Below are 72089 nucleotides of genomic sequence, written 5' to 3'. Positions count from 1 at the left end.
TACCTTGTATGAAAGAAAGGAGATGTTACTTTTCATCAACAATGGATAATTCTCTTGAAGCTAAAGCATCTTCATCTTCAAGCGATGAAATCAACACTAACTATTGATTCAACTTTCATTAAATAAGTTCAATCAAGTATGTCTTTTTATCCTTTTATTTGTGATATTAAGGGAAATCCTTCAAATTCTCATGATACTTTCAAGTTTGAAGTCAAGAATAATCTACTATATTTCAAGGGACGCCTATATGTTCAAGAAGGTGAAGCTTGATTACATATTCTTCAAGCTCGTCATGACTTTCTAACAGCCAGATATTTTAGATACAATAAAACTTTGGATCTAATATCATGGATTTTTTGGTGGCTCTAAATGTGAAAGGCAGTCAAAGATTTTGTACAATCTTGTGATGTTTGCTTAAGATCAAAAACTCCTTGTTATTGATCTTATGGACTTTTTCAGCCATTATCCATTCCAAAACAACTATGGTCTTCTGTTTCTATGGATTTCATCATGGATCTTTCAATCTGAGGTTCTTATGACTCTATATTTATGATAGTAGATCGTTTTATCAAGATGGCATATTTTGTACCATGTACAAAATCTATCACAAGTAATGAAATAGCTAAGCTCTTTCTTGACAATATCTATTGCTATCATGGATTATCCAAAGATATTATATCAAATAGGAGAACTCAATTTGTATCAAGATTTTGGCAGACTCTTTTCAAGATTCTAAAAGTGGATATAAAACTATCTTCGACATTCCATCCTCAAACTAATGGATAAACAGAGCGTGTTAATCAAGTTTTGGAATAGTATTTAAGATGTACCATCAACTACCTACAAGATGATTGGACAACTCTTTTGCCATTGACAAAGTTTGATTACAATAATATGATACATTCTTCTACAAAACAAACACCTTTCTTTATCAATTATGGTTATCATCCACGACTTGATACTTTTGACTTTTCAAAAGTTGATAATCCTGTGGCAAAAGATTTGGTAATTCATTTGTCAGAGCTATATACAACGATGAAGGCGCAGTTAAAAAAAGTTCAAGAACAATAAAAGGCCAATGCGAATGTCTATCGAAAGGAACAACCACCATTTCATATGAGTGACAAGGTATGGTTATTTGTTGCAATATCAAGACCACTCGTCCTTGTGATAAGTTGGACTATCAATGGCTTGGATCATTTTCTATTTCTGTACAAATCAATCTAGTTGTATATTATTTACACCGATTGGAGTTAATAAAAATCCATCCAATTTTCCACGTGTTTCTTCTTGAAACATAGAAGACAGTGGACTTACCAAGAAGAAGACAAGCTCTACCTCTTCCTACAGAAGTGGACAATAATGAAGAGTTCAAAGTGGAAGAAGTCTTAGATTCAAGGTGGCACCAAAATAAATTGGATTATCTTGTCCACTGGTGTGGATATGATATTAGTGAACTCACATCGAAGCTAGTAAAGAATCTTGCAAATGCAATAAAGGTAGTGGAGGCTTTTCATCAATGGCATCTATCAAAATCAAGATAAAAACCTTCTTTATAAAAGAAACAAGGTCTAGGTAAGATAACATTCTACTTTCTATCCATGTTTGTAGCTTCTTTGTAGTTGTGATGTTGAGAAGATGTAGAACCAATAAGTAGTAGATTCGACTCAAGAATCTTTGTTTGCTGACCTATCGGACAACACATTACAATTGTCACAACCTTCAAGATGACGCAATTAAGATGAAGATCTTCAAGACCGACATATTCTTCCTTGAATAAATGGCAAGATATAACGCATTTTGTATCACGATCTTGGAAGGGACTCCCAATGTTTGGTGATTTTATTAGAGGTATAACCTACTCTTGACGGTGTTCCAAATGTTTTATTCGAAGGAAGTTATGAAAGCCCTTACAACGATCAAATAACTACATGGTCTTCCTATTTTTACATACTGTAAGCATTCATGGAAATATATTTATTGTAATTGTTACGTAGATGATATAAATAGGTAGAAATAGATAAAAATAGATTAATTTTATAATATCTTCTAGAAAAACTTTCTAGAAGCTTTATAGACATTGCTTTGACTTTACATGTATTTATACTTGATTGATAGGTTAGAAACTTGGTCAATAAGTTAACCACGTGCCACACATGTTGATTTCTTGGAGAAAAAGCTAACTATGTGGCGCCTACATAGAAAACTTGCCTTGCTAGTTAAGATATGTATTGTGCAAAGTCAATAAATTTTTGGAGGTCTTATAGAACGTTGTCGTGTTGTAACACGAGTATACCGTGAAAATATAAAGAAAGGGGACTTTTATTAATGTTCAATTACCTCGAATATTGGGAGCAACGACCGATTCCAGTGCCAATATTCAGAAGCCAGTTTAGACACCCTATTACACCCTATTACAGTCAACCAGGGCATACTCACCAGTAACGAAATGCTCCGTTTGATTCCAATAACAAGAGTCAGCAGAAAGGGAAAGGACTTATTCCACGACATGTGAGCCTGATTCGAAGAGCTAATTGGATCCAATTTCAGAAGACCTCTAATCCAGGTCCTATTACGGGCCTCTTATCCAATATGAAACCTGACTTGGTCGAGCAATCCAATGCGGTCCAATTACAAGGCTCCAATTCTGTTTCAGGCTGTTCCGTTCTTTGTGCCGTTCCGGTGTCGTATTATATGCTTTTCTGCTCGAGAACGTGTCGAGCGTCTGGCTGTAGAAGGTAGTATGGAGATTCACTAATATTCAAGCAGTCTATCAATTTTTGACTGTTGAAATATAAACTACTGCAAGAATATACCATAAATCTATACGAATGTCCTTCGACTGCTCGCTGAAATCCTTTTTGCCCCAGTTGGTAGCTCTCTAGACGTTACAGAGAATCCCGAACAACCCAATTTACTAATCTTCGATATCGCTTTATACTCATGACCTTGTATCCACTGACTGTCTTGTTAGATTAATCCAAAAATTTTCATTCAGTCTGCATACTCAATCCTATAGACATCCTTTTAATTCTTCAATCATAGAGGTAACTTCGATTTCACAAAGTAGTCAAGAGTAATCACACCTACTTCATTAAAAATCCCGATTCACTAGTACATTACATCGATTATTCAGCAACGATTGTCTCAGTCTTCCCAAAATCCTATGAAGAAAAAAAAACCCCAATTCTCTGTCTTTTTTCCTCGCCCCGAAGCATGAAGCTAGCTCTCCGACCCTTCTTAAAAAACCTTCTCCCCCTCCATTTCTGAACCTATCCTCCCCTTTAACTCTAATTCTCCCCTCTTTCAAATCCTAGCCTCTGAATTTCTTCAATCTTCTGTCTCGGATCCGGAATTGGCTCCACCATCAGAGCTTTCTCCTCCGTTTTTACCTTTAAGAGATCCTTTTACCGAAAGGATGTTCTCGGAATGGCACTAAAGACGGTGTTGTACTGTAATTACTTACAATATGTAAAAATTAGTGAAAATATGTAATATGTTTATAAGTCTTAATATGAGTTAGAATAGTTAGTATGTTAATTTAAAATGAATTGAAATAAGAAAAATTATTTGGAAGTTAATCTAGTTTGATTATAGAGTTAATATTATATAGGATTTAGATAGTTAGTATAAAGATTAAGGGAAGGGAGGAGTTAAAAGATGAAAATATAACTAGAAGGAGGCATATTGGGAAGGATGAAAGTAAGGCATGGTTGGATGAAGGCAAGGGGTGAAGAACTTCATCCCTATTGGTCGAATACCATACCCAATGGGCTTTGAGGAGGCTGCCCGAGGCCATATTAGGGATTAGGGTTCTTCTTTCGAGGCCATTCGAGCTTTTGAGGCTAGAGTCAGAAGGTTTAGGGTTTTGGGTATAATTTGGGTGAAGATTTTGTGTGATTTCGAGTTTTAATGGAAAAGATATGAATATTCAAAGATAAGGTGTCAATTTCATACCTACTGTCACTTCTTTTGGGCATCACATACGAATACGGAGAGCAACGGAAGATCGGCGACTGGATTTGGAGGGAGCATTTTCTCGGCTACACATTCTACTTACTGTATAGTGAATTCAAAGATTGGGTGAAGGAGTTATGAGGCGTTGAAGACAGCACTTGTAATTTGAAGGCAGTAAGTATATCGTTTTGTTGCTAGTTATGGGTGAAGCCATATCTTGAGTTTCTAGACGAATTTTTGGCTCAAAATTTCCACAAGTGTGTGTAATTGGATAAAAAAGCTTGAAATCAAAGTTTCATAGTATTTGAATAATTACTTTGTGAGATATGAAGGAAGTTGTACACGGGTGTAAAAAAGCTAGGGTTTGAAGCTACAGTTAGGGTTTTCAAGATATCACAAGATCCAAGACGAATTTACGGTTGCATTTTGGTGTGGTAGTTGCGAAAGATATATCAGTTCTCTATGTAAAATTTGGAGTTATTTGGACGGTTAGATCGTAAGTTATGAGCTGTTGAACTTCGGGAAAAATTCCTCATAAGGATATATAAGTTTTTTATAACACCTTATCAAGTATTTTGGTGTTCTTTGGATTTTAAGGCTTGTATATTGATGTAATTGCTCCAAAGGAGAGGAGTTTATATATATATCAAATTTTTACCCTTATATTTCAAACTTGATTGAGTATTTAGTGACAGCCAAAAGCCCAGCGCTTTCTTGAGGCAAACTCTCTCTACCCCGACAACGGAACAGCCTGAAACGGAATCGAAACCCCCGTAATCGGGACCACATTGAGTTGCCCGACTAATTTAGGTCTCATATTGGCTAAGAGGCCCGTAATACGACCTGGATTGGATGTCTTGAAATTGAATCCAATTGGCTCTTCGAACCACGCTCACCCGTCATTGAATTGGTCCTTTCCCTTTTTCTTGACTCCCATTATTAAAATCGAATGGAGCATTTCAATATGTCTCGGCTGACGACTCCCGTTATTGGAATCGAACGGAGCATTTCAGTATGCCCCGGCTGACTGTAACAGGGTGACTGAACCTAGCCTCTCAGTATTTGCACTGGAGTTGGTCGTTGCTCCCAATATTTGAGGTAACTGAACATTAATAAAAGTCCTCTTTCTTTATATTTTCACAGTATACTCATGTTACAACACGACATCTACCCCCTCTGAATCTTTGCATCTTCCGGTATGCACCAATTTATCCAATTGCTGTTTGATTTAGAATATATTCTCTACGTCTTTGTCCAATTCGTCTTCATCACCTTCATTATCCAAATCACTTTCATCTACTTGCTGCGGACCTAACTTGCATAATTCTCCTTCAATATTATATAATCTTTTTCTTTCTTTTCTTTTAAAATCATCAACTTTCTTATACATAATATTTCCATTATCCAATATACCAATAAAACTCGCATCAAAGGCACCTTCATCTCGCGAGAGTACCTCCTCTTTTGTACCTCCATAATCTCGCTTTAAAGTGGTACCTCTCCAAAATCCTTAAATCTTTCAACAATCTTTGGCAATGGTTTCTCCCTCAACCTATCTCGATTCCGTTCATGGTTAGGAGGTACTGTTAGAAATTGTACAACTTTCCTCCCATCTTCGCTACGTATCCTTGTATGAGTAGTATCATCGTCAAGTACTTTTGTTTCCATCCGTGTTGCCGTACTATAAGGTTGTCCTAAAATCAATGGATAAGACGTTGTATCTTGAACAAAGAAATGTTGCTCCATCACAACATCCCCAATCCGAATTTTGACATCTGGACAAGCTCTATATAATTCGCCCCATGTGTTATTAGCTGCTCGTATTGCCCATCCATATTCCATATCAATTGGCCATTTTTGTTTCTTATAAAGATCTTTAGACATGAGATTTATTTCAGAACCATGGTCGACTAAAGCAACTATTGGTTCTTCTATATCTCCTACTTTCACCAATACCTCAGTAGTTGCCCTTGTCCAATGCTTTTGAGTATAATGGCTCAACGTTTCTATTTCCTTATCACTATAAACTTTGAAACCTACTCGTTGATTATACCCATTCTTTTCATTTGTTGGTTGCTTGTAACCAATATCAACCTCTTCTTCATCTTTATATATTCTTGCATCAATAGCATGGCTCATTCCAGTTTCGCCCATTAATTGCCTCTTTCGCTTAATGCTTTCAATGATAATATCATAAAACTCATTCTTTATAATTTCTAAAACTTCTTTCAATGTGAATTCCACCTTAGCGTTTAATATACGTTCTTCCAACACTCCTTTCAAATTTGTTGCCGCTTCAATGTCAGAAAGTAGCTTATAAGCAATTAATTTGTCCTTATCTTTTGTCTCTCTTGTTTTTTCTTCCAATGATGCTGAGGTATCCTCTATAGGCAATTCTTGTGAAGGTGCCTCCCGAGCCTTGTCTCCTCGAGTTTGCCTCTTAGAAGAATTTCCTTCTCTCGTATCATCAAAATTCCCTCGTCTCTTTTCTTCCATCAAAACTTCATGTTGGCTCTTAGCAATATATGCATGAACTGAAAGAGACTCAACAAGATCCTCCCAACCTGTTGCACCTCGTATTATAGCTACAATCCTCAATAACGCTTCTCGAGGTAATTTCCCTTCTTGTATTGTAGAAATGGCAGAAGCCCAAAACTCACTAGTTTCCATACTTCCACCAAGGTCATCATCTACTCTAGTACCATAACTTGCACTTTCTCGTGCTGCTGTTTCATGCTCTTTTAAGTAATCTTAAATTAATGCTCTCATTATTCCCTTGCCAAAATTGGTTTGAAGAAGATCCTCCCTATCTTTTAATGCTATCTTCTCATCTTTCTGATAAATAATTCCTTGTCGTATCATATTATTAAATTCATTGCAATCTTTCCTAGTGTGAAAAGCCTCATCACACCAAATGCATCTTTGTACATATCCTTGTTTCGAAACATTCTTCAAATTATTTGTAGAAGTATTCTCTTCAAGTCTTGCTAATTTGATTTGAAGATCTCGCATTCCTCGTATAATTTCTTCCATCCCCATATCTGCTTTCTTTGATAAGGATGTCGAAGATTGAACTGTAGGCATTGTTGGTAGTATTGTACGTACTGGAGCTTTTGTCACGGACATACATATAATTACCTATATGAATAGATAAAAGTATGTAAAAGTAGATAAAAGTAGGTTAATTATGTAATATCTTCTAGAGAAGCTTCTTAGAAGCTTCATAGATGCTGCTTTGACTTTATAGGAGTCTATAGTTGACTTTTAGGTTAGAAACTTGGTCAACAAGTTAGCCATGTGCCACATATGTTGGAAGCTTAAAGAACAAGCTAACTACGTGGTCCATCCATAGAAAACTTGCCTTGCAAGCAAAGGCATGTGGCCTAGAAAGTCAACATATATTGGAGGTCTTATAGAACATCGCCACGTGGCTTCTAGTTAGATAGTATATATAGAGGGAAGAGTGAAGCCCTCTTCACTCTTGTCAACTCCTTTCTTGCTTTTAGTCCAGGTTCAAGAGTCTTTAGTTTCTTGTCTTGCGGCAATAGCCATTCCAGTTTCCTTTTAATATACCTACTTGTTTATATTTTGACTTATTATATCGAGATAGCCTTTTGGTGTATATTTTTCCTCATCGAGTCTTTGTCCTTGACAGCTTTGGGTGCTTGTACTGTTTTTGGAAGATTGCTCCTATCCTTCCTCTTTTCTCTTTTTGCAAGCAATCCCACCGCATCTTCAACGTTCTTCCTCTTTGTTGTCAATCCTTCATCTTCTTCTTTGTCTTCAAGAAAGAGTTCTAATTTTCCTTGTAATTTTCCATCAGCAGCTTGAAGAAATAGATCAACTTTGTTTGGCTCCAATGTCAATTTTTCTACCTTCGATAATTGAGAGTACTGCCTTTCAAATTCCCTTAATAGCTCTGTTGCTTGCAAATTCTTATTAGGCCATTCAATCCATTCCAGAAACAACTTCTTAGTAACGCGATCAGCATCTTTTAAGAAATATTTGTCTTTCAATGCATGTGAAAAAACCTCCCATGAATTCCTATAACGATCCGTAATCAACGTAATATGGTCTCTTATCTTCGGTATCGTGGCAAGTCCAAATAATTCAACCATTTTCTTCTCAGAAATCCGATTTAATTCCATTTCACGAACATAACATCTTAAATACCTTGAAATATTCCTCCCATCAAATTGATCAATTTTATTGACCACTGCTTGTAATGCTTTGGTTGCTAAAGCTTCCTTTCGATCATTGCTTTGCTGTTGCTGCATTGATAATGAGAAGGCTTGAAACATACTAGCAATGGATGGATCCATGTGCATACCTTGTCTTTTAGAAGAGCCCTCACTAGAAACTCCTCCCAATGATCCTTCAAAATTTTTATTTTCGTTCTCCATAAAAATAAAAATTAAATCAAATAAAATTCAATACCTTCCACCTCAAGCTTTGACGTTGGATTCACCACTTATGTTGTATTACGTACTTTCCTACTCAAGAACGTGCCAGGTATTTGGCTGTAGAAGGTAGTATAGAGATTCACTAATATTCAAGCAGTCTATCAATTTTTGACTGTTGAAATATAAACTACTGCAAGAATATACTGTAAATCTATACGGATGTCCTTCAACTGCTTGCCGAAATCCTTTTTGCCCCAGTCGGTAGGTCTCTAGATGCTAGAGAGAATCCGAACAATTCAATCTGCTAATCTCTAATACCGCTTTATACTCACGATCTTGTATCCACTGACTGTCTTGTTTGATTAACCCAAAAATTTTCATTCAGTCCGCATACTCAATCCTATAGACACCCTTTTAATTCTTCAATCACAGAGGTAACTTCGATTTCACAAAGCAGTTAAGAGTAATCACACCTACTTCATTAAAAATCCCGATTCACTAGTACAATACATCGATTATTCAGCAACGATTGCCTTAGTCTTTCCAAAATCCTATGAAGAAAAAAAAACCCCAATTCTCTGTCTTTTTTCCCCGTCCCGAAGCATGAAGCTAGCTCTCCGACCCTTCTTAAAAAATCTTCTCTCCCTCCATTTCTTAACCTATCCTCCCTTTTAACCCTAATTCTTCCCTCTTTCAAACCCTAGCCTCTGAATTTCTTCAATCTTCCGTCTTGGATCCAGAATTGGCTCCGCCGTCAGAGCTTTCTCCTCCATTTTTACCTATAAGTGATCCTTTCACCAAAAGGACGTTCCCGGAACCGCACAAAGGACGGATCAGCCTGAAACAGAATTGGAACCCCCATAATCATGACCACATTGAGTCGCTTGACCAATTCAGGACTCATATTGGCTAAGAGGCCCGTAGTAAGACCTGGATGTTCTCGTAATTGGATCGCATTAGATTGTCCGACCAAATCAGGTGTCATATTAGGTAAGAGGCCCGTAATTGGATTTCGATTGGATGTCTTGAAATTAGATCCAATTGACTCTTCGAACTAGGCTCATCCGTCGTTGAATTGGTCCTTTTCCTTTCTGTTGACTTCTGTTATTGGAATCTAATGGAGCATTTCAGTATGCCCCGACTGATGACTCCTATTATTGGAATCGAACGGAGCATTTCAATATGCCACGGCTGACTATAACGGGGTGACTGAACTTAGCCTCTCAGTATTTGCACTGGAATTGGTCGTTGCTCCCAATATTTGAGGTAACTGAATATTAATAAAAGTCCTCTTTCTTTATATTTTCACAGAATACTCGTATTACAACACGACACCGGGAATGTCCTTTCGATAAGAGGATCTCTTAAAAGCAAAAATGTGAGAGAAAGCTCCATCGGCTGTTCTAATTTGGAGAGTCCAAGGCAGGAGAATAGGAACTTCTCAGGGTTAAAAGGGAGGATAGGTTAAGAAATGAAAGAGGGAAGAATTAAGGTTTTAAGGATCGGAGAGCTAGCTTCATGCTTTGGAGAAGAAAAAGATAGAAAATTGGGATTTTTTTTCTTCATAGGGTTTTGAGAAGACTAAGGCAATCATTGCTAAAAGTCAATGTTATATTGGTGAACATTGAAAGAGAGAAAAAAAACATTCAAAAATGGTTAGGATGGAGGAGAGGATTTAGAGATTTGAGAATTAGGGAGGTTAAGAAAAAGGGAGGATACAAGGTTTTTGGGTAGGGGTCAGAAAAGAGATTTCTGGCGATCAATGCTGAAAGATCGATGTGTTGTACTGGTGAATCAGGGTTTTAATGAAGTGGGTGTGATGACTCTTGACTGTTTTGTGAAATCAAAGTTACATCTGTGATTGAAGAATTAAAAGGGTATCTATAGGATTGAGTATGCAGAGTGAATGAAAATTTTTGAGTTAATCTAACAAGACAGTCAGTGGATACAAGGTCGTAAGTATAAAGCGGTATCGGAGATTAACAGATTGGGTTGTTTGCCATTGTATTACGTGCTTTCCTGCTCAAGAACACGATGGGCGTTTGGCTATAGAAGGTAGTATGGAGATTTGCTAATATTCAAGCAGTCTATCGATTTTTGACTATTGGAATACAAATGATTGTAAGAATATATCGTAAATCTATACGGATGTCTTTCGACTGCTCACCGAAATCCATTTTGTCCCAGTCGGTAGGTCTCTAGATGTTATAGAGAACCCCGAACAACCCAATCTGCTAATCTTCGATATCGCTTTATACTCACAACTTTGTATCCACTGACTGTCTTATTAGATTAATCCAAAAAATTTCATTCACTCCGCATACTCAATCCTATAGACACCCTTATAATTCTTCAATCACAGACGTAACTTCGATTTCACAAAACAGTCAAGAGTAATCACACCTACTTCATTAAAATCCCGATTCACAAGTACAACACTGACTTCAGCAAAGATTGCCTCAGTCTTCTCAAAACCCTATGAAGAAAAAAAATCCCAATCCTCTCTCTTTTTTCTCCACCCAAAGCATGAAGCTAGCTCTCCGATTCTTCAAAAAAAAAAAACCCCTTATTCTCCCCCCTTCATTTCTTAACCTATCCTCTCCTTCAACCCTAATTCTTCCCTCTTTCAAACCCTAGCCTCTGAATTTCTTCAATCTTCCGTCTTGGATCCAGAATTGGCTCCGCCGTCAGAGCTTTCTCCTCCGTTTTTACCTTTAAGAGATCTTTTTACTGAAAGGACGTTCTCGGAACGGTTAAAAGGACGAAACAGCCTGAAACGGAATCAAAACCTCCATAATCGGCACCAAATTGAGTTGCCCGACCAATTCAGGTCTCATATTGGCTAAGAGGCCCGTAGTAAGACTTGGATGTTTCCATAATTGGACCCCATATGATTGCCTGACCAAGTCAGGTCTCATATTGGATAAGAGGCCCGTAATAGGACCTGGATTGGATGTCTTGAAATTGGATCCAATTGGCTCTTAAAACTAGGCTCACTCGTCATTGAATTGGTTTATTAAAATCTCCTTTTTTTATATTTTCACGGTATACTCGTATTATAATATGACATCACGGTTCTTTGTAACATCTAGAGACCTACCGGCTGGGACAAAAAGGATTTTGGCAAGCAGTCGAAGGACATCCATATAGATTTACGGTATATTCTTACAATCATTTATATTCTAACAGTCAAAAACCGATAGACTGCTTGAATATTAGCGAATTTCTATACTACCTTCTACAGCCAAACACCCGGTGCATTCTCGAGCAGGAAAGCACGTAATATGACATAAGTGGTGAATCCAACGTCAAAGCTTGAGGTGGAAGGTATTGGATTTCATTTCATTTTATTTTTATTTTTATGGAGAACAAAAATAAAAATTTTGAAGGATCTTTGGGAGGAGTTTCTGGTGGGGATTCTTCTAAAGAACAAGGTATGCACATGGATCCATCTATTGCTAGTATGTTTCAAGCCTTCTCATTATCAATACACCAATAGCAAAGCAATGATCGAAAGGAAGCTTTGCTAACCAAAGCATTGCAAGCAATGGTCAATAAAATTGATCAATTTGATGGAAGGAATATTTCAAGGTATTTAAGATGTTATGTTCGTGAAATGGAATTAAATCGGATTTCTGAGAAGAAAATGGTTGAATTATTTGGACTTGCCACGATACCGAAGATAAGAGACCATATTACGTTGATTACGGATCGTTATAGGAATTCATGGGAGGTTTTTTCACATGCATTGAAAGACAAATATTTCTTAAAAGATGCTGATCGCGTTACTAAGAAGTTGTTTCTGGAATGGATTGAATGGCCTAATAAGAATTTGCAAGCAACAGAGCTATTAAGGGAATTTGAAAGGCAGTACTCTCAATTATCGAAGGTAGAAAAATTGACATTGGAGTCAAACAAAGTTGATCTATTTCTTCAAGCTGCTAATGGAAAATTGCAAGGAAAATTAGAACTCTTTCTTGAAGACAAAGAAGAAGATGAAGGATTGACAACAAAGAGGAAGAACGTTGAAGATGCGGTGGGATTGCTTGCAAAAAGAGAAAAGAGGAAGGATAGGAGCAATATTCCAAAAACAGTACAAGCACCTAAAGCTCCAGTACGTACAATACCACCAACAATGCCTACAGTTCAATCTTTGACATCCTTATCAAAAAAAGCAGATATGGGGATGGAAGAAATTATACGAGGAATGCAAGATCTTCAAATCAAATTAGCAAGACTTGAAGAGAATACTTCTACAAATAATTTGAAGAATGTTTCGAAACAAGGATATGTATAAAGATGTATTTGGTGTGATGATGCTTTTTACACTAGGAAAGATTGCAATGAATTTAATAATATGATACGACAAGGAATTATTTATCAGAAAGATGAGAAGATAGCATTAAAAGATAGGGAGGATCTTCTTCAAACCAATTTTGGCAAGGAAATAATGAGAGCATTAATTCAAGATTACTTAAAAGAGCATGAAACAGCAGCACGAGAAAGTGCAAGTTATGGTGCTAGAGTAGATGATGACCTTGGTAGAAGTATGGAAACTAGTGAGTTTTGGGCTTCTGCCATTTCTACAATGCAAGAAGGGAAATTATCTCGAGAAGCGTTATTGTGGATTGCAGCTATAATACGAGGTGCAACAGGTTGGGAGGATCCTGTTGAGTCTCTTTCAGTTCATGTATATATTGCTAAGAGCCAACATGAAGCTTTGATGGAAGAAAAGAGACGAGGGAATTTTGATGATACGAGAGAAGGAAATTCTTCTAAGAGGCAAACTCGAGGAGACAAGGCTCGGGAGGCACCTTCACAAGAATTGCCTATAGAGGATACCTCAGCATCATTGGAAGAAAAAACAAGAGAGACAAAAGATAAGGACAAATTAATTGCTTATAAGCTACTTTCTGACATTGAAGCGGCAACAAATTTGAAAGGAGTGTTGGAAGAACGTATATTAAACGCTAAGGTGGAATTCACATTGAAAGAAGTTTTGGAAATTGTAAAGAAGGAGTTTTATGATATTATCATTGACAGCATTAAGCGAAAGAGGCAATTAATGGGCGAAACTGGAATGAGCCATGCTATTGATGCAAGAATATATAAAGATGAAGAAGAGGTTGATATTGGTTACAAGCAACCAACAAATGAAAAGAATGGGTATAATCAACGAGTAGGTTTCAAAGTTTATAGTGATAAGGAAATAGAAACGTTGAGCCATTATACTCAAAAGCATTGGACAAGGGCAACTACTGAGGTATTGGTGAAAGTAGGAGATATAGAAGAACCAATAGTTGCTTTAGTCGACCATGGTTCTGAAATAAATCTCATGTCTAAAGATCTTTATAAGAAACAAAAATGGCCAATTGATATGGAATATGGATGGGCAATACGAGCAGCTAATAACACATGGGGCGAATTATATAGAGCTTGTCCAGATGTCAAAATTCGGATTGGGGATGTTGCGATGGAGCAACATTTCTTTGTTCAAGATACAACGTCTTATCCATTGATTTTAGGACAACCTTATATTACGGCAACACGGATGGAAACAAAAGTACTTGACGATGATACTACTCATACAAGGATACATAGCGAAGATGGGAGGAAAGTTGTACAATTTCTAACAGTACCTCCTAATCATGAACGGAATCGAGATAGGTTGAGGGAGAAACCATTGCCAAAGATTGTTGAAAGATTTAAGGATTTTGGAGAGGTACCACTGTAAAGCGAGATTATGGAGGTACAAAAGAGGAGGTACTCTCGCGAGATGAAGGTGCCTTTGATGCGAGTTTTATTGGTATATTGGATAATGGAAATATTATGTATAAGAAAGTTGATGATTTTAAAAGAAAAGAAAGAAAAAGATTATATAAAATTGAAGGAGAATTATGCAAGTTAGGTCCACAACAAGAAGATGAAAGTGATTTGGATAATGAAGGTGACGAAGACGAACTGGACAAAGACGTAGAGAATATATTCTAAATCAAACAGCAATTGGGTAAATTGGTGCATACCGGACGATGCAAAGGTTCAGAGGAGGTAGATGTCGTGTTGTAACACGTGTATACTGTGAAAATATAAAGAAAGAGGACTTTTATTTATGTTCAATTACCTCAAATATTGGGAGCAACGACCGATTCCAGTGCCAATATTCAGAGGCTAGTTCAGAGAGTCCATTACAGTTAGCCGAGGCATAGTCACCAGTAACAAAATGCTCCTTTCAATTCCAATAACGGAAGTCAGTAGAAAGAGAAAGGACCAATTCAACGACGTGTGAGCCTAGTTTGAAGAGCCAATTGGATCCAATTTTAGAAGACCTCTAATCTAGGTCCTATTACAGGCCTCTTACCCAATACAAGACCTGACTTGGTCAAGCAATCCAATGCGATCTAATTACGGGGCTCCAATTCCGTTTCAGGCTGTTCCATTCTTTGTGCCGTTCTCGGAACGTCTTTTCGGTAAAAAGATCTCTTAAAGGAAAAAATGGAGAAAAAAGCTCCGTCGACTGTTTCAATTCGGGGAGTCCAAGGCGGGAGAATAGGATCTTCTCAGGGTTAAAGGGGAGGATAGGTTAAGAAATGAAAGAGGGGAGAATTAGGGTTTTAAGGATCAGAGAGCTAGCTTCATGCTTTGGAGAAGAAAAAGATAAAGAATTGGGGTTTTTTTTCTTCATAGGGTTTTGAGAAGACTGAGGCAATCATTGCTAAAAGTTGGTGTTATATTGGTGAACTGGATTTTTTTTCTGAAAGAGAGAAAAAAAACATTCAAAAATGGTTAGGGTGGAGGAGAGGATTCATAGATTTGGGAATTAGGGAGGTTAAGAAAAAGAGAGGATACAAGGTTTTTAGGTATGGGTCAGAAAAAAGACTTCTGGCGATCAATGCTGAAAGGTCGATGTGTTGTACTGGTGAATCGGGGTTTTAATGAAGTAGGTGTGATTACTCTTGACTGTTTTGTGAAATCGAAGTTACGTCTATGATTGAAGAATTATAAGGGTGTCTATAGGATTGAGTATGTAGAGTGAATGAAAATTTTTGGGTTAATCTAACAAGACAGTCAGTGGATAAAAGGTCGTGAGTATAAAGCAATATCGAAGATTAGTAGATTGGGTTGTTCCGGATTCTCTGTAACGTCTAGAGAGCTACCGACTGGGGCAAAAAGGATTTTGGTGAGCAGTGGAAGGACATCTGTATAGATTTACGATATATTCTTGTAATCGTTTATATTCCAACAATTAAAAACTGATAGACTGCTTGAATATTAGCGAATCTCCATACTACCTTCTACAGCCAGACGTCTGGTGCATTCTCGAGCAAGAAAGCACGTAATATGACAACGTTGCCATATAACTCCTAGGTAGATAATATATATAGAGACAAGAATGAAACCTTCTTCACTCTAGTCAATTCCTTTCTTGCCTCTAGTCTTGTTTCAAGGGTCTCTAATTTTCTTGTCTTTTACCAATAACTAATCTAGTTTCTTTCTTCATATACATATTTAATTATTTCTATTTTTTCATCTTTTTTTGAAAAAAATTTTACTTGATTATTTATATTTATCAAGTTCTTTTCCTTGACATATCATCATCTTTTATTACAATAGATACAATTAATCTCAAAGAATCTTTTAAACCATTATCTTCATAAATACCTCAAATTCTTTCATCATCTTTTAATATATCAAGAACAAGAATTCAATGAAAGAAAAAAAATAAGTGAGGCTCTTTCAAAGAAATATGACAAAATAGAAATAGAAAAGTATGTATATTAAAATTAAAACTGAAATGACTATTGCCAAAAGACAAAGAAACTAGAGGCTCTTAAAACTATATTAGAAGTAAGAAAGGAATTGATAAGAGTGAAGATGGCTTCACTCTTGCTTCTATATATAATATCTTCTTATGATCTATGTTGCAATGTTTTATAAGACTTCCAAAAATATGCTGACTTTACATGACACGTATCTTAACTTGCAAGGTAAGTTTTTTATATGGATGCCATATAATTAGCTTATTTTGCAAGCTACCAATACATGTGGCATGTAGTTAGCTTATTGACTAATTTTTTGACCTACCAATCAACTATAAGTACATGTAAAGTCAAAAAAATATCTAATAAGCTTATAAGAAGCTTGACTAGAAGATATTATGAGATTAATCTATTTTTAATTATCCATATCTATTCATATTATCTTCATTATAATTATAATAGATATATATCTGTGATATAACTCTCCTTCTAGAGGAGAGTTTTCGAGAACCTTTGTAACTTCTTTCAAACAAAATATTTCTAATACCATGAAGAGTTATGTCTACGTCCAATAAAATTATCAAATATTGAGAGTCTCTTTTTAGGTCGTGATATTAAATGCATTATATCTTGCTAACTATTCAAGAAAGAATATTTTGTTCTTGAAGGTCTTTATTCCTATTATATTGTCTTAAAGGTTGTAATAATTATAATATCTTATTTGATTAGTCAACAAATGATGGCTCTTGAATTGAATCCATTAGTTGTTAATTTTCCATCTCCTTAATGCCACAATTATACAAAAACTACAAACAAGGATAAAAAATAAAATGTAATCTTTTTGTTTCTTTTATAACAAAGGTTTGCTATTCTTTATTTTAATTTTGATAGATATCATTGATAAAAAGTTTTGACCTTTTCTACTACATTTGTAAGATTTTTTACTTGCTCCTATGTGTATTTGCTAATATTATATTTACACTAATAAATAAGTTATTCCAACCTATATTGATGTTGCCTTAGGTCTAAGAATTCTTCTACCTCAAATTTTAGATTATTACCTACTTCTATAGGAAGCGGTGGTATTTGTCTTCTTTTGATACCCGAGGCGGGCTGATTATGAACCTAGGTCGAAATCAGACCTTGAGGCACAAAATCGAGTACTTATGGCAACTTGAGGGCTTTTTTGCAGATCGGAGAGTGAGATTTGATAGCAAACTAGATAAGGTTTTTATGAGCGTTGGTTTTGGGCGATTTGGAGTTGTTATGACTTAGTAAGATTGTTTTTGGATGACTTGGGATTTGTGAAATAATATAGGGTTGATGTTTTTGGTGATTTTAAGAGCTTTGTAGCATTTTTATAAGTGAAATTTTGTGGGTTAATGGTCATAGTTGTGCTTAGTATGTGTTATAAATCTTAGCTTGATCTAATAGTTGAAATGAGGGTTATTGAGGTTCAAGTGGGTCAAGGTCTCAGAAAGTAGACTTTTAGGTCCAATGAGGGTTTTTAAGATTTCTTGCAATCTACTAGTTGGATTGGAGTGAAATTTATGTGAGAGGATATTAGACTTATTTTTATATGTGTATAAGAATTTTGAAATCAATCGAATGGTGAAAACAAGAGATATTGGCTTTGAGAGATTGGCATCAAGGTTAGAGAAGGAGGCCGGCCAATACCCTAGGTTGTTTTTGATATTATCGTCTATTTGATAATTTCGATCCTTTTCAAAATTTTTGTGCTTATTTTCAACTTAGTTTTTAAGAAGTATGCAAAATTTGAGTGAAGATCAATGATTCATATATTAGTTATTAAAGTTTAATTTTGTTATAAAAATTACTAGGATTTGGTATAGGGTTTGGTTAGGATTTGGTTTAGGATTTAGAATTTGATTTAGGATTTGGTTAGGATTTGGTTTAGGATTTAGAATTTGATTTAGGGTTTGGTTAGGATTTGGTTTAGGATTTGGTTGGAATTTGGTTTAAGGTTTATTTAGGATTTGATTTAGCATTTAAGATTTGGTTTAGAATTTAGGATTTAGTTAGGGTTTGGTTTAGAATTTAGGATTTAGTTAGGGTTTGGTTTAGAATTTAGAGTTTGGTTAGGATTTTATTTAGGATTTAGGGTTTGATTAGGTTTGATTTAGGATTTAGAGTTTGGTTTAGAGTTTGGTTGGAGTTTAGTTTAAGGTTTGTTTAGGATTTGGTTTATGGTTTAGGGTTTGATTTACGGTTTGGATAGAATTTGGTTTAGAGTTTGGTTAGGATTTGGTTTAGGATTTGGTTAGGATTTAGTTTAAAGTTTAGGATTTGATTTAAGATTTAGAATTCGATTTAGAGTTTAGGATTTTATAATGGTTTGTTTAGAATTTAAGATTTAATTAGTTTTGGCCTAAAGTTTGAATGTAGTCTAATAGGATTTTAACTAAAATTAAATTAAGATTGAATTGAGATGTATTTGAAAGATATTTGTGATCATTCTAATATTTTTTTAAGATTTCTTATTATTTCTTTGAAATTTCTTTGAGATTTCTTTGAATTTGATTAAAGCTTGCTTAGTATTATTATGGTCTAATTAGAGTTTAGTTAGTATTCTATTATAGTTAGGATTTTGTTGTTGTAATTTCTATTCTACGTTCCACAGTCAAGTGCCCAGAGTATTCGTAAGCAAGACTTTACGTATTACAACATTTTTGGAGATTATATTTGGAGACTATATTTGGAGACATATTTAGAGAGTATCTTAAAATAAAATGGCAATATTTGGATTAACATGGAATACTATAAGGCTTTATAGATATATTGGAGTATTTTGAAGTATCATAAGGTATTTATTGGAGCATTTCAAGAAACATTTTTGATCACTGTGGGACAAAATGGAAGATGTATCATGAAGGTCTTTGGATAGATTGAATATTTTGAATGGATCAAATATTAGTGAGCTTTTTAAGGCTTTTTGTATATTCATCGAGGAGTAACAAAGAATGCAAGCAATTGAAAAAGATATCACAAGAGCATTGTAAGGAGTCATCAAAAAATTTGGAAGATTTGAAGGATGCAACATCACTAAATTTTTACAAGTTTATACATGTGAGATGGAGACATGCCAAATCCCTAAAGCAAAGATGATCTCAAGCTTCTATTTGGCTATTGAACCTAGATTTCATAAAAAAAGTGAAGAGATTATTTGAAGGGGGTATAGAAATAGGATCAAAATTTTAAGAACTTTTAAAGGAAGAATTTATTGATGGAGATGAAGATAGGATTACCAAATGAAAGTTTTTGGATTGGATAGAGTTGCAACCAAGCAAGCATATGGATCTTTATGAATTCTTAGAAGAATTTGATAGGAGTTTTTATCAACTCTCATCCTTAGAGAGACGATGATTAGATGCTTTAAAGGTAGAGTTATTTTTAAATAGTCTAGATGATGCCTTGGAAGAAGAGCTTTTTATGCTTTTTATAGATGAGTCTATAGGAATAGATTGTACCAATAATTGAGAGAAGTTGAAATAAGTAGTGGTTGTTTTAGCAAGGCAACAAGAACTAGAAGCTAAAGAAGTTGGAATATGGCCTAAAAAATCTTCTACTTTGGCTTCTATATCATTTTTATCAATATAAAGGAGTAATCTTAAAAAAAAAAAATAGAAGAGCAAGTGATGGACTTTAATGGAAAAGCCAATTCTTTGCAGATGAAAAAAATTGGATCTTATATCAAAGATGGTGAAGGAGAGAACAAACACTTTTTTTAAACTATTACTATAGAATGTCAAGGTATCCAAAGTTTTGAAGACAATATGGAATTCAAGGATTTGGAAATTAATGACAATAAGGTTGAAAGCTATGGCTATTCTACATTAAGTCTGTGGAAGTTGGTGATGGCAATTTGAATGGAATATTTTTTGGTGATAAAAAGATATTTTCTACATTTGTAGGATGTGAGGATATTCTACCTAATACTTTGGATTATGTTGAAGAATTTAAGATTGAACCTTTACAAAAAATAGATTATGGATCTATTGAAGGTTATGATCATGAAGATTGTATGAATTCACAACATTATGATATAAGAAGTAGTGGGATTATGTATAGATATGATGATGAAAGTCAAATTATCTATGGCTATATGACCACATATGAGTTGGGAGAAAGAAGTTATGAATTTTCACATGATTATTATAAAGTGGGTTATGAGATTGCACAAGGTTATAATACTAAAGGTTTGGTTTGGGGTTTAGAATTTGGTTAGAGTTTGGATTAGGGTTTAGAGTTTGGTTAGAATTTTGTTTAGAATTTAGGGTTTAGTTTAAGATTTGGTTGTTATTTGGTTTAGGGTTTGTTTAGGATTTGGTTTAGAATTTAGGATTTGATTAGGATTTGGTTGAGAATTAAGAGTTTGGCTAGGATTTCATTTAGATTTTAGGATTTAGTTAGAGTTTGATTTATGATTTGGATAGAATTTGGTTTAGAGTTTGGTTAGGATTTGGTTTAGGATTTAGGATTTGATTTAGGGATTAGGATTTTATTAGGATTTGTTTAAAATTTAAGATTTAATTAGTTTTGACCTAAATTTTGAATGAAGTCCAATTAAATTTTAAGTAGAATTAAATTAATATTGAATTGACATGTATTTGAGAGATAATTGTGATCATTCTAATATTTAGTTAAGAATTCTTATTATTTCTTTGAAATTTCTTTGACATTTCTTTGAATTTGATTAGAGCTTACTTAGTATTATTATGGTCTAATTATATTTATTAAGTATTCTATTACAATTAGGATTTTATTGTTGCAATTTCCATTCTATCTTCCACAACCGAGTGTCTGGAGCATTCTCAAGCAAGACTTCATGAATTACGACACCATATTATTATTAGTAAATTTTTTCAATGGTATAAAAGTTGTATAATTATCTTGTTGGTAGTTAATGGTATACCTCAATTATTGCTTCAAAACTTAATTTACATGCTCTATTTGTCCATCAATTTGAAGTTAAAAAGCTAAAGATAATTTTATGTCTAATTTTAGAATCTTAAAAAATATTCTTCAAAATCTTGATACAAACTAAGCTCTCTTATCTAATATAGTATCTTTAAATAATCCATGATAGCAATAAATATTATCAAGAAAAAGCTTGGTTGTTTTATCACTTGTGATAGTTTTTGAACATGGTAGAAAATATGCCATCTTGGTGAAACAATCTACTATCAAAAATATAGATTCATATGAACTTGAGATTAGAAGGTCCATGATAAAATCAATAGAAACAAATGTTCAGCCATTAGAAAGTCATGACATACTTAAAAAATACATTGTTGTATTATGTGAAGTCTTGCTTAAGAATTCACCTAGCACATGGCTATGGAAGATAGAAGAAAAATTACAACAATAAGATCCTCCAAAATCTAATAGAATCCTAAATAAATTCTAATTAAATTTTAATAATGCCAATCAAACTTTAATCAAATCCAAAAGAATTTTTAAAGAAATTATAAAAGAAATATAAAGAAATCTTAAAGAAATATTAAAAAAATTTAAAATAAATCTTAAGTAAATCCTAATCAAATCCAATTTAATTCTAATTGAAATCTTAATGGATCTTAACTAAACTTTAGATCAAATCCTAACTAAATTTTAAATCTTAAATCCTAAATCAAACCTTAGATAAATCCTAAGCCTTAAAAAAATCCTAAATCTTAAATTCTAAATAAATCTTAAATCCTAAATGAAATCCTAGACAAATCCTAAATCCTAAATCAAATTGTAAACAAATCTCAAGTACTAAATAAATTCTAAATCTTAAATCAAATCCTAAACAAATCTAAAATCTTAAACTATAAAAAAACTCTAAATCCTAAGCTCTAAATAAATCTTAAATCCTAAATCCTAAATCAAACCTTGGATAAATCTTAAATCCTAAACCAAATCCTAAAAAAATCCTGAACAAATCCTAGGCCCTAAATAAACTCAACTTAATCCTAAGACAGATTAAAATTCCAATATCTATTAATTAAATCTTTGCTCTTACTTAAAAATTTACACACCTCTCAAATTCTTAATTGAAAATAAATAAATAAAATTTGAAGATAATCATACTTATTAAATTAAAAAAAAATCCTAAAATTTGCTCAAATATTAATTGGCATCCTACTCCAAGCTAAATGTTGAAATTCTAGTGCCAATATCTCTCATTTAAATTATTTTATTTCTCTCAAAATTCACTTAAATTCTTGAGAATCAAGTCTAGTCTCTATACAAAAATATTTCACTTCAATCCAATGAATAGATTGCTAAAGATCTTAAAAATACTCCTTGATTTTGAAACTCTAATTTTTGAGACCTCAACCAACAAAAACTTTCATACACTTTGATCTAATTGTTTTATTGATCTTAAATTCACAAAAAATATCAAACAAAACTATATCTACTAATCCATGAAAGTATATCTATAAATCTGCTATAAAGCTTTCAAAATTGCTTAAAATATCAATCTCATTTTATTTCACAAAAATCCAAGTTATCTCAAACAACTTTGATTTTGTAAAGCTCTTACAAAGTCATTACAAATTTAAATCATAAAAAAACAATGCTTATGAATATCTTATCAAGTTTACTTTCTAACCTTATTCCTTAATCTACCAAAGAAACCCAAAGTCACTATAGGTACATGGTTTTGTACCTCAAGATCTGATTTCAATCCAAATTGATAACTGGCCCTCTTTGGATATCAATTCTTGACTTCTTGAAGTAAATTTTACTAAAATCTACTCTTAACTCTCTCTTACACACGCCTATATAATTTTATTTTCCAATCTACTTTGGATTGTCTTATTTATGGTCATACAAAGTAAATAGAAGCTTATTTTGTTAAAAGATAATAATAGTATTGTTTAATTTTACTATCTTCCAACTATTATGTATATTTTAAGATAATTTTTTTGTAATATTTTAGGGAAAAATATTCTATGATATAATGATTTCTTCTCTCTTTTATTCATTATTCATGTAACATCACAACAACATAAATATGCTTCTCTTTTTGTAAAATATAGGCATCTTTTGAAATAGAGTATGTTGTTTTTGAATTCGAACTTCAAAACATCATGAGACTTCAAAGAAAGATTTTTGATATCATAAACAAGAGGATCAAAGGACATACTTGATTGAATTTTTTTGATAAAGATTGAATCAATAGTCAATGTTGATTTTTTTACTTGAAGATAAAAATACTCCAACTTTAAGAAAATTATTCTTTGTTGATCAAAAGATACATTTCATTCTTTTAATATAAGATATAAACATCTAAAAAAGACATCTAAAAAATCTTATTATTTTTTGGATTGATAAGTGATCTTAAAATCAAATCTTAATAAAGACATGCTCCAACGGGCTTAGCAACAATTCAAAACACATGCTGGCATAAAGTTTTTAAGATTCTTATGATTTATATAAATGATAACTAGATTAGAAGCACCTTCTAGATAATGGTGCCATTCTTAAAATAAATCCACAATTACAAGAAGTTCTTTGTCATGAATTTCGTAGTTAATCTTGACTATTAAAAAATTTCTTGAATGAAAAGCTATTGGGTGAAGTTTATCACTTGTTTCCATTTGTGATAATATAAAATTTAAAGAAAAGTCCAATGTATTTATTTTAATAAATAAATGGCTTAAAAAAATCAATGCAATACAAAATTAATACAAAAAAAATGATGTCTTTAAAACATCAAATACTACTTCTATTTCTTTATTCCATTGAAGTTTGTCTCTACAAGTCAAACATTTAAGTAGAGCTACAACTCAAGAGAAATTCTTAATAAAGATCTAGTAGTAATTGACAAATTCTAAAAAATATTAGATGTTTTTTATTATTTTTAAGATCTTTCAATCCATAATAGTTTGAACTTCCTTAGAATCTATCACAAGTGCATCATTTAAAATAATATATCCTAAAAAGTCGACTTGAGTAGTATAGAATATACACTTTTTTATCTTGGGATAGAGTTCCACATCTCTTAATTTTTGTAATATACAAAGATGAAGTTCATATTCTTCTATGTTCTTAAAATTAATCAAGATGTCATCTAGATAATAGACAACAAAGTCATCTAAAAACTCTTAAAAGACATCATTTATTAGATATTGGAAAGCTATTGGTGCATTTGTAAGTTTAAAAGGCATAATGTTGTATTCAAAATGTCCATACCTTGTTCAAAATCCAATCTTCCATTCATCTCTTTCTTTGATGCATACCAAATTATATGCTCTTTGTAGATCTATTTTTGTATAGATCTTAGCTTGATTCAACTGATCAAAAAGTTCAAATATCAAAAGTAGCAAGTACTTGTTCTTGATGGTGATTTTTTTTTTACAAGTCCTTTTTGCCCCAACCGGTAGGTCTCTAGACATTACACAGTACCCCGAACAACCCAAACTGCTAATCTTCGATACCGCTTTATACTCACGATCTTGTATCCATTGACTGTCATGTTAGATTAACCCAATAAATTTCATTCACTCCGCATACTCAATCCTATAGACACCCTTTTGACTCTTCATCACAGACATAACTTGATTTCACAAAACATTCAAGAGTAATCAAATCCACTTCATTAAAAATCCCGATTCACCATTACAACACTAACTTCAGCAACGATTGCCTCAGTCTTTCCAAAATCCTATGAAGAAAAAAAATCCAATTCTCTGTCTTCTTTCCCCTCTCGAAGCATGAAGCTAGCTCTCCCGATCCTTCTAAAACCCCCCATAAAAAAAAACCTCTCTCTCCCCCCTCCTTTCTTAACCTTAATTCTGAATTTCTTCAATCTTCCGTCTTGGATCCGGAATTGGCTCCCATGTCAGAGCTTAGATCCAAAATTGGCTCTTACCATCAAGGCTTAGATCCGAAATTAGCTCTCGCCGTCAGAGCTTTCTCTTCCGTTTTTATCTTTAAGAGATCCATTTATCGAAAATAACGTTCCCTGAAATGGCACAGAGAATAAAACAGCCTGAAATAGAATCGAAACCCCGTACTCGGGTCCACATTGAGTCGTCCGACCAATTCAGGTCTCATATTGGGTAAGATACCCGTAGTAACCTGGATGTTCACGTAATTGGGTCAAATTGGTCCTCGCGTCAGATTGGTAAGAGGCCGATAGTAAGACGTAGATGTTTCCGTAATTGGATCAAATTAGTCCTTCGCGTCAGACTAGCTGAGGCCCGTAGTAAGACCTGGATTTTCCCGTAATTAGACTGCATTGGGTTGTCCGATCAATTCAGGTCTCATATTGGGTAAGAAGACCCGGATTGGATTCTTGAAATTGGATCCAATTGGCTCTTCGAACCAGGCTCATCCGTCGTGTGAATTGGTCCTTTCTCTTCCTGCTGACTCCCGTTATTGGAATCAAACGGAGCATTTCAGTATGCCCTGGCTGACTGTAACGGGGTGACTGAACTTGGCCACTCAATATTTGCACTGGAGTTGGTCGTTGCTCCCAATATTCAAGGTAACTGAACATTAATAAAAGTCCCCTTTCTTTATATTTTTACGGTATACTCGTGTTACAACACGACATCCACCTCCTCTGAACCTGTGCATCCTCCGGTATGCACCAATTTACTTAATTGCTGTTTGATTCAGAATATATCCTCTACGTCTTTGTCTAGTTCATCTTCGCCACCTTCATTATCCAAATCACTTTCATCTTCTTACTGTGGAATCTCTATACCTTCATTAAGGTCTTCCATATTCATCTCTGGGTGTCTTCGTTTAAATATTTTTACTCACTTCCCTGCAATTGGTATTTTCAATTTTGTACCATCTAACTCCCGTAATGAGTAAGTCGTATTATCATGAACAGTTGTTACTACATATGGTCCAAACCAATGTTTTGAAAATTTCCGCAAAGTACTATGTTGATTATCCAGACTATTGTCATAAACAAGTACCCAGTCACCTTCTTCGATTGCTTTAGGTCTCAATCGATGTTGCTTATCGAATCGCACCTTGTTTTGTAACCTTGCTCTTTTTAACCTTCCCAATGCTATCTGGACATCTTCCGTTCTTTGCTCCAATTGTCGAATCCTAATAGCCAGAAGTTCTTCTCTTGACAATCCATCTTCCCATGGTAGCATACTCCAAATAAGTACCTTTTCTTTAATCGGCATAATTGGTTTTCGACCTGTCATAAGTTCTACTGGCATATATCCTGTCACCGAACTATGTATTGTTCGATCAACCCATAATACAAATGACAAAAGCCGTGGCCACTCTTTAACTTTCCCATTACGAGCTTTAATTAATGCTTTCACAATCGGTGGATGACCGCGTTTGCTTTTTGCATTCCCTTCTGGATTATAAGCAATAGTCAGTGATAGTTTAACTCCAAATCTTTCAAAGAACTTACAAGCTTCTTGTGCATTTAATTCTCCACGATCTGCAGTGATTTTTCCTACGCATCCGTAGCGGCAAATGACATCTTCAAGCAAAAACTTACAAATCTCCTCTGTAGATTTTGTCCTCAATGCTCTTCTTTCTACTTGATTTGATAAATCTTCACGAGCTAAAACCAAATATCTCATCTGCCATAACCCAATCGGCATAATGACCAAATCCACAACCCATTTAAAATGAATAGCCAGAGGATACATTGGATGAAGACCATCTCGATGTCGGATATTAGAATACGATTGACAGATTTCACATGACTCTACAAATGAGAGTACATCTCGATACATATTTTTCCACCAATATCGTTCCTTGAGTTTAGCAAAAGTAGCCCAGATTCCTCTATGCCCTGCCCATAAACTATCATGAAACTCCTTTAATAATTTTAGTTTTTCTTCCTTTTTGCCTATCACTCGTCGTGGCATCCCAATTCCTTTCTTCGGTCTCTTCCATAAGAATCCATCTCGAAGTAAAAATCCATATGCTTTTTTTCTTATTTGTTTGAATTTTTTTGTAGACCAATTCCCCTGCTTAGTCAAGGTATTCAAGTAATGACCAATATCCAATAATTTTCCTTCATAAGATTCTTCAAGAAATAGCTTGTCTTCCCTGTTGAGATTTGATATTGAATAGAATTTCAATCCGATGTCATCAATGTCTTCAACCATTTTGTCCTCCCTCTCGTATCTTGCTCGAGATAGCATGTCTGCTACTAAATTGTCCTTCCCAGTAACATGCTTAAATTTCGGATTTAGTGACTTAATATAAGCAATCCATCTCAACATTACAATATCTGGCATTGAACAGTTTATAATCATTCCAAGCAATGGCAAGTAATCAGTTTCAATTACTACTACTACTCCAATCAAATAGTCCTTTTCAGCTTTCATAGCCGAAACAACTCCCCAAAGTTCTCTTTTGACTTGCGAATATGCACGTTGACGAATACTTAGAACTTTAGCCCCAAATCGAACTGCAAATCTATTCCCATTTGAATCATCTTGATCCACAGTCCATCCAATGGCAATTGGACTAGCGTCCACAGTAAGAATCACTGGTCTATTGCACTTATAATCAACCTTCCTCAATATTGGAGATGATATCAATAATTTCTTTAATCTTTGCATTACTTGAATATGCCTTTCTTCCCATTTAAATCGATAGCCCTTGCGTAACAGTTCATATAATAGATCCGCTATGTGAGCAAAATGAGGGATCCAGATTCAATAAAATACACATGCATCCAAAAATCTGCGAATCTCTGTTAAAGAATCACAATCTTCTTTCATCCTTCCAATTCCATCAACTTTAGTCGGATCTGGTTTTCTTCCGTAAGATCCACATAAATGTCCAACAATCACAACCTCTCGTACTCCAAATACGGACTTCATACCCGATAATGTAAGATGAATTTCTCCAAGCCGAGTTAAAATCTTTTTACAATCTTGTATATGATCAACAACATATTTGCGACACCCCCTCGTACCTAATGTTTTATCCTTGTCTCCTTCTCTGCACTCTTTTATAGGAACATCATCCAGAAAAGGCATAGTCTTTTTCGGAATAAAATCTCTCAATACCTTATTCATCCCATTCATCATATGCGCAACTGAGTTGGTCACGCCTTGAGGAAGAGTGCACATTCTAACTAATCCAAGTGGTGTCCTCATTGTTGTCATACCTCTACTTCCTCCGGCAAGTTGAAATTGATCATAACCTGAATACAAGTCACCCATTGAATAGATCGCCCTTCCAGCAAACGCCTCAGCAAATTCATCCACAATAGGTCCAATTCCTGCATTACTGACAATTACTACATTCACCGGTTGCATATCTTGAATAAACCATAGTGACCCATTCTTCTTAGGTATCGTAAACCATCGACTAGAATACGGTGCAAACGAGGGTTCCAATATTTTCATCTTTATCTTTTCTTTTAATAGTTCCACTAATTTAGGTAAATGTGCCCTCGATACTGGAATCGGTCTTAGATTCCAAGGTACATGCGGTACAATGAAGATAACCATAGGTGTTATAATATTTGGATCCACACACCCAATTTCATGAGATTCGAAAGCAAATGATCTACCTTGTTTAGCCAACATCTTTTTGAAGCAAGTAATTTCCTTCAGCAATAAAGAACCATCAGAACCAATCTTCAATTCTTCAAAAGTCTCTTTAGTAAACTGATATCCAATACTCATTGAATCTCTTAAACTTGCTTCTTTTGATGCTTCTCCCATTTGTTCTTTAGAATCTTCTGGTAATGGTCCGGCAACAAGCTTTACCTTCTTATCTGCCGTTTAATATCTCGTCTCTACAGTGACTTTTGGTGCTTGAAAAGATTCAAGTATGGTATAAACCTCTCTTGAATAAATCTCAACAATCTTATCATTATCTCCTAACCCAATAGATATAATCAATTCCAATGAATCTTCCAGTCCATTTTCTTCATAAACACCTAAAATCCTCTCATCATCTTGTAATGTACCTAACTTGCGTAATTGTCCTTCAATATCATATAATCTTTTTCTTTCTTTTCTTTTAAAATCATCAACTTTCTTATACATAATATTTCCATTCTCCAATATATCAATAAAACTCGCATCAAAGGCACCTTCATCTCGCGAGAGTACCTCCTCTTGTGTACCTCCATAATCTCGCTTTATAGTGGTACCTCCCAAAAATCCTTAAATCCTTCAACAATCTTTGGCAATGGTTTCTCCCTCAACCTATCTCGATTCCGTTCATGGTTAGGAGGTACTGTTAGAAATTGTACAACTTTCCTTCCATCATCGCTACGTACCCTTGCATAAGCAGAACCATCGTCAAGTACTTTTGTTTCCATCCGTGTTGCCGTAATATAAGGTTGTCCTAAAATCAACGGATAAGACGTTGTATCTTGAACAAAGAAATGTCGCTCCATCGCAACATCCCCAATCCGAATTTTGACATCTGGACAAGCTCCATATAATTCGCCCCATGTGTTATTAGCTGCTCGTATTGTCCATCCATATTCCATATCAATTGGCCATTTTTGTTTCTTATAAAGATCTTTAGACATGAGATTTATTTTAGAACCATGGTCGACTAAAGCAACTATTGGTTCTTCTATATCTATTACTTTCACCAATACCTCAGTAGTTGCCTTGTCTAATGCTTTCGAGTATAATGGCTCAAAGTTTCCATTTGTCAAGGACAAAGACTCGATGAGGAAAAATATACACCAAAAGGCTATCTCGATATAATAAGTCAAAATATAAACAAGTAGGTATATTAAAAGGAAACTGGAATGGCTATTGCCGCAAGACAAGAAACTAAAGACTCTTGAACTTGGACTAGAAGCAAGAAAGGAGTTGACAAGAGTGAAGAAGCCTTCACTCTTGTCTCTATATATACTATCTAACTAGGGGCTACGTGGCGACGTTCTATAGGACCTCCAATATGTGTTGACTTTGTAGGACACATGCCTTGACTTACAAGGCAAGTTTTTCTACGTGTGGGCCACATAGTTAGCTTGATCTTCAAGCTAACAACATGTGTGGCATATGGCCAACTTGTTGACCACGTTTCTAATCCAAAAAGTCAATTAAAGACACCTATGAAGTCAAAGCAGTGTCTAGGAAGTTTCTAGGAAGCTTCTATATTAAATATTATACAATTAACTTACTTTTATCTACTTTTACTTACTTCTACCTATTTCTATATGTAATTATTAGCTTACATGATTATGGCCGTGACATTACCCCCCCTTCTAGAGACGAGTTCTACGAGGAGCGGTCATCATATGTTGAGAAAATCTATGATGCGACGAATTATATTCGCGACATACTCTGATTTCTATTCTCTTCGAAGATGATTGATAGGGCCTCTCAACCATCGGTAGTGTCCCATACCAGGGCGGGAAGACCACCCAGTTATTTGATCATTATCGAGGCCTTCATAACTTCCTTCGAATAGAATATTCGGAACACCATCAGGAGTTGTTCCTACCTCTAGCAAAATCACCAAACATTGGGAGTCCCTTCCCAAATCGTGCTACCAAACGCGTTGTATCTCACCATCTGTTCGAGGAAGAACATGTCGTTCTTGAAGATCTTCATCTCGATTGCATCGTCTTGAAGGTTGTGACAATCGTAATGTCTCGTCCGACAGGTCAGCAAACGAAGGTTCTTGAGTTGAATCCGCTGGTTGTTGGCTCTCCATCTAATTAGCGTCACAAAATGCAAAGAAGTTACAAACAAGGATAGGAAATTGAATGTTATCTTGCCTCAATCTTGTCTCTTTTATAAGAGAGATTTTCATCTTGGTTTTGATGGATGTCGTTGATGAAAAACTTTGACTTTAGCTAATGCATTTGCTAGATTCCTGGATGGCTCCAATGTGCGCTCACTAATATCATATCCTCGCCAATGAACAAGATATTCCAGCTTATTTCGGCGCCGCCTTGAGTCTAATATCTCTTCCACCTCAAATTCTTCATTATTATCTACTTCTATAGGAGGCGGTGGCATTTGTCTTCTTCCTTGTATATCCACTGTCTTATATGGTTCAAGAAGAGATACGTGGAATACAGGATGGATCTTCATTGACTCCGGTAGATGTAATCGATATGCAACTGGGTTGATCTGTTCAGAAACAAAAAAGGGGCCAAGCCTATGATAGTCCAACTTGTCACAAGGTCGAGTAGTCTTGATATTGCGACGAAGTAGCCATACCTTATCACCCACGTTGATTTGTGGTTGCTCCTTACGATATAGATCTGCGTTTATCTTTTGTCGTTCTTGAGCTTCCTTCAATTGTGTCTTCATTATTGCATGTAACTCTGACAACCGATTTGCCATATCTGCTGCTGCAGGATTATCAACTTTTGAAAAATCAAAAGTATCAAGTCGTGGATGATAGCCATAATTGGCAAAGAAAGGTGTTTGTTACGTGGAAGAATGTACCGTATTATTATAAGCAAACTCTACCAATGGCAGAAGGAGTGTCCAATCATCTTGTTGGTAGTTGATAGTACACCTTAAATATTGCTCCAAGACTTGGTTTACGCGCTCTGTTTGTCCATCAGTTTGAGGATGGAAAGCCGAAGATAGCTTTATGTCTACTTTTAAAATCTTGAAAAGGGTCCTCCAAAATCTTGACACAAATTGAGTTCCCCTATCCGATATGATATCTTTAGGTTATCCATGATAGCGATAGATATTATCAATGAAAAGCTTAGCTGTTTCTTCACCTGTGATAGATTTTGTACATGGCACAAAATGTGCCATCTTGGTGAAACGATCTACTATCACAAATATAGAATCATAAGATCTTGAGCTTGGAAGATCTGTGATGAAATCCATAGAAACAGAAGACCATGGTTGTTCTGGTATAGGTAATGGCTGAAGAAGTCCGTAAGGTCGATGACGAGGAATTTTTGATCTTGAACAAATATCACATGATTGTACAAAGTCTTTGACTGACTTCCACATTTGTGGCCACCAAAAATCTCTTGATATGAGTTCCAAAGTCTTATTATATCCAAAGTGCCCTGCTGTTGGAAAGTCATGACGTGCTTGAAGAACACGTAAACGTGCTTCTCCTTCTGGAACATATAAGCATCCTTCAAAATATAATAGATTATTCTTGAACTCAAACTTAGAAGAATCATGAGACTTGGAAGAATTATTCTCGATATCATAAACAAGAGGGTTTGAGGACATACTGGACTGGATTTGCTTGAGAAAAGTTGAATCAACAATCAATGTTGATTTCATTGCTCGGAGATGAAATTGCTCCGGTTTCAAGAGGACCGTTCTTTGTTGCTCAAAAGCTGCATCTCCTTCTTTTGGTACAAAATAAGAACGTCTAGATAGGGCATCGGACAAACCTTGTTGTTTCCCTGGCCGATAAGTGATAATGAACTCGAATCTTGACAAAGACATACTCCAACGAGCTTGACGACGATTCAACACGCGTGCTGACATGAAATACTCGAGGTTCTTGTGATCTATATACACAGTGACTGGACTAGAAGCGCCTTCTAGATAATGACGCCATTCTTGAAAGGAATCCACGATCGCAAGAAGTTCTTTATCGTGGATCTCATAATTGATCTCGGCTGCTGAGAATTTTCTTGAATGAAAAGCTATCGGATGGAGTTTGTCATCTGTTCCCATTTGTGATAAAACTGCACCCAAGGCAAAATCTGATGCATCCGTTTCCATAAAAAATACCTTGGAAAAGTCAACACGATATAAGACTGGTGCAGAGACAAACGATGTCTTCAAGGCTTCAAATGCTGCTTCCGCTTCTTGATTCCATTGAAGTTTATCTTTACTAGTCAAGCGTGTAAGTGGAGCTGCAACTCGTGAGAAATCTTTGATGAAGATCCGATAGTAATTGGCAAATCCCAAGAAACATTGGACATCTCTTACCGTCCTTGGAATCTTCCAATCCACGATTGTTTGGACTTTCTTAGAATCCATCATGAGACCATCATTTGAAATGATGTATCCTAAAAAGTCAACTTGAGTAGTGTGAAATACACACTTTTCCATCTTGGCATACAATCCTGCATCTCTAAGTTTTTGTAATACTTGACGGACATGTATTTCATGTTCTTCGACGTTCTTGGAATAGATCAGGATATCGTCTAGATAGCAGACGATAAAATTGTCTAAGAATTCATGAAATACATCATTCATGAGATGTTGAAAAGCAGCTGGTGCATTCGTGAGTCCAAAGGGCATGACATTATATTCGAAATGTCCATACCTGGTTCGAAACACAGTCTTCCATTCATCTCCTTTTTTGATCCGTACTAGATTATATGCTCCTCTTAGATCTATTTTTGTATAGATCTTAGCTTGATTCAACTGGTCAAGGAGTCCTGATATCAAAGGTAATGGATACCTGTTCTTGATTGTGATCTTGTTGAGTCCTCGATAATCAACACACATTCGTAAAGATCCATCTTTTCTCTTTACGAATAGAATTGGAGCTCCTGCTGGAGATTTTGAATGGCGTATGAAATTCTTTGCTAAATTCTCGTCAATATATGCCTTGAGTTAAGCCATCTCATCTTGCGATAAACTGTAAATTGGTCCAAATGGTGGCTGAGTTCCTTCCTTGAGGTCGATTGAACAATCATATGGACGATGCTCAGGAAGAATATCTGCATTCTTTTTCTCAAAAACGTCTTGATACTCCTGATATTGACTTGGAATGCCACTTGAAGTCTTTACGTTTTCAGAAATAGGTGCAGCATAAATAGCAAAAGTTGATCCTTCTTTTGCTGCATGTATAAATGCTTTTGCACCTATCAGTACGGGTTTTACTGTACTAGACTTATAATTTTTTACTTGGTTCGTAGAACTATTAATAATGCTTTTGGAAAAGTCAAGTTTACGCAAATTCCAATCTTTTCGAGGGTTATATTTTTCTAGCCAGGATAAACCTAAAATAACTAGATTGGACGGGGATTTAATTATGTTAAAAGCTATGTAGCTATCATGACCGTCTATTGTTACTTTTATAGGATGAGTTTCATGAGTGACATCTCCAGAAGACAAAGGACGACCATCTATGACTTCTACATGTACTGGTTTAGGTTTCTGTACAAAGGGTATTTTACAACTTTTAACAAATTGTTCATCTAAAAAACATGCTGAGGCTCCCGAATCTAATAAAGCAGAGGCTTTATAATTCTTAGGTCCTAAATATAAGTCTATTATAAAACAAGGAGAGGGTTCTGAGGAGAGGATAGGACCTTCATTAGGAATTGTACAAGGTTCCAGCTGCACGGTCCCTATTGTAGCTGGACAAATCCGTTTTCCGACATGTTGTCTTCTTTGACCGTCGTACCCCTCATTTTATAGTTGCGTCGTTTCTTTGGACAATGTTGAGTAGTGTGCTTAGGTTCTCCGCAATATAAACATAATCCTTCTTGACGACGACGAATCTTTTCTTACTCAGTTAGAGGTTTAAAACGTACCGCGTCAATTTGCATGTCTTCTACTTCCGAATGTACATTTGGCAAAGATGTTGATGTTGCCATTGAGTAATAACGTTGAGGTTCCCATGAATGATTCTTAGATCGAAATTCAAAAAGTCGATTATCACATTTTACCACAAAATCGATTGCTTGACTCAAAGTTTGAGGATCAAGTAAGTTGAGCATCAATTTCTTTACTTCGTATTGCAATCCATAAAGAAATTGACTGATGAGTGCAGCATCATCCCACTTGATGTCAATTACAAGTTGTCAAAATTGTGAAGCATATACTGTTACTGAGCGATTTCCTTGTCGCAGAATTCGGATCTTATGTGTTGCAACACGAGTTGCATCGTGTTCACCATACATAGATCGAAACTCCGCCAAAAAAGCTTCCAAATTGTCCAATATTGGATTTCGTTGTTCAAGAAAAGACGAAAACCACGATAATGCAGAACCAGAAAGTAGAGTGCCAATAAACCTGACTTGTGATCCTGGAGTTGGATAGCTTTGCGGTTGAAGTTCAATTGCCAATTGTACTTGATTGATGAACCCTCGAAACTTTGATCTCGTACCATCAAATTTCTCAGGTAAGGTAATTCTTGGTTCTCTAGTGCTTATAGGGTGTTGTACAATTAGAGAAGGAACGTGATTTGTTGTAGATGTTGAAGCAGCTCCGATCATCTCTATATCTCCACTTTCTGCTATTCTTGTTCTTTCCTGTGTTGGTGAATTGAGTTGATGCATCGCAAGCATTAACTCCCTCATTTGCTCTTGCATTTGTGCCATTGCACTCTTCATTTCAACAAGCTCTGCCATAATGACACTAAGAAGAAAAATTTGTTTGATATTGCTCAAGACAAAAGAAAAGAAAGACTTGATAACAAAGAAGATACTAAGAACAATATCAGTTTAGAAGTGGGTAATCCGCAAACTTCTAATACGCTTATGTCTTGTCAAGAGAAAGGGGTAATCCACTCTTACTAAAGAAAAAATAAAGCTCTGATATTGTAAGTGTACTCTTGTCAATCTGTCAAGGACAAAGACTCGATGAGGAAAAATATACACCAAAAGGCTATCTCGATATAATAAGTCAAAATATAAACAAGTAGGTATATTAAAAGGAAACTGGAATGGCTATTGCCGCAAGACAAGAAACTAAAGACTCTTGAACCTGGACTAGAAGCAAGAAAGGAGTTGACAAGAGTGAAGAAGCCTTCACTCTTGTCTCTATATATACTATCTAACTAGGGGCTACGTGGCGACGTTCTATAGGACCTCCAATATGTGTTGACTTTGTAGGACACATGCCTTGACTTACAAGGCAAGTTTTTCTACGTGTGGGCTACATAGTTAGCTTGATCTTCAAGCTAACAACATGTGTGGCACATGGCCAACTTGTTGACCACGTTTCTAATCCAAAAAGTCAATTAAAGACACCTATGAAGTCAAAGCAGTGTCTAGGAAGTTTCTAGGAAGCTTCTATATTAAATATTATACAATTAACTTACTTTTATCTACTTTTACTTACTTCTACCTATTTCTATATGTAATTATTAGCTTACATGATTATGGCCGTGACACCATTTCCTTATCACTATAATCTTTGAAACCTACTCGTTGATTATACCCATTCTTTTCATTTGTTGGTTGCTTGTAACCAATATCAACCTCTTCTTCATCTTTATATATTCTTGCATCAATAGCATGGCTCATTCCAGTTTTGCCCATTAATTGCCTCTTTCGCTTAATGCTATCAATGATAACATCATAAAACTCCTTCTTTACAATTCCCAAAACTTCTTTCAATGTGAATTCCACCTTAGCGTTTAATATACGTTCTTCCAACACCCCTTTCAAATTTGTTGTCGCTTCAATGTCAAAAAGTAGCTTATAAGCAATTGATTTGCCTTTATCTTTTGTCTCCTTTGTTTTTTCTTCCAATTCTACTGAGGTATCCTTTACAGGCAATTCTTGTGAAGCTGCCTCCCGAGCCTTGTCTCCTTGAGTTTGCCTCTTAGAAGAATTTCCTTCTCTAGTATCATCAAAATTTCCTCGTCTCTTTTCTTCCATCAAAGCTTCATGTTGGCTCTTAGCAATATATGCATGAACTGCAAGAGACTCAACAGGATCCTTCCAACCTGTTTTACCTCGTATTGTAGCTGCAGTCCTCAATAACGCTTCTCGAGGTAATTTCCCTTCTTGCATTGTAGAAACGGCAGAAGCCCAAAACTCCTTAGTTTCCGTACTTCTACCAATTTCATCATCTACTCTAGTACCATAACTTGCACTTTCTCGTGCTGTTGTTTCATGCTCTTTTAGGTAATCTTGAACTAATGCTCTCATTCTTCCGTTGCCAAAATTGGTTTGAAGAATATCATCCCTATCTTTCAATGCTATCTTTCGATCTTTCTAGCAAATAATTCCCTGCCGTATCATATTATTAAATTCATTGCAATCTTTTCTAGTGTGTGAAGCATCATCACACCAAATACATCTTTGTACATATCCTTATTTTGAAACATTCTTCGAATTATTTATAGAAGTATTTTCTTCAAGTCTTGCTAATTTGATTTGAAAATCTCGCATTCTTAGTATAATTTCTTCCATCTCCATATCTGCTTTCTTTGATAAGAATGTCGAAGGTTGAACTGTAGGCATTCTTGGTGGTGTTGTATGTACTGGAGCTTTGGGTGCTTGTACTGTTTTCGGAATATTGCTCCTATCCTTCCTCCTTTCTCTTTTTGTAAGCAACCTCACTGCATCTTCAATGTTCTTCCACTTTGTTGTCAATCCTTCATCTTCTTCTTTGTCTTCAAGAAGGAGTTCTAATTTCTCTTGCAATTCTCTATCAGCAGCTTGAAGAAATAGATCAACTTTGTTCGGCTCCAATGTCAATTTTTCTACCTTCGATAATTGAGAGTACTGCCTCTGTAGTCAGGAAATCCGAATTGCCACAATTTCTGAATTAAGTATAGTTTAAATCGGTTCAAACACAAGGGAAAGAACTGTTGCATGAGTTAATTGTTAAGGTCACAATTAATTGAATATAATCATTTGATATTCAATAAGTTAATTCCCAATCACTGAATTGTATAATATTAATTCTTCAGTACCATGTCTAATTTAATAACTTCAATAACAACATTCTCAATTTCTTATCAATTCTCTGTAATTCTAACTTCATTTATATTTTCCAACTTAATGGTCATTCAATCATTTTCAAACTATCATCTCTGAATCTATAACACTATTTCATGTGCAATGTATAGAATCAATTCTGGTCCAATACAACATTCACTGTAACACTGTGATCAACACACAATTCTCATAAACTTCTCTTTATAAACACAACGAAACATCAAAATACAAAAGGAAAGAAATAGAAAAAATAGAGGTAGCACCCAAGCATACCCCGGCTCTAAGACTCACAAGTCTGGCCCTAAGCTAATCAATCTTTCTCCTACTATACCCTTTTTGAAATTCCAACTGGCTTTTGTCAGTTAACTGTATCTTGAATCTTTTTACATGACTATTGGTTTCCTGATTTCATCAATACCGGTTCTAATCTACTAAAGTCAAAATTTTAGCACTAACTAATTTACCCGTTCTATATAGCCCCACTCCTAACTGTGCCGCGTCCTCGCAAACATCCAATTCTAGAACCAATTCTCCTAATATTATTGGTTGTCAGCATTGGTTGGCTCCGATAATTCATCCAATAAGATCGTTTCAACTGGTGCTTGCGCCTGAAAATTGGGTTCTTCGATTTCCTCTTCTTCTTTTTCTTCTTCTTCTTCTTCTTCTGCCTTTTCCAATTGCTCAGTTAAGTCTTCATTGGCAAATTCCAACACTCGCACTTGCTCTTCCAACCTTGCAATATACTTCTGATGGTCATCAAGCTTGGTCTTCAATTCTGCAACTTCTTCAAAATTGGAAGTACTCACCGGTTGTCTTGTTAAATCCAATTCTGCTTCCAAATTTCTAATGCGATCCCATATTGTAGCAACTTCTAACAACGTCTGTTGATGGTCTTTCTCTAATTTCGCACATTTCTCTAGGGATTCCTGTAATTGTGTCCTTGCTAGATCTCGTTCCTGCTTCGAAAGATCTTCTGCAGCTTGATGAAGCATTCTATCCATCCGCCAATCCTTGTCCATTTTGTTTAACCTAACCTCCAATTCTGTATACTTCGTCACTTTCTCAGCCAACTTCTCTTCCAATTCTGCAATTGTCTTCTGTTGAGTTGCAACCAATTTCTTCTGATTCTCCAAATCTTTACTCAGCTCATCACTATCTTGTAATTCGTGCACCATTCTATGCAACCTGTTGAATTGGGATAAGAGTGTCTCCACTTGATATAACAGCATCTCTTTAGCACTTCTCCATTTATCACCAGAACTGTGTTGATCCTCGAATTGGGTAGATGTCTCTCCAGTCAACCGGTTTGGTAAAACCAAAGCTAAAGATGGTTATGGTCTTTGATCCAATTTTTCCTTGCCCTTAGAACTGGTATCCACCGCGATTGATGGCTGATTGGTTTACTCCTGCTGATTTTGCACTATCTGCTTAGGTGACTTGGCTCGCTCAGTCTCTTTCTGTCTTTCTTCAAGGGTGACTACCTTCCCTGACTTCTTCAACCTCTCCTTCTCTTGTTCTTGTAGAGGGAGTTTCAACTGATACTTCACTACCTCAGAGATGTAATTGGAACAAAGTAATGTAGTAACCTTCCCTAACGTCCTCTTGTATGATAACTCGTTATGCATACGTTGAGCTACAAACTCTGCTCAATTAAACTTCATACCATCCATTGAAGCTACTGCTGCGAACAACAAGTTCTTGGCAATATATGTTGTATGTCTATTTAACGCCATTCTCTTCTGAACAAATCGTAACCACTCTCCCACTTCTGGTTTAAGAACGTCCAGTACCTTCCAACCCTGGCCCTTCACAAACGTGTCGGCCTTCGAACGAAAATATAGCTCCGGATTGAACTCCACCGTCACCTCCGATCCTATGGCCAGTTCTCCAATTGGCAAATACAAAACTTTGTGTAGAATGGGCGCCTCCAATCCCACAATACGATTATGCACCACACTCGAACCATCTGATGGGTCATAATGTCGCACAAATTCTTCTACAATAGACGGATCTAATGGCGGTAAAACTCTTGAATATCGCAAGAAACCATAAACGTCCGCCTCCTTGAAATCTTTCTCGAATTTTCTCTACCACAGCAAGTCAATCTGGCAATTCTCCATATTTGTGAACGTTACCAGCTCCAATTCTGGTAACTCATTCCTAAACCTCACATTCCTTGACATATCATCTTTCTCTTTTGTTTGCTTAAGACGTCTCGCCATTGTGAAACCCTAATAACAAAACCTCTCACCCTAACACAAAAACATCTCTTTCGGTATTTTCTCACGAAATACTTCTCAACTGAATAATCTTACTCTTGTCTTAAACACTCAATACTCTGGGTGTTCTCAATTGCTCGGCTACAATTGCAAGAATGGAGGTACTGATTCAGAAGTGCTCCTCTCCTATCAGTTGCAATGGGTTACATCAAAATTACGGCGTACTTAACAAGTCTCCCCTCCTCATCATTAAACATACCCGTCCTCGGGTTAAGAGGAAATAATAATGAATTTGGACTGATTAGACAATTACATTTGATATAACTTTAACCGATAACCATTAATACGTGTAGGCAATTTAATGCCAGAAAAATCTTCCAATTGTATTGATCCATTAGGATAACAGTCAATAACTTTGTAAGGTCCATGCCATCGTACTTGAAATTTTCCTGGAAAATTCTGAAACCAGCTATCATACAGCAAAACCAAATCATTGGGTTTAATAGTTTTCAATTGTAATTTGCTATCGTAATAACTTTTCCATCGTTTTTGAATGGCTTCCATAACCATCAAAGTGTGAGCTCGATTCTCATCCAATTTCTCCAATTCAGATAACCTAAATTGAAGCAACGCTGTATCACCTAAGCGTTCATCCACTGCAATCCGTAAACTGGGTACTTCCAATTCAATTGATAAAATAGCCTCTTGCCCATACACCAATAAGAAATGCGTAGAATTGGTCGTAACCTTATAAGCAGTACGATAAGCCCATAAAGCCACAAACAATTTTGTGTCCCAATCGGTGCCAGCACCCGAAATTGTCTTGGTTAATATTTTACATAAAATTCCATTAGTCTTTTCAGTTTGGCCATTGGCCCGAGGGTGATAAGGAGAAGTTTTACGATGCTTAATCTCGTACTTATTTGTTAACGCAGCGATAGTGTTATTAATAAAATGAGTTCCACGGTCACTGATCAATTCCTTAGGGCATCCAAACCGGGTAATAATATTTTCATATAGAAAATTGGCTACAGTGGCAGCACTATCAGTTTGAGTAGCAACAGCCTTAGCCCATTTTGTAACATAATCCATAGTGACCAATATATATCGCTTTTATCCATTGCGAGAAGCCGGTGCAATTGGTCCCGCAAAGTCAATACCCCATTTTTCAAAAGGTGTTTGAGCTAGAATTGGTACTAGTGGCATTGCAGACATAACAGTTGGTCTACCAATTCGCTGACATGGGTCACAACGCCGGACATATTGATGGGCATCCGCAAACATTGTAGGCCACCAATAACCAGCCAATAAGGCCTTTCGGGCCGTAGCATCTCCAGCAAAATGACCACCACAACTATCCATGTGACACCCTTCTAAAATTAAGTCAACTTCACTTTGATATATACACCGTCGTAAGACATCATCTTTGCCCTTTTTATACAGTATATTTCCAATCATTGTGTAAGGAGTGCTCTTATAAAGCAATTGCTTCTTCATTGTCTCCGTAAAAGTTATAGGAAATGTTTGTGATGTTAAATATTGAATTAAATCGGCATACTCTTCCGAAATTATATCAACAGCAAACAAATGAGCATCAAGTAGGGAATCTGGAACGGGGTCATCTCCCATCTCCTTAGTTAATAGTGACAAATGATCGGCATTGGCATGAGATTTACTAGGTCTGACAATAATTGTAAAATTAAATTCTTATAGCAATAATACCCAACGAGCAATTCGTCCACTTAATTCAGGTTTATTAATCATATATTTTAAAGCATCATAATCTACATGGAACACAAAAGAATATCCCAATAGATAATGCCGAAATTTTTGAACTGAATAAACCATTCCCAAAGCTTCTCGCTCAGTGGTGGTATAATTACGTTCAGCAGCAACCAATTGCCGACTTGCATAATAAATTGGATGATCACAATTCTTTTCATCTTTTTGACTTAAGACCGCACCAATTCCAACATTGGATGCATCTACATATACATGAAAAACTTTAGTCCAGCAAGGTGAGACCAATATTGGAGCGGATACCAATCTGCGTTTTAAGTCCTCGAAAGCAATGGTACACTCACGTGTCCAAATAGGACTCATCCCATCGGATGTTGGCTTCTTTAAAAGATTAGTTAAGGGTTGGCAAATTACTGCAAATGATTGGATAAACCTTCGATAATAACTAACATGTCCCACAAAACCTCGCACACCAGAAACTGTATCGGATCTAAGTAAATTGGCTATTTTTTTCACTTTATCTGGGTCAGTAGCAATTCCTTTTTTGGAAACAATATGCTCCAATAGTTTCCCTGAAGGAACACCAAACGTACATTTTTTGGAATTCAAAGATATACCAAAGTGATCACATTGATCCAAACAATTGCCTAGCCATTTCAAGTGGTCACAACGTTTACTAAATGTGAAAAAATCATCCAAGAAAATTTCCATAGAACTACGCAAATATTTATGAAAAGCCTGAGTCATAACACGTTGAAATGTAGCTGGAGCATTACATAGCCCAAATGGCATAACTGTGTACGCATAGGTACCCCAATCAGTTGTAAACGTGGTCTTTAATTGGTCATCCTTAGCAATCTTTACTTGATTATACCCTGAAAATCCATCTAAAAAGGAATAACACTCATGTCCAGCAACTGCATCCAATATACTGTCCGTAAAGGGTAATGGAAAATAATCTTTCTTAGTAACAGCATTCAAGTTGCGATAATCTTGGCAAATGCAGATTTTCCCATTCTTTTTAGGTACCATTACAATTGAGGAAACCCACTCACTATATGGAACTTCGTAAATAAATCCAACTCGTAATAATTTATCCAATTCTTCTTTTACTAACAACGAATACTTCGGATTCAACTGATGTTGTCTTTGGCGAATTGGTCTCGCAGTTTCTTCTAACACAATTCTATGTTCTGTAATTTCCGCCGGTATCCCTCGTAAATCGTTGTAAGTCCAAGCAAATGTAGGTTTATGCTTATGGAAAAAATTGATCCAATCTTGAAGCTCTCGTCCTTGTATACCACCATAAACTTGAATGGGTTGACTCTGGGTCTCTAATCCCAGATTAATCTCCTGACAAACTGATTCTACCAATTCCGATGCTTCTAGTTGTTCATCCGATTCTGAACTCGTTACCAATTCTGATGAATTGGCACCATCCATTTCTGGCTCCATCGCACTAATATGGTTGACTGCGTAATTGTTCATCCATCTTGCAATGGCATGGTCAGAATTGTCAGTATCTTCTTGGTGAATTAAGTACTCCCCTGGTCCACCACATTGATAAATAACTCCTGTATGTTTTGTAAGAGATTGAATTTGTTCATATTGTTCGTTTCCATGAAATGGATCCTCATCATCGCTTGATTCACTATATCCTTCTGAAGTAAATTCCGTGCAAGGTACTTGTGATTCACCGTGATAGGAAACTGGATACATTTGCAAAACAATTTTATTGCACTTTTTCTCAATTGTCAAGGTCCCCCGTCCCCAATCATTACGAGCCTTCACATGAAATAACCAAGGTCTACCTAATAGAATTGGGTATGATAACGCAGAACTCTTCAATTGAAAGACTACATAGTCGATCTTGTATGCAATTCTCGCAATAATTGTCTCCACATCTACCAGAACTCCGATCGGATGGACTTTACTATGATCTGCCATACGTAGTAATAAAGTAGTAGGCAATAACCTAGTCAAACCCAATTTCTCCATGGTATCCTCTGTCATCAGATTGACGCTAGAACCACCGTCTACTTGGACGCCTGAGATTAAAACTCCGTCAATAGTAACATCAATTGTAGGTGCTCCAGGATCCAGATTTAAACTCACCTCATAAATCTCTTTGTCTCGATGTCTTCGTCGTATCAATGAAGAAGTTAGAGTAGAACGACACTCTGGTGCTATAGCCAATAATTGCTTCATGGTAATAGCTGGTTGGATTTCATCAAGATCCTTTAATATATCATATGGAGTTAAATCATTAGTAATGCCAAACGCTTTCTTCTGTCTAGTCTTTGGAAACTTCAATCCCTTAGAAATTGGCATACTCTGAATTGGATTGGATATCGAAACCTTATTGGATTGCGAAACAGAATTAGGTGGTTCGATTGGTGCAGATATTGGAATATGCGATAACGTTGGTACTGTTTCTATTGGAATTGATTGTAGTGGACATTGAAAATTGACTCCTCCTGGTGCAATCGGAGTCGAATTGAATGAATCGATAGGAACCAATACTGGTCGCAATTGGTTCGTTGGTTTTGCGAATATAGTCGCCTTCTTTTGAATTGGTTCAGGTTGTTCTTCAATAATTTTATCCTTTTTAAGAATTGATTGAAGGTTCCGTTGACCTCGAGTTTGTACTGCTTGGACCACTTCAATATGATTAACTGGAGAGTCTTGAAGAACTGGATTGATATCCTCTTGGGAACTTTGAATTTGAACCTGCTGATTGTGATTATTAAAATTAAAAGGTGCGTTACATTGGGCTGTTGTATGTCCCGATTGTTTACAATTTCGATAAATTGGTGCATATTCTTCCGAAGCACTAGAGTTAGAACATTCATTCGCATAGTGCCCATACTGGCGACATCGATAACAACGAACTGGTTTTCGTCCCATCCCACTGGGTATATTGGAAGTTTCAATTGGGATGTAACGACTTGGTATGTTCCAAGTAGCCTGAGTAAATGATCCTGGTTGACCCGTTTATAAAGAAGGCTCGGGCATAAACCCGTTATTTCCTTGATAATTTCATTGATTTGGGTGGAACTTCTGAGAATTAGGTCCAAAATTTTGGTTATTAGAATAATTGCGGTTTTGATTATTAAATCGATTACCATTCCATCCATTACCGTTGCTCCCTTGAATTTGATTTACATCCCATGACATTGATGGTGACATGGTATTATTAAAATGTGGATTTGACAAATACCAACAGTTATTAGTCGGATGCTTCCCCCCACAATTCATACATTGAATTTTCATGTTTCTTGGTGAAGGACAATCTTGAACCATATGACCTTGTCCCTTACAATTGGTACACTATACATTGGCTCGGAAATTGGTCTGCTTCGGTCGTTTCTCTTTTTCTTTGGCCATATTTATTGCCAACTCTTCCATTTTCTTGGTTAAATTCAATAACAGCGTTTCGTTGGTTTCTTTCGAACTTGGTAACATAGGTAATTCTTGCGTATTAATGCCAGGCGGTTGATACGGTGCAAATTGAGGGTAAGTGCTCACCATCGGAGATGGTACAGCTTGTAACGGAACTAGATTAAGTATCCCTTGGATTGGTACGGTAGAATGGATCGCAGGTGCCATTGCTCCAGTAATACTATTGGCTAAATTACTCCAATTTGGAAACTTAGAAGATCCTTGAGTAGGAATTAGTGTCGGGTTTGAATTTAGGATTTGGTCATAATGACATTCCTCCCACACTTTGGCTCTAACAAGCGATATTGCAACTATGGCGGGTTGATTTTCCTTAACAAACATTTTCAATTCTGGTGGATAGAGCCCATTGATCAATATTGATAAAATGAAATTTTCAGGTAAATGATTATTGGGCCAACGGTGAATTATGTCAGCTACTCGCCCATAATATGACTTCACAGCCTCTCCTGGTATCATTTGACTTCGCATTAATTGTTCTCTCAATCGATCTTCATATCCAATTGGTCTAAAATGAAGAAGAAAAGCAGCTCTTAAAGCTTCCCAATTTGGAAACGAACCCACTGGTTGTCGATTATACCATTCGAAAGCAGTATCCTTCAAAGTTGCAGGTAACCATCTTAACCACACATCTTCTGTTCGTCCATTATTGGCTACACAAGCGGTCAAAAATTGGGATAGATGTTGATCTGGATCAGCACCGGGCCATCCGCTAAAAATTGGTAGTGGTGCTATAGTTGTAGTTCGATCTCCTACTTGGCCCATTGGAACAGAAATTGGTACTGCTGGTCCAATTGGCCCTATTGGTGGTACCGGTGGTCCTGTAGGAACACTGGGTACACCTCCCGATGCCATTGGTAATAATACAATTGGTGGTAAAATCGGAAGTGTGATAGTTTCTGATTCCGTAATTCATTCAATGTCTTTAATAATCTCTTCCACCGGGCTACTTAATACCTCAGCAGGTAACTCTAATTGTTTAAATTTATTTGGCAATAATGCTCCTTGAAATAATGAGCCGAATTCTTTGGTAAATATTCTTTTCTTTACAAATCGTTTGAAAGACTTAACTATTAAACTAGAAGAGTCTCCTGCCAATGAAAGAGGTAATTTAGATAAAGGAATGTAATTTTGAAATATTGCCTCCCTCTCAGGAACTGAATATGATCGTATATGTCGACATGCATGCAACCACGGTTTAATCCAACTCTGTCGTCTCCTCCTTTTCTGTAATACTTCTCCCACAATACGGTTTACATTCCTTGCGGCCAATCTCAATTGTCGGTCTCGTTTTTGTTTAATAGATCTTTCATAATCAAAATCATGTTGATGTATCATAACATCATTTCCCTTTTATTTCATAATATCCTTCTTTCTTAATCATTTCACAATTACCACAATTCTCCAATCTTACAACTCCTCATTCAATATCAAATTTCTCAATTAATGCTCAACACTCATAACTGTTGTCTTTCCCCGGCAGCGGCGCCAAAATGTAGTCAGGAAATCCGAATTGCCACAATTTCTGAATTAAGTATAGTTTAAATCGGTTCAAACACAAGGGAAAGAACTATCGCATGAGTTAATTGTTAAGGTCACAATTAATTAAATATAATCATTTGATATTCAATAAGTTAATTCCCAATCACTGAATTGTATAATATTAATTCTTCAGTACCATGTCTAATTTAATAACTTCAATAATAACATTCTCAATTTCTTATCAATTCTCTGTAATTCTAACTTCATTTATATTTTTCAACTCAATGGTCATTCAATCATTTTCAAACTATCATCTCTCAATCTATAACACTATTTCATGTGCAATGTATAGAATCAATTCTGGTCCAATACAACATTCACTGTAACATTGTGATCAACACACAATTCTCATAAACTTCTCTTTATAAACACAACGAAACATCAAAATACAAAAGGAAAGAAATAGAAAAAATAGAGGTAGCACCCAAGCATACCCCGGCTCTAAGACTCACAAGTCTGGCCCTAAGCTAATCAATCTTTCTCCTACTATACCCTTTTTGAAATTCCAACCGGTTTTTGTCAGTTAACTGTATCTTCGAACCTTTCACATGACTATTGGTTTCCTGATTTCATCAATACCGGTTCTAATCTACTAAAGTCAAAATTTTAGCACTAACTAATTTACTCGTTCTACAGCCTCTCAAATTCCCTTAGTAGCTCTGTTGCTTGCAAATTCTTATTGGGCCATTCAATCCATTCCACAAACAACTTCTTAGTAATGCGATCAGCATCTTCCAAGAAATATTCGTCTTTCAATGCATGTAAAAAAAACCTCCCATGAATTCCCATAACGATCCGTAATCGATGTAATGTGGTCTCTTATCTCCGGTATCATGGCAAGTCTAAATAATTCAACCATTTTCTTCTCAGTAACCTGATTTAATTCCATTTCACGAACATAACATCTTAAATACCTTGAAATATTCCTCCCATCAAATTGATCAATTTTATTGACCACTGCTTGCAATGCTTTGGTTGCCAAAGCTTCCTTTCGATCATTGCTTTGCTGTTGCTGCATTGATAATGAGAAGGCTTGAATCATACTAGCAATAGACGGATCCATGTGCATATCTTGTCCTTTACAAGAATCCCTACCAGAAACTCCTCCCAAAAATCCTTCAAAATTTTTATTTTCGTTTTCCATAAAATAAAGATAAAATCAACCGAAATCCAATACCTTCCACCTCAAGCTTTCACATCGGGGTTCACCACTTATGTCGTATTACGTGCTATCCTGCTCGAGAACGCGTCGGGCGTTTGGCTGTAGAAGGTAATATGGAGATTCGCCAATATTCAAGCAGTTCATCGGTTTTTGACTGTTGGAATACAAACAACTGCAAGAATACACTGTAAATCTATACGGATGCCCTTCAACTGCTTGTCAAAGTCCTTTTTGTCCCAGCCGGTAAGTCTCTAGACGTTACAGAGAACCCCGAACAACCCAAACTGCTAATCTTCGATACTACTTTATACTCACGATCTTGTATCCACTAACTGTCTTATAAGATTAACCCAATAAATTTCATTCACTCCGCATACTCAATCCTATAGACATCCTTTTAACTCTTCATCACAGACATAACTTGATTTCACAAAACAGTCAAGAGTAATCAAATCCACTTCATTAAAAATCCTGATTCACCATTACAACACTGACTTCAGCAACGATTGCCTCAGTCTTCCCAAAACCCTATGAAGAAAAAAAATCCAATTCTCTATCTTCTTTCCCCTCCCGAAGCATGAAGCTAGCTCTCCCGATCCTTCAAAAATCCCCCATAAAAAAAAACCTCTCTCTCCCCCCTCCTTTCTTAACCTTAATTCTGAATTTCTTCAATCTTCCGTCTTAGATCCAGAATTGGCTCCCACGTCAGAGCTTAGATCCGAAATTGGCTCTTGCCATCAAGGCTTAGATTCGAAATTGGCTCTCACCGTCAGAGCTTTCTCCTCCGTTTTTACCTTTAAGAGATCCATTTATCGAAAATAATGTTCCCTAAAATGGCACAGAGAATAAAACAGCCTGAAACAGAATCAAAACCCCGTACTTGGGTCCACATTGAGTCGCCCGACCAATTTAGGTCTCATATTGGGTAAGATGTCCGTAGTAACCTGGATATTCACGTAATTGGGTCAAATTGGTCCTCGTGTCAGATTGACTAAGAGGCCCGTAGTAAGACCTAGATGTTCCCGTAATTGGATCAAATTGGTCCTTCGCGTCAGACTGGCTGAGGCCCGTAGTAAGACCTGGATTTTCCCGTAATTAGACTGCATTGGGTTGCCTGACCAATGCAGGTCTCATATTGGGTACGAGGACCCGGATTAGATTCTTGAAATTGGATCCAATTGGCTCTTCGAACCAAGCTCACCCGTCGTGTGAATTTGTCCTTTCTCTTTCTGCTGACTCCCATTATTAGAATCGAACGGAGCATTTCAGTATGCCTCGGCTGACTGTAACGGAGTGACTGAACTTGGCCACTCAGTATTTGCACTGGAGTTGGTCGTTGCTCCCAATATTCGAGGTAATTGAACATTAATAAAAGTCCCCTTTCTTTATATTTTCACGATATACTCGTGTTACAACACGATACCGTATTGTTGTAATATATAGCTATCTTAAAACCATTAGATAAGTTGTTGTATTTTGAAAAAAAAAATGTTGCTTTGTTGCAACAACTTGAATCCAAATTTTAATATTTAGACATGCTCCATATAATTTGTCTCATGTATTATTAATTGCTGATGTTGCCCATATATTTTCTATATTCATTGGCTATCTCTACTTCGTATAAAAATCTTTAGACATAAGATTTATCTGAGAACCATGATCAACTAAAGTATTAATAAGTTCTTCTATATCTTCTATCTTTACTTATATTTCTATAGTTTCTTTTGTCTAATGCTTTTGAGTACAATGGCTTAAAGCTTCTATTTTATTATCACTATAATTTTCAAAATATACTTATTGATTATAACCATTCCTTTCACTTAGTGATTTCTTATAACAATTATCAACCTCTTTTTTATCTTTGTATATCCTCACATTAATAGCATGATTCATTCCAACTTCATCTATTAATTTTCTCTTCTTTTTAATGTTCTCAATAATAACATTATAAAACTCTTTTATAATTCCTAAAATCTCTTTCAATGGAAATTCTATCTCAATATTTAATACATATTCTTCCAACATTTCTTTCAAATTTGTTGCTCTTTCAATATCTAAAAGTATTTTAAAAGCTGTTGATTTACCTTCATCTTTTGTCTCATTTGTTTTTTCTTCCAATAATCTTGAAATATTCTTTGTAGGTAATTCTTGTGAAGCTGCCTTACAAGCTTTGTCTTTCCAAATTTGTCTCTTAAAAGAATCTTCTTCTTTTATATTGTCAAAATTTTCTCTTTTCTTTTCTTCTATTAAAGCTTTATGTTGATTTTGAGCAATACATGTATGAACTAAAAGAGCATCTATAAGTTCTTTATAATTTGTTATATCTTGTATTATAGCTGTAATTTTTAATAATACTTTTTGAAGCATCTTCTTTTTTTTACATTGTATAAAAAGAAAAAACCTAAAATCCACTTATCTCTATAATTTCTTAAAAGTCATCATCTATCTTAGTACCATAACTTGTACTTTTTTGTATTGCTATCTCATGTGCAACTAAATAGATTTGAATTAATGTTCTCATATCTCTTGCCAAAATTGGTTTGAAAGAGGTCATATATATCCTTTAATGCTACCTTTCCATCTTTTTAAAAAATAACTCCTTGTATATATATCTTATCTTTTAGTGGAAACTCTACTAGAAGCTCTACTTGAAACTCCTTCCAAAGCTTCTTTAAAACTCTTTTTCTTATTTTCTATTAAATAAAAATAAAAATAAACAAACTCTAATACCTCCTACCTCAAGCTTTTACTTGGGATTTATGACTTATGTTGTATTATGTAAAGATTCATTTTAGAATGCACTAGGTACTTGGCTATAAAAGGTAAAAGAAATTTGTAATAAAAATTCCTAAAAACTTTAATAGACTCATATATAAATTGAAATTGAAGCTTATCAAACATATTCAAACATTCATCAAGTCCAATTAAACTCTTAAATAAATTATAAAAAAATAAAAAGAAATTCTAAAGAATTTCTATAGAATTTATAAAGAATAATTTAAAAAGTTTTAAAGAAATCTAAAGAAATCTAAATGAAATAATATAAAATCAATATTTAAAGAAATTCAATAAAAATCAAAAATAAATCTTAAAGAAATCTACAAGAATCTTAAAAAAATCCTTATAAAATCCTAATAAATTCCAAAAAGAATCCAAAAGAAAAAAAAAAAAAAAAAAAAAAAAAAAATTCTTAAAGAAATCTGAATGAAATTCTAAAGAAATCTATATAATATCCACAATATTCTTAAAGAAATACTTAAGAAATTCTAAAAAAATCCTAAAAAAATCCTAAATCCTAAATCAAATCCTAATCAATTCCTAAACAAATCCTAATCAAAATCAAATCAATTCAAACCAATCCTAGGATAGTTTTAGAACCTCAATATGTATTGATTGAATTATTGATTTTATTTAAAACTTTACACACCTCTCAATCTCTTAGTTAAAAATAAGCATAATAAATTTGAAGAAAATTAAACTTACAAAATGAGAGAAAAATATCAAAATCCACTCAAGTATTGAACAACTTCTATCTTAATATTGATCTTCTAGCATTAATTATTCCAAATTAATTTTTTAACTTTCTCTCAAATTTTTCATAAATGTTGGAAGTTAAGTCAACTATTGATTCTAATAAAAATTATCTCAATCTATTAGTAGATTACTACAAATCTTAAATTATCTTAATGAATCCAAAAATCCAATTTTAGAGACCCTAACTTACTTGAACTTCAATAACCTCTAATCCAACTATCTAATTAAGCTCAAATCCACAACATATATTTAGTTCAATTATACGTACAATGTTATAAAATTCGATTTGCAGATTTACTATAAAACTTACAAAAAAATTTAAATTATAAATCCTATTTTTTTTTGCTAAAAAAATTCCAAAGTCACCATAGACATACAATTTTGTATATTGAGGTTTAACTTTGATCCAATTTAACAACCAATCTTTTTAAGGAATCAAATTTTGATAATTTTATGTAAGTTTTGCTTTATTCTACTATTAATTCTTTACTAAATAGGTCTATATCAGCTTGTTTTCTCATTTACTTTGATTTGGCTTATTTATGCTTTTACAAAGTAAATAGAAGTTTCTTCTACAAAATACAATATTAAAACTCAACTTTTTACTACTTTTCGATAATTTATTGTTGATTATTTACTAAATCTCTCTACAAGTCTCTTCTATAATATTATATTTTTATTTTTATTTTTCATCATATAATCATGTATCTCACAATAATGTGACAAAATTTTATTAAATTCTCAACATGTATTTAACTTGTAAGACGTATTAATATTTTGTAATATTATTATTAGATGAAAAAATAAATATATCATAGAAGAATTCAATTAAATATATAGTAGAAAATCAGTTTAAAAAAATATAGATAAAATATAAAATGATATTAGAATATTTAGTGTTAAATTTTATTTATTATAAATAAGGCTTGTATTTATTTTGTAAGGCCATAAATAAGATAAAATAAAATAAAATAAGATAATTTAGAAAATAAAATAATATTTTGATTTACATGTGATAGTAGCTTTTGACAAAAATTTCTTAATAATTTCTTAGTAGATTGAAACTTAAAGAGGACCAATTATGAATTTAGGTCTAAATCAAATTCAATGATATAAAATTTTATGTCTATAGAAAATTTAGGATTCTTTCATTATTATAGATTTATTTAGGATTTAATTAGGATTTATTTAAGATTTACTTAGATTTTATTTTAAATATTTTTTTATAAGTCTTTAAATTTTTTAAAAAGATTTCTTTAGAATTGACTAAAATATGATAAAGATTAAAAATATTTAGTTAAAATTTATATTAAATTTTCTTAAAGTTGTTGAAACCTTTATTTATTTCAATTCTTATGGCCAAATTTTTAATCTATCAATCATCTATAAACACACATCTAAAGTGTCACAGATAAATATTAGCTGTAATTATAATCTACGTAATATGAAAAGGTACAAGTAAATAAAAGTAGATTAATTTCATAATATCTTCTAGATAAGCTTCTTAGAAGCTTTTTAAATGCTATTTTAACTTTACATGTATTTGTAGTTGATTGATAGGTTAAAAACTTAGTCAACAAGCTAATCAAGTATCATATATGTTGGTAGCTTGTCAAACAAGCTAACTATGTAGTGCCTATATAGAAAACTTACCTTGAAAGTTAAGATAAGTATCTTGTAAAGTCAAAAAAATTTTGAAGGTCCTATTGAACATCGCTACATAGATCCTAAGTAGATAGTATATATAGAGACAAGAATGAAGCCTTCCACTCTTGTCAATTCTTTTCTAACTTCAAGTCTAATTTCAAGACTTTTTAATTTTTTTATTTTCTAGCAATAGCTATCCTAGTTTCTTTTTATATATACATACTTTTTATTTTTATTTTGTCATATTTCTATAAGAGAGTTTAACTTGTTAAATTCCTTTCATTAATTTCAAGTCCATGAAAAATTAAAAAAAATATACTTACAATATTAAACGGTTGTCTTTTATTATTACAAATTTCTTTTACCTTTTATAGCCAAGTACCTAGTGCATTCTAAAATAAATCTTTACATAATACAACATAAGTCATAAATCCCAAGTAAAAGCTTGAGGTAGGAGGTATTAGAGTTTGTTTATTTTCATTTTTATTTAATAGAAAATAAGAAAAAGAGTTTTAAAGAAGCTTTGGAAGGAGTTTCAAGTAGAGCTTTTAGTAGAGTTTCCACTAAAAGATAAGATATATATACAAGGAGTTATTTTTTAAAAAGATGGAAAGGTAGCATTAAAGGATATATATGACCTCTTTCAAACCAATTTTGGCAAGAGATATGAGAACATTAATTCAAATCTATTTAGTTGCACATGAGATAGCAATACAAAAAAGTACAAGTTATGGTACTAAGATAGATGATGACTTTTAAGAAATTATAGAGATAAGTGGATTTTAGGTTTTTTCTTTTTATACAATGTAAAAAAAAGAAGATGCTTCAAAAAGTATTATTAAAAATTACAGCTATAATACAAGATATAACAAATTATAAAGAACTTATAGATGCTCTTTTAGTTCATACATGTATTGCTCAAAATCAACATAAAGCTTTAATAGAAGAAAAGAAAAGAGAAAATTTTGACAATATAAAAGAAGAAGATTCTTTTAAGAGACAAATTTGGAAAGACAAAGCTTGTAAGGCAGCTTCACAAGAATTACCTACAAAGAATATTTCAAGATTATTGGAAGAAAAAACAAATGAGACAAAAGATGAAGGTAAATCAACAGCTTTTAAAATACTTTTAGATATTGAAAGAACAACAAATTTGAAAGAAATGTTGGAAGAATATGTATTAAATATTGAGATAGAATTTCCATTGAAAGAGATTTTAGGAATTATAAAAGAGTTTTATAATGTTATTATTGAGAACATTAAAAAGAAGAGAAAATTAATAGATGAAGTTGGAATGAATCATGCTATTAATGTGAGGATATACAAAGATAAAAAAGAGGTTGATAATTGTTACAAGAAATCACTAAGTGAAAGGAATGGTTATAATCAATAAGTATATTTTGAAAATTATAGTGATAATAAAATAGAAGCTTTAAGCCATTGTACTCAAAAGCATTAGACAAAAGAAACTATAGAAATATAAGTAAAGATAGAAGATATAGAAGAACTTATTAATACTTTAGTTGATCATGGTTCTCAGATAAATCTTATGTCTAAAGATTTTTATACGAAGTAGAGATAGCCAATGAATATAGAAAATATATGGGCAACATCAGCAATTAATAATACATGAGACAAATTATATGGAGCATGTCTAAATATTAAAATTTGGATTCAAGTTGTTGCAACAAAGCAACATTTTTTTTTTCAAAATACAACAACTTATCTAATGGTTTTAAGATAGCTATATATTACAACAATACGGTATCGTGTTGTAACACGAGTATATCGTGAAAATATAAAGAAAGGGGACTTTTATTAATGTTCAATTACCTCGAATATTGGGAGCAACGACCAACTCCAGTGCAAATACTGAGTGGCCAAGTTCAGTCACTCCGTTACAGTCAGCCGAGGCATACTGAAATGCTCCGTTCGATTCTAATAATGGGAGTCAGCAGAAAGAGAAAGGACAAATTCACACGACGGGTGAGCTTGGTTCGAAGAGCCAATTGGATCCAATTTCAAGAATCTAATCCGGGTCCTCGTACCCAATATGAGACCTGCATTGGTCAGGCAACCCAATGCAGTCTAATTACGGGAAAATCCAGGTCTTACTACGGGCCTCAGCCAGTCTGACGCGAAGGACCAATTTGATCCAATTACGGGAACATCTAGGTCTTACTACGGGCCTCTTAGTCAATCTGACACGAGGACCAATTTGACCCAATTACGTGAATATCTAGGTTACTACGGACATCTTACCCAATATGAGACCTAAATTGGTCGGGCGACTCAATGTGGACCCAAGTACGGGGTTTTGATTCTGTTTCAGGCTGTTTTATTCTCTGTGCCATTTTAGGGAACATTATTTTCGATAAATGGATCTCTTAAAGGTAAAAACGGAGGAGAAAGCTCTGACGGTGAGAGCCAATTTCGAATCTAAGCCTTGATGGCAAGAGCCAATTTCGGATCTAAGCTCTGACGTGGGAGCCAATTCTGGATCTAAGACGGAAGATTGAAGAAATTCAGAATTAAGGTTAAGAAAGGAGGGGGGAGAGAGAGGTTTTTTTTTATGGGGGATTTTTGAAGGATCGGGAGAGCTAGCTTCATGCTTCGGGAGGGGAAAGAAGATAGAGAATTGGATTTTTTTTCTTCATAGGGTTTTGGGAAGACTGAGGCAATCGTTGCTGAAGTCAGTGTTGTAATGGTGAATCAGGATTTTTAATGAAGTGGATTTGATTACTCTTGACTGTTTTGTGAAATCAAGTTATGTCTGTGATGAAGAGTTAAAAGGATGTCTATAGGATTGAGTATGCGGAGTGAATGAAATTTATTGGGTTAATCTTATAAGACAGTTAGTGGATACAAGATCGTGAGTATAAAGTAGTATCGAAGATTAGCAGTTTGGGTTGTTCGGGGTTCTCTGTAACGTCTAGAGACTTACCGGCTGGGACAAAAAGGACTTTGACAAGCAGTTGAAGGGCATCCGTATAGATTTACAGTGTATTCTTGCAGTTGTTTGTATTCCAACAGTCAAAAACCGATGAACTGCTTGAATATTGGCGAATCTCCATATTACCTTCTACAGCCAAACGCCCGACGCGTTCTCGAGCAGGATAGCACGTAATACGACATAAGTGGTGAACCCCGATGTGAAAGCTTGAGGTGGAAGGTATTGGATTTCGGTTGATTTTATCTTTATTTTATGGAAAACGAAAATAAAAATTTTGAAGGATTTTTGGGAGGAGTTTCTGGTAGGGATTCTTGTAAAGGACAAGATATGCACATGGATCCGTCTATTGCTAGTATGATTCAAGCCTTCTCATTATCAATGCAGCAACAGCAAAGCAATGATCGAAAGGAAGCTTTGGCAACCAAAGCATTGCAAGCAGTGGTCAATAAAATTGATCAATTTGATGGGAGGAATATTTCAAGGTATTTAAGATGTTATGTTCATGAAATGGAATTAAATCAGGTTACTGAGAAGAAAATGGTTGAATTATTTAGACTTGCCACGATACCGGAGATGAGAGACCACATTACATTGATTACGGATCATTATGGGAATTCATGGGAGGTTTTTTCACATACATTGAAAGACGAATATTTCTTGGAAGATGCTGATCGCATTACTAAGAAGTTGTTTCGGGAATGGATTGAACGGCCCAATAAGAATTTGCAAGCAATAGAGCTACTAAGGGAATTTTAAAGGTAGTACTCTCAATTATCGAAGGTAGAAAAATTGACATTGGAGCTGAACAAAGTTGATCTATTTCTTCAAGCTGTTGATGGAGAATTGCAAGGGAAATTACAACTCCTTCTTGAAGATAAAGAAGAAGATGAAGGATTGACAACAAAGTGGAAGAACATTGAAGATGTAGTGGGGTTGCTTACAAAAAGAGAAAGGAGGAAGGACAGGAGCAATATTCCAAAAACAGTACAAGCACCCAAAGCTCCAGTATGTACAACACCACCAAGAATGCCTACAGTTCAACCTTCGACATTCTTATCAAAGAAAGCAGATATGGAGATGGAAGAAATTATACGAGGAATGCGAGATCTTCAAATCAAATTGGTAAGACTTAAAGAAAATACTTCTATAAATAATTCGAAGAATGTTTCAAAATAAGGATATGTACAAAGATGTATTTGGTGTGATGATGCTTCACACACTAGCAAAGATTGCAATGAATTTAATAATATAATACGGCAGGAAATTATTTGCTGGAAAGATGGAAAGATAGGGATGATATTCTTCAAACCAATTTTGGCAACGGAAGAATGAGAGCATTAGTTCAAGATTACCTAAAAGAGCATGAAACAACAGCACGAGAAAGTGCAAGTTATGGTACTAGAGTAGATGATGAAATTGGTAGAAGTACGAAAACTAGTGAGTTTTGGGCTTCTGCTGTTTCTACAATGCAAGAAGGGAAATTACCTCGAGAAGCGTTATTGAGGACTACAGCTACAATATGAGATAGAAAAGGTTGGGAGGATCCTGTTGAGTCTCTTGCAGTTCATGCATATATTGCTAAGAGCCAACATGAAGCTTTGATGGAAGAAAAGAGACGAGGAAATTTTGATGATACTAGAGAAGGAAATTCTTCTAAGAGGCAAACTCGAGGAGACAAGGCTCAGGAGGCAGCTTCACAAGAATTACCTGTAAAGGATACCTCAGCATTATTAGAAGAAAAAACAAAGGAGACAAAAGATAAAGGCAAATCAATTGCTTATAAGCTACTTTCTGACATTGAAGCGGCAACAAATTTGAAAGGGGTGTTGAAAGAACGTATATTAAACGCTAAGGTGGAATTCACATTGAAAGAAGTTTTGGAAATTACAAAGAAGGAGTTTTATGATATTATCATTGACAGCATTAAGCGAAAGAGGCAATTAATGGACGAAACTGGAATGAGCCATGCTATTGATGCAAGAATATATAAAGATGAAGAAGAGGTTGATATTGGTTACAAGCAACCAACAAATGAAAAGAATGGGTATAATCAACGAGTAGGTTTCAAAGATTATAGTGATAAGGAAATGGAAACTTTGAGCCATTATACTCGAAAGCATTAGACAAGGGCAATTACTGAAGTATTGGTGAAAGTAGGAGACATAGAAGAACCAATAGTTGCTTTAGTCGACCATGGTTCTAAAATAAATCTCATGTCTAAAGATCTTTATAAGAAACAAAAATGGCCAATTGATATGGAATATGGATGGGCAATACGAGCAGCTAATAACACATGGGGCGAATTATATGGAGCTTGTCCAGATGTCAAAATTTGGATTGGGGATGTTGTGATGGAGCAACATTTCTTTGTTCAAGATACGTCTTATCCGTTGATTTTAGGACAACCTTATATTACGGCAACACGGATGGAAACAAAAGTACTTGACGATGGTTCTGCTTATGCAAGGGTACGTAGCGAGGATGGAAGGAAAGTTATACAATTTCTAACAGTGCCTCCTAACTATGAACGGAATCGAGATAGGTTGAGGGAGAAACCATTGCCAAAGATTGTTGAAGGATTTAAGGATTTTGGGGAGGTACCACTATAAAGCGAGATTATGGAGGTACACAAGAGGAGGTACTCTCGCGAGATGAAGGTGCCTTTGATGCGAGTTTTATTGATATATTGGATAATGGAAATATTATGTATAAGAAAGTTGATGATTTTAAAAGAAAAGAAAGAAAAAGATTATATGATATTGAAAGACAATTACGCAAGTTAGGTACATTACAAGATGATGAGAGGATTTTAGGTGTTTATGAAGAAAATGGACTGGAAGATTCATTGGAATTGATTATATCTATTGGATTTGGAGATAATGATAAGATTGTTGAGATTTATTCAAGAGAGGTTTATACCATACTTGAATCTTTTCAAGCACCAAAAGTCACTGTAGAGACGAGATATTAAACGGCAGATAAGAAGGTAAAGCTTGTTGCCGGACCATTATCAGAAGATTCTAAAGAACAAATGGGAGAAGCATCAAAAGAAGCAAGTTTAAGAGATCCAATGAGTATTGGACATCAGTTTACTGAAGAGACTTTTGAAGAATTGAAGATTGGTTCTGATGGTTCTTTATTGCCGGAGGAAATTACTTGCTTCAAAAAGATGTTGGCTAAACAAGGTAGATCTTTTGCCTTCGAATCTCATGAAATTGGGTGTGTGGATCCAAATATTATAACACCTATGGTTATCTTCATTGTACCGCATGTACCTTGGAATCTAAGACCGATTCCAGTATCGAGGGCACATTTACCTAAATTGGTGGAACTATTAAAAGAAAAGATAAAGATGAAAATATTGGAACCCTCGTTTGCACCGTATTCTAGTCGATGGTTTACGATACCTAAGAAGAATGGGTCACTACGGTTTATTCAAGATATGCAACCGGTGAATGTAGTAACTGTCAGGAATGCAGGAATTGGACCTATTGTGGATGAATTTGCTGAGGCGTTTGCTGGAAGGGCGATCTATTCAATGGGTGACTTGTATTCAGGTTATGATCAATTTCAACTTGCCGGAGGAAGTAGAGGTATGACAACAATGAGGACACCACTTGGATTAGTTAGAATGTGCACTCTTCCTCAAGGCGTGACCAACTCAGTTGCGCATATGATGAATGGGATGAATAAGGTATTGAGAGATTTTATTCCGAAAAAGACTATGCCTTTTCTGGATGATGTTCCTATAAAAGAGTGCAGAGAAGGAGACAAGGATAAAACATTAGGTACGAGGGGGTGTCGCAAATATGTTGTTGATCATATACAAGATTGTAAAAAGATTTTAACTCGGCTTGGAGAAATTCATCTTACATTATCGGGTATGAAGTACGTATTTGGAGTACGAGAGGTTGTGATTGTTGGACATTTATGTGGATCTTACGGAAGAAAACCAGATCCGACTAAAGTTGATGCAATTGGAAGGATGAAAGAGGATTGTGATTCTTTAACAGAGATTCGCAGATTTTTGGATGCATGTATATTTTATTGAATCTGGATCCCTCATTTTGCTCACATAGCGGATCCATTATATGAACTGTTACGCAAGGGCTATCGATTTAAATGGGAAGAAAGGCATATTCAAGCAATGCAAAGATTAAAGAAATTATTGATATCATCTCCAATATTGAGGAAGGTTGATTATAAGTGCAATAGACCAGTGATTCTTACTGTGGACGCTAGTCCAATTGCCATTGGATGGACTGTGGATCAAGATGATTCAAATGGGAATAGATTTGCAGTTCGATTTGGGGCTAAAGTTCTAAGTATTCGTCAACGTGCATATTTGCAAGTCAAAAGAGAACTTTGGGGAGTTGTTTCGGCTATGAAAGCTGAAAAGGACTATTTGATTGGGGTAGTAGTAGTAATTGAAACTGATTACTTGCCATTGCTTGGAATGATTATAAACTGTTCAACGCCAGATATTGCAATGTTGAGATGGATTGCTTATATTAAGTCACTAAATCCGAAATTTAAGCATGTTACTAGGAAGGACAATTTAATAGCAGACATGCTATCTCGAGCAAGATACAAGAGGGAGGACAAAATGGTTGAAGACATTGATGATGTCGGATTGAAATTCTATTCAATATCAAATCTCAACAGGGAAGACAAGCTATTCCTTGAAGAATCTTATGAAGGAAAATTATTGGATATTGGTCATTATTTGAATACCTTGACTAAGCAGGAGAATTGGTCTACAAAAAAATTCAAATAAATAAGAAAAAAAACATATGGATTTTTACTTTGAGATGGATTCTTATGGAAGAGACCGAAGAAAGGAATTGGGATGCCACGACGAGTGATAGGCAAAAAGGAAGAAAAACTAAAATTATTAAAGGAGTTTCATGATAGTTTATGGGCAGGGCATAGAGGAATCTGGGCTACTTTTGCTAAACTCAAGGAACGATATTGGTGGAAAAATATGTATCGAGATGTGCTCTCATTTGTAGAGTCATGTGAAATCTGTCAATCGTATTCTAATATCCGACATCGAGATGGTCTTCATCCTATGTATCCTCTGGCTATTCATTTTAAATGGGTTGTGGATTTGGTTATTATACCGGTTGGGTTATGGCAGATGAGATATTTGGTTTTAGCTCGTGAAGATTTATCAAATCAAGTAGAAGGAAGAGCATTGAGGACAAAATCTACAGAGGGAATTTGTAGGTTTTTGCTTGAAGATGTCATTTGCCGCTACGGATGCGTAGGAAAAATCACTGCAGATCGTGGAGAATTAAATGCACAAGAAGCTCGTAAGTTCTTTGAAAGATTTGGAGTTAAACTATCACTGACTATTGCTTATAATCCAGAAGGGAATGCAAAAAGCAAACGCGGTCATCCACCTATTGTCAAAGCATTAGTTAAAGCTTGTAATAGGAAAGTTAAATAGTGGCCACGGCTTTTGTCATTTGTATTATGGGTTGATCGAACAATACATAGTTCGGTGATAGGATATATGCCAGTAGAACTTATGACAGGTCGAAAACCAATTATGCCGATTAAAGAAAAGGTACTTACTTGGAGTATGCTACCATAGGAAGATGGATTGTCAAGAGAAGAACTTCTGGCTATTAGGATTCGACAATTGGAGCAAAGAACGGAAGATGTCCAGATAGCATTGAGAAGGTTAAAAAGAGCAAGGTTACAAAACAAGGTGCGATTTGATAAGCAACATCGATTGAGACCTAAAGCAATCGAAGAAGGTGACTGGGTACTTGTTTATGACAATAGTCTGGATAATCAACATAGTACTTTGCGGAAATTTTTAAAACGTTGATTTGGACCATATGTAGTAACAACTGTTCATGATAATGCGACTTACTCATTACGGGAGTTAGATGGTACAAAATTGAAAATACCAATTGCAGGGAAGCGAGTAAAAATATTTAAACGAAGACACCCAGAGATGAATATGGAAGACCTTAATGAAGGTATAGAGATTCCGCAGCAAGAAGATGAAAGTGATTTGGATAATGAAGGTGGCGAAGATGAACTAGACAAAGACGTAGAGGATATATTCTGAATCAAACAGCAATTAAGTAAATTGGTGCATACCGGAGGATGCACAGGTTCAGAGGAGGTAGATGTTGTGTTGTAACACGAGTATATCGTGAAAATATAAAGAAAGGGGACTTTTATTAATGTTCAGTTACCTCAAATATTGGGAGCAACGACCAACTCCAGTGCAAATACTGAGTGGCCAAGTTCAGTCACCCCGTTACAGTCAGCCGGGGCATACTGAAATGCTCTATTCGATTCTAATAACGGGAGTCAGCAGGAAGAGAAAGGACCAATTCACACGACACATGAGCCTGGTTCAAAGAGCCAATTGGATCCAATTTCAAGAATCCAATCCGGGTCTTCTTACCCAATATGAGACCTGAATTGGTCGGACAACCCAATATAGTCTAATTATGGAAAAATCCAGGTCTTACTATGGGCCTCAGCTAGTCTGACGCGAAGGACTAATTTGATCCAATTACGAAAACATCTATGTCTTACTATCGGCCTCTTAGCCAATTTGACGCGAGGACCAATTTGACCCAATTACGTGAATATCCAGGTTAGTACGGGCATCTTATCCAATATGAGACCTGAATTGATCGAGCGACTCAATGTGGATCCGAGTACGAGGTTTCGATTCTGTTTTAGGCTGTTTTATTCTCTGTGCCATTTCTGGGAACGTTGTTTTCGGTAAATGGATCTCTTAAAGGTAAAAATGGAGGAGAAAGCTCTGATGGCGAGAGCCAATTTCGGATCTAAGCCTTGATGGCAAGAGCCAATTTTGGATCTAAGCTCTGACGTGGGAGCCAATTCCGGATCCAAGACGGAAGATTGAAGAAATTCAGAATTAAGGTTAAGAAAGGAGGGGGGAGAGAGAGGTTTTTTTTTATGGGGGATTTTTGAAGGATCGAGAGAACTAGCTTCATGCTTCGGGAGGGGAAAGAAGATAGAGAATTGGATTTTTTTTCTTCATAGGGTTTTGAGAAGACTGAGGCAATCGTTGCTGAAGTCAGTGTTGTAATGGTGAATCAGGATTTTTAATGAAGTGGGTTTGATTACTCTTGACTGTTTTGTGAAATCGAGTTACGTCTGTGATGAAGAGTTTAAAGGGTGTCTATAGGATTGAGTATGCGGAGTGAATGAAATTTATTGGGTTAATCTAACAAGACAATTAGTGGATACAAGATCGTGAGTATAAAGCGGTATCGAAGATTAGCAGTTTGGGTTGTTCGGGATTCTCTGTAACGTCTAGAGACCTACCGGCTGGGACAAAAAGGACTTCGACAAGCAGTTGAAGGGCATCCGTATAGATTTACAGTGTATTCTTGCAGTTGTTTGTATTCCAACAGTCAAAAACCGATGAACTGCTTGAATATTGGCGAATCTCCATACTACCTTCTACAGTCAGACGCCCGGCGCGTTCTCGAGCAGGAAAGCACGTAATACGACAACGGATAGAAACAAAAGAGTTAGATGATGATTTAGCCTATGCATAAATATATTGTAGACATAGAAAGAAACCAAAATATTTTTTAATTGTACCTCCTAATCATGAACAAAATTGAAATGTATTGAGAAAATAATGTTGCTAAGTCTAATTAAAGAATTTATCCATTTTTCTTCATAAGTCTTAAGTTATAAAGAATTGCACATTACCTTCTTTTAAATTGATATTGTCCATAATATTTTTTTTATTTTTTTTTATTTTCAAACCTTCTCTTTTATTTTTCTTCAGCAATATTAAATATCTTTCTTTGTTTAAGTAATATCATAGCAATTTTTTTTAAAATAAAGAATAAAATAGCACAAATGCAAGAAAAATTGATAGAATTAATACTTGCGATGTATGATTTCAATTTATCACCACAAAAAACAACAAGAATGGCAGAAAATAAAGATACAGAGATGATTGGAGCTGCTTCAATATTTGTACTAAATCATATCTCTTCTCTTATGATAGAACATCCTTCAAATATTAGAGATCCAAGGGTTGTACTAGCCAAGAATTTTGATGGTATAAGATCCAAGTTTTTAAGGATTTATCAATCAAGTGTAACTTATGATTGAACTTTAATTCCAAAACTATTCAATTTTAGAATCTCAAGTTAGATTCATTGGTACTCTCCTTTCGAATTCAAAATTATTATGATTTTTATCTTTTCTTGAATGATAAGATCTAATATTAGATAATTTGATGGCTTTTTTGAAAGAATTTTGATCCATGTATGGGAAACATGACATAATTTGTATTGCAACCAATAAGATCCATATTTTGCGACAAAGCAATTAATTGATAATATTATATACTTCACAGTTTTGACAACTTGCAACTAATATCAAGTAAAATGATGGTGTAATTGTTAGCCGATTTCTCTACAAATTACAATAAGAGGTAAAAAAATTGATACTCAACTTATCTAATCTTTAAACATTGAATCAAGTAATTGACTTTGCTATGAAATGTGACGATTGATTTTTTGAATTTCAATATGAGAATTGCACAAGTACACCTCAACATTACTATAATTCAATGATAATACTAACATCTTCTCAACACATACATTTGAAAGTAGAGGATATGTAAATTTATGCAATACATTTCAAACTTCTTATTAAGCAAAAAAAGACTTATTGTTATCAAAAAGGATTGTGATTGTATTATAGAGAACCTAAGCACATGGCTGAACATTGTCCAAAGAAATGACACAACTACAAAATGAAAAGTATGGTTGTCAAAAAAGATAGTATGTTAAAAAATAAGTTTGTTTAGCTATAATATGAATCATGCAATCAAAATCTTATACAATACCTAGTGAAGGTCCTATTCTTTCCTTAGAACTATTAGGGACATAGTCCTTAGACCTTTCTAGAGACAAGTTTTTAGAACCTTCTAGAAAGAAGTCTCTAGAAACTTCCAGAAGATTCTTTGAATATTCTCTTGGAATATCCTTCAAAGATTCTCTAAAGATTCTTTAAAGATTCCCTAAAGATTCCCTTAGAAGATGCTAGAAGATTCTTAGAATATTTTAGTAGATTCTAAGAAGTTACTTAAGAAGCTTCCTAGCTCTTAGGTAGTTGCTCGAGAAGCTTCATAGTTCTTGGGAAGCTTCTTGATGCGCTTCCTTAGAACCATAGGCCAGTAGTATATATAGGAGTCGAGGCTGAAGAGTTCTTCAATCTCGACAACACATCTCTTGAAGCTCTAGCTCAATTCTCTGGGCGTTGCTCTTGTACTCATCTGATAATCTAGTTCTTGTCATTTCTTCTTGAACTTCTTGTTTAGATTTCTTATTTGTATTTTTTGGTCCGTGATAGTTTGTGGAGACTACCTTTATCTTAATATCAGAGCTGAATCCTTCTTGTTTGAGAGTGGATTACCCCTCTTCTTGAAGGTATTCTAGCGCTTTAGGGGTTACGGATTACCTTCTTCTAAACTGATATTTTCTCAATCACAATATCAGAGCTTAGTTCTTTGAGGCAGAGAGTGGACTACCCCTTTCCTTGGAGATACTTGAGCGTTCTAAGGGTTGCGGATTATCCTCTCTTGGACTGATATTAATTCCTTCTTTTTGTTTAGCATAGCTAGTAGAAAAGACTGTTAACATCGATTTCAAAGCTTTGCCTTCTTGATAGAGTGCGGATTACCCCTCTTCTCGAAAGCATTGAGGCATTTTTAGAGGTTGCGGATTACCCTCTTCTAAAACTGAAATCGTTTAGTGTTTTTTTTCCCTTTTCTCCGAGTAGGTTTTAGTGACAGGTAGTGCTACAATTTTCTCCAAGAGACTTAGCAATTTCTTCTTCTCTCAAAATTTTAATCCATCTATTCTCTAAATATGGAAGTAGACCAGGTCATAGACAGTGCATCTCCACAAGTAGACAATACAGTGGCAACTCTTGCAAATCTTCAAGCTCTTATGAATAGTGTACGAAAAGAGATTGCATTTCTTCGCAATCCAAGTAAAGAACCTCAAATTGATCTAGTGACCGAAGAAGCTAGATGCAAAATTCATAGCCTACAACAAGAAATTATTCGACTGAGAGAAGTAAGACATGTGTCACATACGACCCCTATAGATACTTCAAGGATTAGTACGAAAGAACCAAAAGCGAGTATGCCAGACAAGTTTGACGGAACAAGAGCCAACTTTTGAGGTTTTGTGCAACAAGTACGGCTTTACCTACGCCTATACCCTTCTCGTTATCCGAATGGATTTACCCAGGTTGCTTTCATAGGTACTCTTCTATCAGGAAATGCTCGCTCTTGGTTTGCTCCACTATTGGAGAAGGATTCTCCAATATTGTACGACCTAGAGGCTTTTATAGAGAGACTTACTGCTGCGTTTGGAGATAGCGATCGAGAAAGAGTGGCTGAAAGAAAGATACAAAATCTGCGACAAGGATCACGTTCTGCTACAATCTATGCTGTAGAATTTCAACAGCTTACATGTGATCTTGATTGGAATGATAAGGCGTTCATGACACGATTTCGATATGGACTGAGAGATGACGTCAAGAACTTATTGATTACCATGCCTAAGGCGGATACTTTAGAAGAACTTATATCTCAGGCAATTATTTGTGACAACCGCCTCTTTGAATTATGACAAGAAAGACGATCAGGCTGGAGAAATGATAGAGCATTTGCTACATTTTCAAAAGGTCCACAGAATCACTCCACAGATCTTGAACCCATGCAAATTGATGCGGTACGTTTCAAACCCCTCACAGCTGAAGAAAGGAAGCGACGGTTTGAACAAAACTTGTGTTTATATTGCAGAAAAGCGGGCCATAAAGCTGTAGATTGTCGGAAGAAATAGAAGCCTCAAACAACAAGACTCAGGAGTACAAGCATGCAAGAAAACAAGGACGCCCAGCCACAATAAGGACCGTGCGGCTGGACATCTCAACATCCAAAATTAATCAAGGTCCCTTTCTCTCAGCTCAACCTTCAGATTGTTTTATGGTACCTTTACATCTGGGTATTCAAGAACTACAAGTCGATGCTTTATTAGACTCGGGTGCATCCGCTTGCTTTATGGATGAAGAGTTTGCTAAGCTTCACAATATTTCTCTTGTAAAGCCTATCCATGTAGAAGTCATAGACGGACGACCATTGTCTTCGGGTAATGTTATCCATGAAACTAAACCATTGAAGGTACGTCTTGAAAACCATGAGAGCAATATTGTGTTTAATGTTATCAAGATCCCTTCATGTCCTATCATTTTGGGACTATCTTAGCTTGATAGATATAATCTATTGATAGATTGGAAGTTGCGGAAAGTGACATTTCCAACAAACTCCTTGAAGGTGGAATCTGCCAAGACAATGTCTAGAAATAAATCCTTGTTTATAGGTGCAAGGGCTTTTATAAAGGAAGCCAAGCAAAATACACCTCTTGTCATCTTCGCAACTCCGACTCGAGAAGATGCAACTCCGACTTTGGTTATTCCAAAGCAGTATGAAGAATTCAAAGATGTCTTTGAAAAGAAGAATGCTGATATGCTGCCAGAGCATCGACCCTATGAATGTGCCATTGAATTGCAAGAAGGAGCACAACCACCTTTTGGACCAATCTAAAATTTGTCGCAGACGGAGTTGACTGAGTTGCGGAAGTACATTGACGAGAATCTAGCCAAGAACTTCATCCGTCATTCGAAGTCACCAGCTGGGGCACCAATCTTATTTGTGAAGAAGAAGGATGGCTCACTACGGATGTGCGTGGACTATCGAGGTCTCAACAAGGTGACAAAAAAGAATCGCTACCCACTGCCTTTGATCTCTGGTCTTCTAGAACAACTTGGGCGTGCAAGGATCTTTACAAAGATTGACCTAAGGGGAACTTACAACCTTGTGTGAATTAAGGAAGGAGATGAATGGAAGACAGCGTTCCGAACAAGGTATGGCCATTTTGAATACAATGTTATGCCATTTGGTCTTACTAATGCTCCAGCGGTCTTTCAACATATGATGAATGACATCTTTCGAGAGCATCTAGACGATTTTGTTGTCATCTATCTAGATGATATTTTGATATTTTCTAAGAACGAGGAAGAACATGAGAAGCACGTTCGTCTGGTACTCAAAAAACTACGGGAGCGAGGACTCTATGCCAAATTGGAGAAGTGCTTATTTCACCAAACTGAGATGGAGTTTTTGGGATTCATCGCGACTACGGAAGGCTTGAAGATGGATCCAAAGAAGGCGGAAGCAATCATGTCTTGGGAAGTTCCGAAGACGGTTAGGGACGTATAATGTTTTCTTGGATTTGCTAACTACTATCGGATCTTCATCAAGAATTATTCTCAAGTTGCTGCCCCCCTCACTCGGTTAACGTGTAAAGACAAGCTCGAATGGGGACCTATCGCAGAAAAAGCATTTCAAGATTTAAAGATGGTATTTACTACAGCTCCAATCTTGGTACATCTGGACTTTACAAAGGCCTTTTATTTGGAGACAGATGCTTCGGATTTTGCTTTGGGAGCTGTACTTTCACAGATGGGCGTAGATGAGAAGCTCCATCCAGTTGCGTTCTATTCTCAAAAATTCTCTGCTACTGAGATCAACTATGAGATCCACGATAAGGAACTCCTTGCTATAGTAGATTCTTTCCAAGAGTGGCGCCACTTTCTCGAAGGAATTACACATCCAGTGACCGTATATACGGATCACTAGAATTTGGAGTATTTTATGTCGGCTCGGGTTTTGAATCGGCGTCAAGCTCGGTGGAGTATGTCGCTATCCAGGTTCGACTTTGTTATTACTTATCGGCCTGGGAAGCAACAAGGGTTGTCCGATGCATTATCAAGGAGATCATATCTCGCGCCAAAGGCTGGAGATGCAGCATTTGATCAACAGTGCACGACATTGTTGAAGCTAGAGAAATTTCGGCTCAACGCAGCTATTGTACCAATTGATGCTGACTTCCTCGACCAGATACGGGCCGCAACCATTGAAGATTCTCTAGCCCTTGATATCAAGCAACATGCTAGTGATGATAAATTCAAGATGGAAGGAGATCTAGTATATTTCGAAGAGCGGTTGTATATCCCAAAAGGACCAACATGACTCCAAGTTCTTCAATCTCGTCATGACTTTCCAGCTGCGGGACATTTTGGATTCAATAAGACCTTGGAACTTATTTCCCGTGATTTCTGGTAGCCTCAAATGTGGAAGGATGTGAAAGATTTTGTTGTATCTTGTGACATTTGTTCAAGATCCAAAAACCCTTGACATCGGCCTTATGGACTTCTACAGCCATTGCCTATTCCGCGCCGACCATGGTCTTCGGTTTCCATAGACTTTATTATGGATCTACCATCATCGAATTCATTTGATAGCATTTTTGTTGTCGTAGACCGGCTTACAAAGATGGCGCATTTTGTCCCTTGCAAGAAGACATCGTCAAGCGAAGACACAGCAAGACTCTTTCTTGATAATGTGTATCGATATCATGGTCTACCAGATGATATCGTATCAGATCGATGAACCTAGTTTGTGTCAAAGTTTTGGAAATCTCTTTTTGACTTATTGAAGGTGGATATCAAGCTTTCTTCGGCATTTCATCCTCAAACGGACGGCCAAACAGAACGGGTGAATCAAGTTTTAGAGCAATATTTATATTGCACCATCAACTATCAACAAGATGATTGGATCGCATATCTACCGCTAGCCGAGTTTGCATATAACAACATCCTTCATGCGTCAACTCAACAAATGCCATTCTTTTCCAATTATGGATACCATCCGAGGCTTGACTTATGGAGTTCGTCAACGATTAATAATCCGGCAGCTGAAGGATTGGTGAAGGAGCTTTTGCAGCTTCAAACTACATTGAAACTTCAATTGCAAACTGCCCAAGAATCATACAAGGCGTCCGCAGATAAATTTCGGAATCAGGCACCTAAATTCACAATTGGAGACAAAGTTTGGCTGCTTCGACGAAATATTAAGACCAAGCGGCCATGTGACAAATTGGACTATCGGAGATTGGGACCATTTGTTATCCAGAAGCAGATCAATCCTGTAGCGTATCATCTGGAGTTACCAGCTACTATAAAGGTACATCCTGTCTTTCATGTTTCTTTGTTGGAGCCTTATCGAGAATCGTCTTTTCCTGGAAGAGTACAATGTCCACCACCTAGCATAGAAATAGAGAACCACGAAGAATACGAGGTGGAAAAGGTCCTGGATTCACGGCAAAGACAAGGTAAATTAGAATATTTTGTGCATTAGAATGGTTATGATATTAATGAACGAACATAGGAGCTGGCCGAAAATCTCGCGAATGCACCGCAAAAGGTACAGGAGTTTCATCGACGATATCCTGAGAAACCCAAGCCGGTTCGACAATAGCTTCTTACTGAAGCTTGCTCATCCAGAAAACAGAAAAGAAGAGAGAGCACCACCAAAATCCATAGTTGATGTAGTCATTCTCTCCAAGATAGCGTAGAACTTTGTTAGTAGCCCAAGTTTGTTTTTATTGTTTTAGCCTTTGAATATGGATAGCCAAGATATTACACTTGTCATGTCATCTCAAGCAACTAGCTCACGAAGACGACCGCGAGATGAAGAACCGCTTGCACCATGACGACGTCGAAGGATTCCGAGCAACAGATCGTTGGTGATTGTATTTGAGGTCGAGCCTGCCTACAATGGTCAGCCAGAAGGAGTGTTTGCAGGACAATTTCACAATGAAGACACGGAGGTTCATGCTTGGTCAGAAGTTGAAGGCGTGGGCCACTACCGTTGGCTTTAAGGACCATTGAATCACTTGCCTCATGAACAAAAATTGGAGTTCATAGCAGAGGATATGCGACAAATCTTCATTTACTTGCGTTGGTATTGACTGACGATAACATTGCTTCTCGGAGACCTCGAAGCTAAAAGAGGAGGTGATGTTAGGGACATAGTCCTTAGAGCTTTCTAGAGACAAGTTTTTAGAACCTTCTAGAAAGAAGTCTCTAGAAACTTCCAGAAGATTCCTTGAATATTCTCTTGGAATATCCTTCAAAGATTTCCTAAAGATTCTTTGAAGATTCCTTAAAGATTCCCTTAAAAGACTCTAGAAGATTCTTAGAATATTCTAGTAGATTCTAGGAAGTTACTTGAGAAGCTTCCTAGCTCTTAGGTAGTTGCTCGAGAAGCTTCATAGTTCTTGGGAAGCTTCTTGATGCGCTTCCTTAGAACCATAGGCCAGTAGTATATATAGGAGTCGAGGCTGAAGAGTTCCTCATTCTCGACAACGCATCTCTTGAAGCTCTAGCTCAATTCTCTAGGCGTGGCTCTTCTCTCATCTGATAATCTAGTTCTTGTCATTTCTTCTTGAACTTCTTGTTTAGATTTCTTGTTTGTATTTTTTGGTCCGTGACAAGAACCCTCTCCTTATTTTACAATAAATGTTATTTTAGGACCTAAACATAACAAAGCCTTTACCTTGTTAGATTCAAGAGCATCAATATATTTCTTAAATAAAGAATTTGCTAATACACATAGCATATTTTTTGTGAAGAAAACTAAACTTATTTGTATAAGAGTCATAGATGGTTGTCCATTGTCTTTAGAAAATGTTATTTATGAAACCTTTCTAATAGAAGTAGCAACAAATGGTCATAATAGCTTTGTAATATTTAATATCATTTCTTCCTTTAATCCAATCATTTTAAGTTTATCATGGTTAAAAAAATATAAATAAAAAATAAATTAGATTTCTTGTAGTCTCGACTTTTTTGAGAGTATAACTAAGAGTATAGTTGGTTAAATAAAAAGTCATAAGTCTAGTGCAATTAAATTTTTATTTGTAAGTAAATTTTTATTTTATAAGAGCTTTCTTGAATGTTATAAAAGAAGGATTATCTTATGTCATTTATGCTACATTTATTTCTAATAATAGAAAAACTCCAAATTAAATTCCAAGTCAATATTAAGATTTTTAAGATATATTTGAAAAGAATGCAAATACTCTACCAAAACATCGTCCCTATAATTGCTCAATTGACCTTCAAGAAGGAGCTCAACTATCATTTGGATCAATTTACAATTTATCACAAAATGAGTTGGTTGAGCTCAATGAATATATTGAAGAAAA

Source organism: Physcomitrium patens, chromosome 2 (genome assembly GCF_059467195.1).
Source record: "Physcomitrium patens ecotype Gransden chromosome 2, ASM5946719v1, whole genome shotgun sequence".
Classification (NCBI taxonomy): Eukaryota; Viridiplantae; Streptophyta; class Bryopsida; order Funariales; family Funariaceae; genus Physcomitrium; species Physcomitrium patens.
Note: the sequence above shows the minus strand (reverse complement) of the source record.